The sequence below is a fragment of the Vigna unguiculata genome, chromosome 2, assembly GCF_004118075.2.
Source record: "Vigna unguiculata cultivar IT97K-499-35 chromosome 2, ASM411807v1, whole genome shotgun sequence".
Taxonomy (NCBI): domain Eukaryota; kingdom Viridiplantae; phylum Streptophyta; class Magnoliopsida; order Fabales; family Fabaceae; genus Vigna; species Vigna unguiculata.
In genome coordinates this window covers 19,026,831-19,087,778 of record NC_040280.1, presented here as the reverse complement: position 1 = coordinate 19,087,778, position 60,948 = coordinate 19,026,831, and the positions used below count along the sequence as shown (strand labels likewise).

Here is a 60,948-nt window from a genome sequence, read left to right as displayed (position 1 = left end):
AAATAGTGTAAGTTTTTCAATAGATTCTTATAATATCTCTAAACAACTTTCAAATATTTTTAACTTATAAGAAATGTTCGTATTTTATATATTATCAAAATATGAAAAATGATAAATTAAAAAAATTTAATGGAAATACATTAATATTCACAATTAAAAACAATAAAAGTTAAAAATATGATATAGAAAATAAACAAGTAATATAATATTTAGGAACAAAAGATCTACGGTTCTTAATAATATAATAATATATTAACATATTAGTCCTAATATAATAATAATAGTAAAAATAATTAAAATATAGTGTAAAATAATAAATAAATAATTGTAAAATTTAAATATGAATTTTTAAATATTTTTAAATATTTTTCACATATTTTTTGACATTTTACACAAACTTAAACAATAATTTAAAAAATAATTTTTATAACATAGACATTGGTATATCATTACAAGTTAAAATTATACATTCTTAAAATTTTTAAAGATATAAAAATCACTAATAATGTCGATTTCAATATTTTTTTTTTCTAAATTAGGATATATATTGTCAAATTTGAAATTCAAAATATATAGTAATAAAGTTTGAATTTAAATTCTAAATTTTAAAAGCTATGAAATATGGGAGCAAAGTTAAAATTTGAAATTCAAAATCCAAAAAAATTGTAAAAAAAGGACTCCAATAGAAGAGTCTATCAATGTCTAACCTTTGTATTTTTGCATAGTGTACTATTTATATTTGTCTACATAGTCTACATTTTGTAAGTTTTGATTGTTTACTATTTATATTTTGTTTGCAGTCTAACATTTGTATCTTTAAAGAATCTACTATTTATATTTAGGTGTAATTAGTCGGATAATACTCACTTTTGTTTGGATATGTCAGTTTCATACCCACTTTTACAAAGGTGTCAATTCGGTCCTAACTTTGGAAAATATGTCTCAATCAGGTCCCTTTGAGAAAAAAATATTAACGCCATTAATGGTATCGATATTTAAAATGACTTACAAGAGTGAAAGGAACCTAATTGAGACATTTTTTCAAAAGTTAGGATTCGATTGACACATTTTTAAAAGTGAGTACCAAACTGACACATCTGAAGAGAGTGAGTACTATCTGACTAACTAAACATTACATTTATATGCACGATCTATCATTTGTAGCTTTATATCACTTACTCTTCACATTTTTTGTATCGTCTAATGTTTGTATCTTTATTAAGTCTACTCAACAATTTCTATATCGTCCATCATTTTTATTATTAGAGAAACAACTATTATATTTTTCTACATTTTTTACTCAATATTTCATTCAAAATTAAATTTGATTTCTTAATTTTAATTATCTAAATCTTAATATATTATTTAAAATAATTATATATAATACATTTTATCAAAAATATATATAAATAACTTAAATACATTTTTATTATAAAATCAATTAAAATATTATTATTGAATTTTATAAAATAAAATTGATATTAAATTTAATTATATTTTTATAATTTCAAATTAATTTAATAAATATACTGTAATTTTTAATTTTATTCGATATCCCGTGCGTTGCACGGGTAAAAATACTAGTAATTCATTAATTTGTGTTTTTCGTGTTTACCAGAAATTATTTTAAGGTCCTTTAACGTAATTGATTATTTGCAAAACATGTGAAAATTATATTTTGACTAGGATAATCAACTATTTTTCAACATAACTGATTATTGTGTTTAGAAAAGGTATAAAATCAGCTTTTCAATGCAAATATATGCTTAAGATCATTTTAAAGGTTGATTTATGTTTTACATTTTGAAATATGACTGAAAAATTTGACTTGAGACAGAATTGTTTGTGAAACCATAATTTTAATATGATTAATTAGGTTTAGGCCTTAAAATAAAAGGGAGCTGTGACTTTGTTGGCATGTTCCCTGTACCTTTTTAGAGGACTTATCTCTCTAGAAAATTTTTGGGCAAATTTAAAGATTTAAAAGTTACTTTATTTTTTTTTCTTCTTTGTCTCTCTCTTGTTTTTCTATTCTTCTTTACAATCTTGAATTTTACATTTAATCTTCAAATGAAAGACTCAAGATTAACTATTGATCTTAAGTGCAATTCAGAACTATTCTTAAAGTTTTGATGCAATTGCAATTTTTTCTTTCTTTTTGCAAGTTCTATTTTCCCTAATTTGTTGAAACATGTCTTTTGATATAAGAAAAGGATTGTTTGCTTAATTTAATTCTTCTTTTTGTTCTTAACAAATGATTCATAATTCAATTTTCTTAATTCAAGAATAAGAGATTAGGATTCATACAAGTTGCTTAATTTTTTGTATTTGATTTTCAAGAATTAATTGATATTTAATATGTTAATTCAAATTTGTGAAAATATTTAATATTTGTTATTCTGTTAGCTAACAATTGAATCAAGTAGAGAAGAGCTAGAGATTGGTATGTTTTGTTGACTTATTTTTTCATTTAAATTTCCAATTCTAATTTTTTTTAATTATAAAAACTCACAAACAACTTTTCTTTGTGTTGATGTAAAATTTTTGAATCTGTAATTGAATTATCTGGGAGAGGACTTTAAGTTAATTCAAACTTGTTACATTTTAAATCATTTTGTTTTATTGAGTGTGATCTCCATTAAAGTACAATAATAAAAAATATGCGCCTATTATTTGTTATTTATATTTTGCTACACAAGATAATTGTGATATTCAAAATATTATAATTTTAAAATATGATTAAGTGTAAATATGAATATGAAATATATACACAAAAGTAACTAATGTCCATTACATATTATTTAAATAAGTTATAATTTAATTGATACTCTTATTTTTAATAATTAATACTTTAAAAAAAGTTTTTTTTCGCTTAATATTTATGGCGTGTATAGATATTTTTTCTTCAAATCTTCTTTGGAAAAAGAAAATAACTTTAAAAAAAATTATATTCTTACATAAAGATTAAAAATGGTGATATTAAAATATTATGTAACTAAGTAATATATTTTATTTCTTTTTGCGAAAAGAAGGTTGTCGTGTTAGCAGTATTACATAGCACGCATGGTCTACATGAAAAAAAAAATGTGTGTTAGAAAAATGTAATTGTATAAAATTATAAATTTTTATAATTTAAACAATGATTTAGTGTTTTATGCCTGTTTCTTATTAAGCCCACATTGATAAGTTTGTTGAGTGGAAATGAACAACATGATATAAAAGAAGCCAGTTTCCACTTTATAAATTACGGAGCCGTGTGATGAGCACATAGCGAATTATTCTTTCGCCTTTTACTAAAGAATACCGTGGGCTCGTCACTACAAGCGGCATACGCCACTTTTTGGAAGGTATCCTATGGAAACCCTGCAATATAGTTTCTAATATTTAAAATTTGTGTTTAGATTGAAATAATCTAAACTAAAATATAATCATTTACTACCATTCATCATTTTGATTTTACTTAATTATAAATATATCGTTATTAATTGGAGTTGGAGGATATGTAAAGATTGAGAATCATCTCATAGCTTTGAAGCAAAGCAACGGTGAAGATGTGGGATGATATATATAATATTTTCTTTATTTTTTCTTGATAATTGAATATTTTAGAAAAGTAAATTGTTCCAGAAAATAAAATAAGGAGATAGAAGATATCTAAATGAAACTTATTATTTTATAATTAAAAAATAAATTAATCAAATTTCATTTTATAGAATTTATTATCTCTCTAAAATATTTGCTCCCTTTCCTCTTTACACTTATTTAAAATTTTAATCTATACATTTGTTTGAAAATTGGAGCATATCATAGGAGTTTTTGAGTAAACAAGAATAGTCCACTTAATAAAAATCTTAATTAAAGTAAGTTTACCTTTTACCTTATGATTGAGATATGTTACTAAATTTTTGACTTATGATTGTTTGAACTATTATCTGATTATAAATCCTTAAATTATATCAACCGAGTGAAATGATTTTATACGATATAAATTTTGAACTAAAGGCAACTATTTTCACAATAAGGAGTGAGTAAAACATCCAAATATACCTAAGGGACCAATTGATATAGTTTGAGGATTTTACAATTATGCAGAGAGATTACTAAGCAAGGATAGGTATGTTAGTACGGAATTATTTGGCCCACTCACTTACAACACACCAATCTTTTTGAAACTATCATTCACAATTTCTTGATACCATGAAACAGAAAAGAGATATCATTCTATTGTATATTGAGATACAAGAGAGAAACTATATATAACTAAAATAACTAAAGTAGTTACTCTATTGCTTTAACAATATTGGTATAATGATTTCTGGGTAACCTTCAAAAATATAATCGATTTATTAAATTTAAACTGATACATGCTAAAAGTATCGTATTATCATCAATCTCATATGTTTACAATAAATTATTTCCAAAATGTTCAAAGTGTTTGATAATGGTTTTTATCTTGTTAGACGAAACTTTTAACACAAAATGGAACTTACGTTTGTACTTCATACTGAATCTATGCATCATCCATGTCAGTATTTTTATGTCTATGTTTCTTACAAGGCTCAAGGCCCATATTAATAAATCTGAAGAGTCTTTGAGTTTCAGATCACGGAGCCGTGTGATGGGCGCATATCGAATTATTCTTTCGCCTTTTACTAAAGAATACCGTGTGCTCTTCACATTATACGGCATACGCCATTTTTTGGATTTTACGGTTATCTTCATATGTTAAATTTGATTCCTTTTATGAAGTTGGTTTCTTCTGTTAGTAATAGATATTGATTCATATATATAATTGATACATAGAAATTGATATTGATGATTTAGATAGACAATTGTATTTTGTATAATGGTGGTGCTATTTATAAGTCTGATCATTTATTATTAAATCCATTTTAGTACATATAATTCCCATTGTTATTTATTATAACAAATTTAGTATTTCTGTTTTGAATAAAAATAATCTGAGATACAGTATTATTATGAATTACGCCACAATTCATTAATTTGTTTAGTCATACAAGTTGTATCAAGTAATTTAAATTGCGAAAATTAATATTATACAAAGATGAATGTATTTCTAATTTAACCTTTAAAAAGTTCAGCCTAGTATAATTTATATAATTTTAATTTATACTTGTAAAGATTAAGTATTAATGTTTGTTAAACAAGTTCTTAATTAGAAAAACTAGAAAACAATATGTACACATTATTACTAATGCTATTTACAAAGAAATTTTGATAAATAACCTAATTTTGATAATTAAATAAAGGAATAACATTTTATTTATTATATAATTTTAAACAATTTCAACAAATAAAAGTATAAATTAATAATAACTATAATTGTAATAGTAATATTGATATAGAATGTAAAGTATCTTCATTCAAAAATAGAATTTAAATATCACAATAAATAACATTACTTACAAAAACATAAACATCGACCACATGTAATCGTGGTATATACAGTAACAACACTGAATACTAAAATAACATTATAATTCATTTTACAAGTTCATATAATAATCAGTTTCATTGCTAAAAGATATAACTATAATTGAAGACAGCATCTAGTTATAAGTAGTTATTTTTCTTGAGTATTTAATATTAAATAATACTGCAGAAGTGGGTGCTTAAAAAATTTGGTTCACAAAGCATTCTCCATAGAAAGAGTTTTAGTGGATCATCAAAAGGAGTGTTTGTATTGAAAATGTTGCCATTATTTGCAGTAGAATTTAGTACAACCACAGCACCATAAATACAGTCTCCAAATCCTAGGTAGTCTCAAAAAACAAAAAATAAAGAACCAAAGAGAGTCGACCTTGATTATATCCTCTCTACTAAAATTGGATTAGACACTGCTTCGGGTTTTCACTAGGAAACCTAATACCATCATCAATAATCTCCCCCACTTCACTAACACAAATACAAAAATAGAGTGTGCCGAGTTATTTTTGTGTTATCCTTCACCCGCCAACCAGAACAGCATCCAATTATATACACACTCATTCCCTTGGCTATGGATGCAATAAAAGATATGTCAAATAATTCCAATAATTCGTTGGGACATCAGAGACAAATGCACCTGCCCAAAAACAACTATATAATATCAAATATGAAGAGTAGGTTTAGTACTAAACAACATTCTATCCAAGGAGAAAAACAAATGATTGTTTTAGACACTCCTTTATTAGTCGACTGAAGTGCATTTGTGAGTACTGCAATCTGAAACTAATATTTTCAATCTAAGTGAAATATGGGACCATTTGAATTGGTTTTTTTTTTTTATTTCCACTCGGTTTCCTAATTTCAAATGTTTGCATAATAAATAGAGAAAATGATTAAAAAGTTACATTTTATACAGGATACAATGAAAATGTGAAATGAAAACAAAGAAAAATTCCAAAATTTGTAAAAAATAATCTTGTAACCGTCAAACTTACCATTCAAGCATAACCCCCACTGTAGTCAAGATTAAACAGAATGTCCCGCCGGGCTTCTGAACCCAATCTATAATTCAAAGAATTTGCCAGTGATTGTACTCGGTCATCACTTTCGTAGTCCATTTCTCTCATGCATCGCCGCCTGATCATTTTCAGAATCAATTTTGACGGTTCAAATCCAGCACTCATCTGCCAAGGAATTTGATATACATCAATGAGCTTTGCTGGCAAATATATACATTTTTTAAAGAAAAAAAAGAACAGAGTAGATACCATATCATCAATCACTGCAAGAGCAGATTTGACATCCCGGTTAATCAGGTGGGCCTCAATTATCAGGGAATATGATTTTGCATTAGGCTTGAGACCCAGACTCACCAGGTGCTCAAACACTTTTGAAGCTTCATGTGTCTGCCACAAGATAATTAAAGAGATAAGAGAGTTTTCTTTGTTTGACACACCATATCTTACACAATTTTTTGAAAGCCTGTAGTACATAGTAATTAAGCAGAAAAAGAATAAAAAGAAAATATGTCCAATCCTACATCTGCTTCCAACCTAACATACGCATCCATTCCTATTATCCTATGCTATTCCAAAACAATCGAAATAAAGAAAAGCCAAACTGAGTGGCATCGATATAGTACCTATATATATACACACGAGCATTTTAACTGAAACATCGGACTTCGAACAGTTGGTTCATAAAGACAGTGGCATTAAATTTGATAAAAGTTTATCCTTGCAAATATTGACACCTAATCTCAATCCATCTACCTATTTCCTAACAGCTACATTAGACAATCTTGTGGCTAGTCATCTTTCTCAACCCTCATACTAGAGAGAAAATTTATCTTATTATTTTATAACATTTTTTGTTTATTGAATAAAAGTTGAAAGTAATCAAGGGTATTTTTTACAAGAAAAGATCATTCAAAAAGACAGTTTGAAAGGGGTTCTATAGAAAGGGACGAACAAATTTCTCAAAAAGACATCTATATAAGGGGATAGAGGTAACAAATGTCAAATATCATGCATCAAAGCTTGGAAAACTGATTTTATGTCTAATGCAGGCTTTCTAAAGGTGGGATCCGTGAAAGCAGTGAAGAGCATGAGCAAAAAGATACATATATAGTGGGTTGGAAGAACGAATCATCACCTTCTTGTGCTTCCCAAAGGCATACATCAGCCCATTGTACGAATGAATATCAGGGCTCAACCCAAAAGTAGATCCAATTGACTCAAATGTTTGATAAGCTCGATCGAGGTCCCATATGTTTGCACATCCTACAATGACGCAGTTTATTGCAGCAACAGATTTATAAGGACGCTCGGCATTCTTTAAATTCTCCAGTTGAAAATAAACCTATATAGAACAGAGCGTGATTAGATGAAGCTGAAGGTGGAGCTGAATGTAACATTACTAAAAACTGCATAGATCATGGCAAAAATTCAATCTATGCTGCAAACATGTCAACAGTAGAAATGACATTTTATGAATGTAACATGTCACAGCAACATAGAAGCTTTTTAAATATATTGTCAAAAATAGAAATTGTATCATCTATTTCCACATGAAAACATGTAAATATTAAAACTAGTGAATTCAATAAAAATGCCATGCATCACAAAGGATTGGATTGATAACAAATGTGAAAGGTTAGGTACTATTAAATGTTTTGTTCAACAGAGAAAGATATACATTATCTAGAGTCTCAAAACCCTTCTTAGAGCATGCCAAAACCAATGGATGTAGCGAGGTAAATGGGCAGAACAATTCTTCAGCTTCTTCACCCGTGTCTCCATAAGCCAACTCATACTCATTCAGTGTACTAAAAGCCTTTTGTAGATTTCCCAATGATGCAAGGGCATATATCTTCCCAAGGTATGACTCAGGATTAGGGGCTTTCTTTTTACGCAGTGAGCGGTCCAACACAGCCCATGATGCCCCTAGCAACTCAGAATCATAGGTTCTACCAGCAGTCAAAATTGCTGACAGAACTAAACCTTCATCTACAGACAGCAATATAGGGGCTCTTTGACGTTCACCCTTTACAATCCATCTGGCCATATACTCCAGGCCATAGAAAGCTAGTTTGCTATTATCCTCTCGAATTGCAGTTTCAACAATAAAATTGCACAAGTCCCAGTTGGGGCAGAGAGCTTTGTTTACATCTGATGCCTGGAAACAACAAAGAGATTTGAGAACATTAACAGAAGAAACATCAAGTTAGTAATCAATCTGTTAAAGAAAAATTTATGTCTAAATTGCAATTTTGGCCTCCCTTTAATATTTCCTCCGAAATTTAAGTCCCCAATTTTAGATACGTTTCATTTCATTTTAAGTGAACCCTAATCCTATCATATTCATTTCAGGTATCATCAAGAAATAATTTAATTAATTAAAATTAAAAAAGAAATAAATGTATAGAAATTTGAGGATTGAACCAAAGTTACAGGTTTTCTAAAATATAGGTACAAAATTACAATTTAGACAAATTTTATTAAGCGTCAACAAGACTAATCACTCACCCTGCACCTTTCAATTATTGTCACCAAAGTATCAAACCTTCCCTTACTGAGACATCTCCGTACACAGCTCATAAATACCTTCATTGACAAGACGTTACCAGATTTCAAAATTTGATCTATATATTTGAATGCAGTATCAATCTGGTCTGTGGAAAAGAGCATTCCAATAACCAAGTCATATGATTCGTCATCAGGGAGAGAGTCATTTCCTGTCTGCAGCATCCTGATAATATCATAATAACAAAGAAAAACTTGATATATAAAGAAAAAATGTAAATGTGCTCAATTACTTGTACAAATACCACAGACAAATTTCGCTTACACACTAATGAAAGTTATTTATTTTGAAGTGGATAGTCTCATTGGTCTGCTTATTGGCATTTCAACTGTGGTTTTTGCTCAAAATAAAAGGGAGGTCCATTCAGATGAGTGTGATAAACTTCATTTGAAGTACAAAGCCTAATGAGGCCCTAACCCCTACCAAAGACGGAGGAAAATGCTTAGGGAAAATAAACTTGTTTAGGAGGGAAGTTTCTTTGCCTTCTTTCGCTTACTTGGTTTAGTTTTTGTCTTAGAATAAATTCTAGACTTATGTTTTCTCTTGTGTTTTTGTAGGTTTGCTTTTGGCACCTCTTCTTTTTGTTGACACTCCCTTTGGAAGTTTTGGATGATGAGAAACCTAGCCCAACATGAGGATTGGTACTGGACACCCCAAGGTTGCTAAGCTTGATGGATGAAGGGCCTTGGAGCTTGGCCCAACACTTGGGGTAGCACATGGAGTGGAGAGGAGACTCAGTAGGCCTTCTAGATGGCCAAGGTCGTGTGTCTCATCCTTGGAGAGCAAGGAGGTGCCCAGGTCATGCTAGGTATCTCTAGTTTTTAGGTTGCCCTGCCTTCGAGAAAGATACTTTGTATTTTTGCTAAGTGGTCCCTACTCATGCCTATATAAGGGAGCCACTCCACCACTTGTAAATGGTTGGAATTTTGAGTATATACACTTACATTTCAGCCATTGTGAGCTTCCTCTTTTGAGAGTGCTCTAGCTCTTAGTCTTATCTTGAATCTTGGTTCAAGGGTGGCAACTACCACTTATCTTGGGTTGGTCCATCCCCCAAGAGGCGTGCCTCGTTCCCACTCCCTATACCCATCTTATCTCTTCATCTTTTGCTTAGTTAATTCAAGTTCTTTTATGTTCAATTCCTCACTTCTTCCGCCATTTATGGTTCACTTCTTGTTGTCTTAATTTTTTGTTTCAATTGAATCGTCTACTCCTCTTTTGAGCTCCTTTGAAGTGCACATTCACATAACGTCTAGTTATCTTAATGTCCAATAGAAATCTTCTTGGAGCTTTCTTAAGCAACATTAACCCAAACACCTTACACTCCTACAAAATATAAGATGAACTTACATCAAAGCCTAACTTCGTAAAAGCTAGACATTAGGAGTGGGCTCACCTCAAATTAAAACAAATCAAATGACATAGAACCCACTCTGTCTACCCTCTTGTGTGTATGCACTGATCTTTCAACCTGATGAGTTGACAACGAAACTAGAATTTCACATCAGCTGGAAATTAGACACAACTCCAACTTCTACATTTTTTTTCATTTAACAGTTTGGCTTTTAAGAAGTGTGGGATCTCCGCTACACCAAGATTAACAATAAAAAGTTTCAAAACGTCTATCCAATTCTTTTCAATCCAATTACAATTAACTAAACATGTAATGTTAGTTAAGGTAATATATAGTTAAACCATTGGCAGCACTTCTAGCATTGTTAGCTCTTGCCTGGTAAGCAATATTACACGCCATTCCAGAACAGTAATTTTACATAACCAAAGCCAAAACTTCTCCGATATCCACATGTTCATTTCAGTACTTTGGAAAAGCTACACTCGTTTAAGAAAGAAACTTATTTTACTTTTCTTTCGTATTGTTCTAATCCTACAAGTGTCTACTAGAAAAGTTAATCCAAGACCTTAATTAGATCTAACTTTTTGCAAATTAAGAACTTACAATACTGTACACCGGACTAACCATAAGGCAATGCTCAACGCCCTCTCACTAGCTCATTTTGATCACGGTCATTTGACCACTCACGGCTGCAGGATCGTTTACAGTCCAATAAGCACGACTAAGAAAATGAACTTATCCGTAACTCAAAATTAACTTATGCATCAACAGAACTTTAGAAGCTCTCTCATCTATTAACATCTTTAAAAGATTATAATCTTTGAACTTACATGTGCAGTTCACGGAGGAAATGCTCTTATTTTTCTTCTTATAGAATTTTCATTTTGTTAAATGTGCTCATGGAGAACTGCCCTAATAGTATAACGAGACAAGAAGAATTAGTAAATTTCCATCCAAACAAATTAATATTTGACAGAGACTCTATTTGAACGAGCTTCACCATAAGAAGCTCTACTAGAAGAGAAAAATAAAAAATAAAAAATAAACTTCTTAAACTTGAACACAATTTAAAAATAAAAATATTAGAAAAAGTATAAGCCATTACAAATTAGTAGGAGAAACTGATTTCCAGAAAACAATAATAATAATAATCCTGATATAGTAGTAGCCCAAAAGCTTCAGACCTAAAGAACTGCATTGATTTCAATTCAAGGAAACGAGTGCGATTACAAGACTAACCGTTGGAGCAATTTTTCCGCGGCGACGGTTTCGTTGGCCTGGCACATGGCTTTGAGGACGAGGTTAAACGACGCCGTATTGGGCTTGACATTGAAATCGTCCATCTGAGCGACGAGGTCGAGGAGGTCGGAGGGTGAGGAGCCGAGCATGAGATTGGCGCGGAGGTAGTGGTTGAAGAGGTTGACGTCGGGACGGTTAGGCTTGCCGGTCTTGTCGAGGGCGCCGACCCAGGTCTCGAAGGTGTTCTTGACTTGCGTCCAGTCGTGCGAGGCCATGCAATCGCCGAAGAGGTTGAGTAGCGCCTGAGGGTCGTAGGAATCGGCGGATGCGCGGTTGTAGAATCCGACGGGAGCGAGCGCGTGGGCGGAGGGATGGGAGGAGGAGCCAGGGGTGCGCCAGTTTTGGTTGTAGAGAGGGCTGCCGGAGGCGGGGTTGGGAGGGAGAGGGGTGGGATCCGCCAGCTGAGGCTCCTGCGAGAGGAAGGGGAATGTGGATATGGTTTTGATGAGGGAAGAGGGTTTCGTGAAGAGGAGGGAACGCGTGCGGAAGAGGATCGCCATTTGCGACGCCATCACTGAACTCTGAGAGAGAGAATGACTGTGTTTTCGGGTTTAGGGCTTTCTTTTGCTTGTTCAGGGTTTGAAATTTGGTAGGTTGGAAGGGGTGAGGGGTAGAATTGGTAAACTGAAGTTTTTTTACGGCTTGTATGTTGGACTGGGTGGAGTCAAACTCTTCCTGGGTAACTTATTCCTGCACCTCCTTTTTTTTCTTCCTTCACCCCCATAATATCCATACTAAATTCTCCTTTACTAAATTTGATAAAAGTACTCATGCACCTTTTCATTTTTTTTAATACATGTACAATCTGGAAAATATTTACGATTTTTCTATAAATTATGAACTCCAAAATACATTCAAGATCTATAATTATATTTCAGATTACAAAATCTAAAATGTATTTTTTTCGAGATTTCAACCTACCTATGGATGCAACCTGAAAACATGAAGGTGCAGCCTTGGATCACAAAAGTATAATTGCTCATGTACCCCCATAATTTCTGCATACACCCTCAACTTTAAAATGATTATTTTGCCCTTCATGTATTATTTCATCCGATCAAACATCACACTGTTCCAGAATACCAATTTTAGGAACCGTCCATCAAACAACATCTATAAATATTTTATGTTTTTTACCAATAAATGACATCCACAACTATCAAACATTATGTCTTAAACATGATACAATATAATTACTTTCCAACATAAAATCAAATTCATAAAAGCTCATCTAAAATTTCTTCTGATCGTTAATGTTTCATATACCATTTAAAGTTAAAAGTTATAATAGTCCTAATTCTTTTTAATCATGTTATTTATATGAAATCTCTATAGTTTTATTAATAATTAATTTATGTTAAAAAAATAGTTTTCTTTAAATAAAATCTTACCTCTTATATCTTGTTTGTATTTTCTTGTTCCTATCAAGACCTAAAGGTCGATAAAAAAAATTAAAGGAAAATTATGAAAAATAAATAAATAACCAAGTGAAAAAAAGTAAAACATACATTAAATTTTTTGCATAAATATAAAAGGATTTACGAACCTTTTATATGATCATATTTAAAAAAATAATTAACTATATATATATATATATATATTATATAATTGATTATCTTCTCCAAAATACATTATTACTGTATTTATATATTTACAATATTTGTACGTTATTTTATTTTATTTTATTAATATATATATATATATATATATATATATATATATATATATATACTGGGAGTATCTAAATTTTTATTATAACTAGTATTTTTACTCCTAAAAAGATTATTTTTAAAATGAATGAATTTTTGTTTTTCTTAACATTTGAAACAAAATTAAGAAGTTAAAAATAGATATTAATGTTTAAATAGTAATAATGATAAATATGATTAAATTTTAAATAGTGATAATAATTTATAACAGTCATAATACAATTTTATAAGTGAATACAATAATATTTAACATCACAATCATCATAACACTAAATGTAATAATTATTTTTATTCAATATAAAGTTTAACTTTTTATCATCAATGCATGTACTTATTATCATCATTCCAAATAGTTTTAAATAAAAATGCCAAATTAAGATTTGAGAACTAAAATATGATACTTTATTTACTTATTAAATTAAATATATTAGACCAATAAATAACAATGAAAACCTCAGGCTAATCAATGTCAGCCACTGAATAACAAAATTATGAGTTTTTGTTAGTCCAATAATAAAAGAGATTTTCATGTTCATTTGCTTTGGACAATTATTCAATTACAAGAGCGTGACCTTGATAGCGTGTTTATTATACTTCTCATAAAAAATCATCTTGGAATCTGGCTATATAGATTTATTACATATACATGTCATGTACTACCAATCATTTTCTTTCAAAATGTGTTTAATTGTGGTCATTATAATAAAAGTACTTTCCTACCAAGAATAAAAGAGGAGATTTAAAAAAGGTTTTTTTTTTTATTTTCATTTAAGTCAAAGAAACAAAACAACATTGTACCTCTTTAAAATATTTACTTTTGATGGAACTTCTCCAATTGAGTTGAAAGAATTCGTCTTCCAAGCTTGTTTTTGAAGATTGAGACAATTGGTGAGAACTTGTGAAAGAGATTCGGTATTATTCAACATTCTATAATGTACAAAATATTTTTTTATAGAAAATATATTAAACATTGAATATAATGTAATAAAAAAAATCCTTCTAATTAGTTACCTTTTTTCCAACTATGTCGCCTCTTCACCATCGCAGTTAAAAATTATGTTCATACATTTTATACAATTTTGAAGATAAACTTTATTTATAAAAGAGTTAAAAAAAATATTATGTAGTCATAAATACATCAATAGTGTATAACAATAACAACATGTTAATCTTTTCCATCGAAGAAATGCATTTAACTCATCAACATATTCACCAAATATAGTATATAACTATTGTAACAAGATGTGCTTGGTTAGAATTTTACAATGACATATTTTCAATAAGACATAACAAATTACAACACATAAGAGATTATAACCAAGGAAAATAATAATCTTACCCATCAGGTTCAATTTGAATGACATTCATCTTTGTCTTCCTACCAATTTTTTCAAGTTCTCTTTAAGTTACAATACCAATCAGTAGTCCAATTATATCTACATAAAGCATTAAACGGTTTAACATTTTATATTATATATCATTTAACCTAAACATTAGACTGAAAGAGATTAAACTGAAACATATACATACGAACTAAATAGTAAATATCGAAGCCAGGTGCATTGATGGTACAAAAACGAATGTATTGAGTGTTATTTTGGGAACTAAGTTACACCCAACTAAAAGAACTTTCGTACCAAATTGAAAGTTTATTTTTATAGTTGTGATTGGTTATTCTATAACAACCACTATTAGAGGAAACACTAAAATGATTGAAAGGAGTAAACCTTATCCTCTTTAATTTCATATTGAAATTTGTATATCAGTGTGCATCTTATTGAGGCATGGATAAAGAGACAATGCATTAAGGTTTTCATATATGACCACTTAAGGTATAATATTTTTGAAGACTGCATAATTTTTAAATGGTTTGTAATGTAGATCTCTTTGTCTTGGAGGACAATCAACATTGAAAATGGAGATTTGCTCTCAATGTAATCTTGAACAAATCATTACGTCAACTCGTGAAATGATATGCCAATTTTTCGTTTCAGTGTTTAGTTCTCCTATGGAGTGAGGTTGTTCCTACAAAACAAAAGACATAATGAACAAACAATGGTGAATTAACGAACTTTAGTGAATGCAAAACGTTTAACTGCAAAATAAAAGATGTCTTCAAATGTTTATAGAGAGAGACTGATACATATAGGCGGGAGCAGTAGACTGCTCCTTTGAATTTCAATTTGAATTTGGTTTTTGAATTCCATGCGAATTCCTACACACATAATTTGTTTTGGTCAAAAATACGCATGCCAAAGAAACATGATAAGACAATGGAGACAGTGTAAACAACACAAAACACAGACTTTATAGTACTTTTTTGGTTAAATTACTCTTTTGGTCCTTCTATTTGTCATGAAATTTTATTTTGGTCCTCAAGTTTTTCGTTGTCTCAATTTGGTCCTCATTTTCTTAAAAATGACTCAATTTGGTTCTCACCATTAACTTTGACCAAACGGTGTTAAAGTCAACGCCATGTGTCAATTTCTGGTTTTTTTTTCTAATATTTTTTTAATTTTTTATTTTTGACATGTGTCACTTCACAGTTGTGTCACATGTCAAACTGGCTCAATTTAGTCCCTATATTTGTTTTTAGTTTCAATTTAGTCCTAATTTTTGTAAAAATGAAGCAATATTGTCCCTCCTTAGATTGACACTCAATTTAATCTTTGTATACAATTTATGATGATATTCTTAATAAAATTGACGTTTTTATTAAATATTTGTAGAAATATTTTTAAATAAGTTTTTTTTTTAGTTTTATTGTTAAACAAAGTTAAACCCCAAACTTAATTTTAAAAATTAACAATTTTGTCATCGGACATCAAGTGTATCATATTATACAAACTTAGTGAAGATTAGAAATCAAATAACTTGTCACACAGAAGTTTAGGAACTAAAATTCAAGTTCAAAACAAAACCAAAGTCTAATGTTTTGTGTAGAAGTTAAAGTTAATTTAAAATATTTATAGAAATATTTAATAAAAACGTTAATTTTAGTAAGAATGTCTAAAAAAGTAAATTTAGTGTCAATTTAAGGTAGGACAATATTACTTTATTTTTATAAAAAAGGGGACTAAATTAAAACTAAAAACAAATACAGGGACCAAATTGAGTCACTTTGACACGTGACACAATTATGAAGTGACACGTGTCAAAAATAAAATCAAAAATCAAAAATTCAAAAAAATTCAAAAAAATCAAAAAAATAAAATAAAAAAACATAAATTGACACGTGGCGTTGACTTTAACACCGTCTGGTCAAAGTTAATGGTGGGGACCAAATTGAGTCATTTTTAAGAAAATGAGGACCAAATTGAGACAACAAAAAACTTGAGGACCAAACTGAAATTTCATGACAAATAGAGGAAAAAAAAGTAATTTAACCTACTTTTTTCTAAACGGAAAGTATATGTTGAGATTATTGAAGTGAACATTCATATTTGCCCAAAAAGTTTCAAATAAAATAGAGAGCACATAATGCAACGAGATATGTATAGTAGTTTCTTGAAAATGGAAACAATATGTAGAGAATAATAAAATAAAAACACATATCTTTTGTCTCTTATCTTTTGTAGAAGATGCTCGAATGCTTAATACGTGTAAAAACTAAATTTTGTCAGATATTACAATTTAGGGTGTGTATCAGATTGATTCAGATTGAAACGCATAAGAGAAATAGAATACCTACGGTCTCCATTTTAAGTGTTTTTATATTACTACTTTTAGTTAATTTTTTTTTGTTTAACCTTTAAAAGTTTGCCTTTTTTTTCTATTCATAGATACAATAAACCATTAAAACAATACTATTAAAAAAATAAATAAAAACGTAAGTAAACAAACTTTACTTTCATTATTTTTACTATTTTTCTTTTAATCCATACCATTTTTTTTCTATTCTCTTTTCTTCTTATTTCTTTTCATCTTCTATCCAAAACAAACCACTAATCATACTTTAACATCTACAAAACTTAAACATGAAACTATTCAAGAAATGGATCCAATGTGGAAACAGTTGAGGAGAAAAACCGCTATGAAAGGTGAGAAGAATAAAGGAAGACAGATCATAAAAAGAAGGTAGAAAAGTGAGAACTTTGGCTATGTACTTTCCGGTAGAAGCATAAAGTTTCACACAGTTTGGCTTGGATGGTGATGAACCCTTCATCATCCATTTTTTATTAAACCCAGTTAAGCACTTTAGAGACACATTATAAAAAAACCTAAAAAGTAACCATAAAATTCCAAGGAATGCTTCTTTGACTCTCAAAAAGGTTAAAGTTCCTTATTCCTTTTGAAGTCTTCACCACACTTCATCATAGAGTATAACAGAATCCATTATCTCATTATTGGTAATCATGAACAATGTGAAAAGGTTTAAAAGCTATCTCAAATGTTTTTATTGTTATTGGTTTTCTTGAATTACATATTCACAAAACTAAGCAATGTAAGGATTTATTATCTTTTGGAAAGCTTAAAATACATAACATGGGGGAAAATGAAAATAAAAGAAAATAGTTGAGATATAACAGACACACGAATAGATTTATAATTTTTAAATTGTTCCGTTGTTTTTTTTTTTTTATAATTTCTTATTTAAATAATATTAAAAATTCAAAATTCATTTAATCTTTGACTATAAAAACACCTTATTCAAAACAAAAAAGTAAAAATAATAAAAACATGTTCAGATAAATTCTTACATTAATAATATTTAAAGTTATACTGATTTGTAAGAATCTAATTAAAACCTTTGATAGCATATAGGACTCAACATTGGCTGGGTTGATCCGATTTTATATTTAATTTGATATTTTAATTTATATATTCAATCATTTAATTTATTGAATTGGTGATTTTTTCAAATTATTATTAATTTAAATGAGTTATTCAAGTTACATATTTTTGTTCGGTTAATTTTTTTCTTTAACTTCTCCTTAAATTTCGAATAAATAAAATAAATATACTAAATTTTTAATAAAAAAAATTATATCTGTAATTTTAGTAATCATTTTTGTAATGAACTATAATTTTATACAATTTACTTTTAATAATAAAATCCTACAAAGATAAATTTAAAACTTAAAATATACATATAAATTTATAAACATTCAAACTTCATTTTTGAATTCGGTCTTAGAACCCAATAAAATCTTTAAGAAAATCCTCTTTCAAAAAATCTTTTTTCTTTTATGTAAACTCTAGCTCTCAACAACATTCCTTCCATCTTCAAATTTCTGATTTAGCTTTCTTTTTTTGAAGATCAAAAATGGTAGAAATGTTTTAGATAAATCGTATCATGAACAGAGAAGAGAAAATAATTACTTTTTACATTTTAATTTTCACTGTGAAATTTTGAGAGTACTAAACAAAATTTTGAAGGTGCATAGAGAAGTCCCATGAGAATCTCCGTACTAACTAGGCCCACATCGAACTTCTCCATTCCTCATTCACGGCGCCACCCACTTACCCTTATCAGTTTATGACCGTTTGAAAATATAGACAATGTAAGCATAACAAAATAATAAAAGCTTCAGCTTTAGTACATTTCCCCAGAACACACTCCACAGAACAATACTTAAATTTATATTACTTACTACTCTGTATTAATTTATTAGTCTTTGTGAAATACATATGATGTTTTTCACATAAAGGTGCTTGAAAAGTGTACCACACAGGCTCACCCCTCCTCACTTATTGTCCAGAAATCTCCATTGTTCAAAACTGCTTCACTCTTCTGGGTTCTCTCTCTCTTTTCTCCCTTGCCTCACACTGGAGTACCCTCTGCTATTTTCTTCGAATTTCGTCACAGAAATTTCTCTTCTACCCTCTCAACATCCATCATAATCATCATCAATTATGGTTCTTGTGATGTATTTTGTGCTTTTTCTTGCCTTCACTGGCCATTCAAGTAAGCTCCTGGACTTGCCTGTGTTTTTTCTTAAGCTTAATGGGGGGCTTTTCATAATGATATATAAAATCTCAGATTTTTTTCTCATGATTGCTTTGTCTTAGTGTTTTTCTGTTTTGGTTTTGTGGAAAAGCTTGGATTTTGAGATGGGTTTTGTTTAGGAACTCTTCTATTTTTGTTCTGTTTTACTGAAGGGTGGTGCTTTTAAGGAAAGATGGGATTTTTAATGGACTAACTGTTCTTCTGTTTACATTTTCTGCATTTTTTTTTGGCTTGAACAGGTGCTCTTTACTGTGTATGTAAAGATGGTGTGGGTGATCAAGCTCTTCAGAAAGCTATAGATTATGCATGTGGTGCAGGAGCTGATTGTACCCGTATTCTTCAAAATGGGGCATGTTTCCAACCTAACACTGTGAAGGATCATTGCAACTATGCTGTTAATAGCTATTTCCAGAGAAAGGGTCAGGCTCAGGGAAGCTGTGATTTTTCTGGTGCTGCCACCCCAAGCCAAAACCCACCTAGTAAGTGGCCACCACTTTCTAGTCACCTTCAAAAGTTTTGGACTTTCTTCACAAAATTCCCTTTTTCTAATTCTTCTGTGTCTCTTGTTGTCCCTACCTCTTTGATCTGCAGCTTCAGCATCCACATGTGTTTACCCCTCAAGCCCTGGGTATGTTCTTCATCATGGATCTTTCTGATTTGCTTAAATTAATCCACAATCATTCATTTATTTCTCTCAATTTCAATTTTCTGGTAATGGCAAGATGTTTGGTTGCATGCTGCATTAAACCAGTTTTTTCTTCCATTTACAGAACATGAAGAAAACCTTTTCTCTCTATATTGAAGTTGGCTTACATTAATCTACTGCCTTATTTGGTGCCCTTAGAGGGCTTTGGTTAGATTCAACTTCGATTATATCATTTGCAAAAGCAAAATAATCTGTTATTTTTTAAACAATTTTACTCAGATTTACTCAGAAGCCGATGACATCATGATCAACCCTCTTGGAACATTAGCAGTCATGACTATGACGTTCCACAATTGTTTTTGTCCACTTCATTCCCATGATCCTAGATCCAAGATCATATAATATTTAATGAAACTAATACTATACTTAGTATATAGTTCACTAAATTATTAATATACTATGTGATGATCATAAGCTAATTTGTTTTGGCTTCCACTTGCAGCAATGCAGGAACAGGCATCACAGGAACCACAACAACCACTACACCAACAACAGGCACACCATCCACCTTAACCCCAACTACTCCCACCGGTACAGGTACAGGTACAGGCACTGGCACTGGCACTGGCAGCACCATCACAGGTAACCCTAATGTGTTTGGAATCAGTCCAACATCTTCAACTGGAACAGGCATCAATGATTCAAGCAAAGGAGTGGTTCACTTGAAGGACACATGCATGTTGCTGGTGTCCTGTATTCTCACCTTTTTGCTAGTGTTAAGGGTCTAAATGATGCAGTTCTGGGAAAATCTTGGGGGGGGAGGGGGTGTTTGTGAAATTGTGACTTGCGTGGATGAGATTTTGCAAATGCAGAAGGGTGTTCATGTAAGTTCACTTGGAATCATCCAGAAGCAGACCCCACACTTTAACCTCCTGTTTCTTGTTTATTTGTTGTGTTCCTAAGAAAAAAAAAGGTTAGGGAATTTGGTTCCTTTTCAGTGGTGAATATTTGATATGTGACTACAAATGAGGTGGAACCTCATCGGTTTCCTTTTGTATATTATTATATCTAATATCTATCATCACTATGAGAGCCACTATTTTTTTCATTTAGTTGAACCTTGCCTTGTATGTGTTTGATATTTTTCTCTTTTCTTTTACCTTTTTCTTTCTTGAACCATTTTTTCTTTTCTTTCTTCTCTCAAATGGTTTTGCGGAGTTTGGATTTAGACCACTTGACACCGTTTTGATGACTCCAAACTGATTGATATTCATATATTTAATGTTAGGTCCGTGAGTTGGTTCGTCGTTTTCCATTGGACATTGATGATTTGGCACGGTTTTCAATTTATGAATTATGGATCTGAACAATTCTGAAATTTGGAGTAGAATGTGTCGCGAGATTTAAGAATCTGACCCTTGAGGATAGGCCTCAGCAAAAAATGGAACCCGACGGATATGCCCGAAAAGGAGGATGTTTATTCGGTCAATTAAATTTTAATCGGGTTACTTTGGTTAAAAAAAATTCGGGTCGGATTAAAACGGTCCTATATGGATTTTGAATTCAAAATCCACCCACGGTTAACCGACCTAATCTGAACTTTTCTAACCCTAATATTTCGTTATGAACTTGTGCAATCTACCGCCAACATTTGGAATCCCTTACATATCATCTTCTTCGACATTCAGAAGGATCGTCTTTTTCCTATCATTCCTTTTTCCATTCTCCTATTCCTAATAACCATCAATATCAACATATATGCTCACTATAATCACTATTTGGCTAAAAACTCTCACATCGCGACCTAGACCTAGTGAAGCATGACTACCACCGAAACGCCAAAACGCGACTATCACTGTTTAGTCGCAGTTTTTCGGGAAACAACATTAGCCATGCAAAACAGTGGAACGAGTAGCCATATGCACCTACAACAACGCAATCCATTTCATATCTGCTCACTTCAGACACCTACGATGGTGGATCTTTACCTGCACACATATCTGCTTGTAAAAATCCCAGATTCACAGAGGTAAATGCATCAAAAAGGGAGAATTTTAGCGAATGGTGGTGCTGCTATAGTTGGCGGTGATAGTTTATATGTCGGTTACAGTTCTGAAGATGGTGTATTCATTAGTGAGCGCCTCGTTCATGAAAATATTTTTACTTCTTTTTACATATGGAAATATGAAATTCACTCATATGGGCAAGCTATGGTTATGAAAGAATCACTAATAAAATTTCACATCTAGAAGTCAAATTATTCCGAAATTTAGACCAAAATGGAATTGTAATTCTAAGACTGTGGGTCAAAACGGGAGATGTTTTAGTGGGGAAATTAACACCTTAAATGGCAAAAGAATCCTCATATTTCCCTGAAGATAGATTAGCTATACTTGGCATTCAGATATCCACCTCAAAGGAAACTTGTCTAAAATTACTCATAGGCGATAAAGGTCGAATTATTAATGTGAGATGAATAAAAAAAAGGGTTCCAGTTATAATCCAAAAACGGTTCGGATATCTATTGTAAGAAACGTGAAATTAAACGAAAACAAAGTGGGCAGGGAAATAAAGTGACCGGGAGACATGGAAATAAAGATATCTTTTCTAAAATTTTGGTCACGCGTGTGAGGAGTGCAGATCTTCTTGAGGCTAATGCATTTGATCTTGAACTGTAACTGAAATCTGGATAACCATATCCATCCGTGTTTAATCGGATCGGAAACTACCCAAACACAACAGCTCAAGGTGTGAAACGGTCGGATCTGTTTTTTCTAATATTAAATTCGTATTCGAATTTTGATGGATTTGATCTATTGGGCTCGAATTCGGTCCAATGGACCGATGCTCACCCCTGCTTGAGGAAGAATTGGGATTTGGATTTTGTGTTTTCTTGGTGGGATTTCTTCAAAATATATGGATTTATTATTTTAAATTATATTATATAAGTTAGCAAATAATTGGTATAATCAACAAATAATTTAGATTCAATTGAAATGTTAAAATTATTTTTTTTAACTTAAACCTTCTAAAATAATGGAGGATTTTTTATAAAATTTAAATTGTTATTATTTTTATTTTACATCCAATCATTCATCGGAGAAAAAGATATTGATGTGAGAGTTAGGTATGCTATTACATGTTAGATTAAATATGTTTTTTAAATTATCTTTAAAAGTTGTGTTTTAATTTGTGTTTTAGTTTTAAAATAAATGGTAAGGTTATATATATATATATATATATATATATATATATATATATATATATATATATATATATATATATATATATTTGTTAAATTTGTTGTAGAAGATTAAAAAATAAACAGATATAATTTTTTAATATAGTTACGTTAATATTTTTAAATATTAAACAACATTTGAGATACATTTGGGATATTTACGTTTCCATTCAAACGAAATGTTACTAACAGGAAAAATAACCTTATTACATTAAAATATTATATTTATTTATTTTTAAGTTTGAAATACGAATTTAACAAAATTTCAAAAAAAGAAAAGATAAATTTTGATTTTGTATCGTATAAATATAAGCCCTTTTTTTGTTCCTAAGTGTATGGACCTGACCTTTTCGTAGGTCCAAGGTCAGCCCACCAGGGACTCCAATACTTTGTCCAGCCCCCTCACAATCTCACTTTACTCTTTTTCAGAAAAATAGTTTCTCTCCTATCTCTCTACGAAAGCAGAAGCTCATAGAGAACCTTCCACCCTCGAGCTAGCTCAGCTTGTTCTACTACCAAGTAAGTTACTCCTCAGATCTGTTGTAGCCTTTCTTTCCCCTTTTTCCAGTTGGGTGCTTTTGTTGCGTTTAGGGTTCATCCTCTTACTCTCGTTTGGGTCCTGGGGTTTCTGTTTCAGCTCACCATCTTAGTCCGTGGAGCTGTTGTGCCTAAGTTGCGTTCTTTGAGTTGCTGCTCCTTTTCTTGCGTCTAACAAGGTAAGGTAAGCTAGGTCTCTGTTTTTTTTCGTGTGTCTTAAAGTATGTGGTCAGTTTCTGCTTCTGTTGTATGCATAAAGTGATTTAAAAATGCTTGTATCTATTTTGAGTGGACTGTATGGATTGTACTTGGCTGTGTTGGGTGCTGCATGCGTGAAACAATGGGAGAGAGGTGGTATTCTCGCCTAAGCGAGCTCGTCTCACCTAGGCGAGAATAGCAGAAGCTCGCCCTGGTGCTGCTCGAGTATCTCGCTCAGCCGACCAACTCTTGTTTTGAGCGACGCATTGCCTCGCTTAGGCAAGAATGGCTCGCCCAAGCGAGCACTCGAGGAAAGCTAGTGTGCTCTGCTCGCATCCTCGTCCAGGCGAGGGATTTTAGTTTTGGGCGAATGGTGATCTCGCCCAAGCGAGGGCTCGCAGAGTGCCACTGTTATAGGCCTCGCCTAGGCGAGAATGCCTAGCTTAAGCGAGACAGTTGTTGTCGCTTAGGCGAGGGCTTCTAGCCTAAGCGAGAACAATGCAGATTTACACTTTATGTTCCTGTTTACGTTGTGTGTGGCTATTTTTCTCGAACATGCATGATTTATGTAGAATTGCATGAGTTGTATGCACTGAAATTGGTATGTTAGCATGAGTAACACATGGGATTCTGCTTGGTTGGTTGAGAACGTGCATGAGAATTTAATGTTGAGATAACAAGTGGTGGTTATGGTATGAGGATCATGAAATTGGTGTGAGATAGGCGTAATTTCATGAGTCTCGTGGGAAGACTTCATGGTGGTGTGTAGTGTATATATTAAGATAAGGATTCAAGTAAGGATCGCATCCCGAAATTCTAAAGGGTTAGTGAGTCTCATGTAGAGCAAACTAACTCAAGTGGTGAGAGTAGCGGGAGGTCCTAATCTCTGGCAAGATAATGGCCTTAGACGCTTAAAGGCTAACCTTGTGTGTGGTAGGGTGAAACCCATTAGCAATGGCTCTACAGAGCAGTAGAGGCCACCACAAGTGCAAGCGTCCAGTGAATCCGGAATCCAATCTTAGTATATGTATCCGGATAATTGAGTCATAGTGTCTTGCTTGGTTGCTATAACATGAATTGGTGCTTACTTTGCTGCATGCTTGAGGACTGTCTTAAGTATCTGTTTGCTATAACATGTTAAATTTATTTTCACTAGCTTACCCTTTCGTTTTTGTGTATGTTATTGTCTTATCTTCTCTTTTGCGATGATCACTTTATCAGTGGGAGCAGATGGAGGAAATGTTGAAGGTAAACCCGGTGGTGGCAGCGGTGCTGTGTAATTTGAACCTGTTATACGTGGCTCTCAAGAATAGTTGATGGCCTAATGCCTTTTCGTAATTCATTGCTCTAGGAGCAACTCTTTTGCAAAACTGTTAAATTCCCTGTTTACTTATGGCATTGGTGGTATGCCTAAGTTCCTTTCTAAATACATTTGATGGATGACTGTAATAGTGGATCCTTTTAAGTGTGCTGTTATCTCGTGTGCTCCTTATTATTATAACTATGCGATGTTTTATTTAGTAGATTATTCTATTTAAATGTGATGTCACAATAAATATATTTAGTTTTAAATTTTATTGAGTTATAAAATATTTTTTGGAATAAATAATATGTAATATTTTATATAATTATTTCATTGTTATTGTTATTTAGTATTGTATTTAAAATTGATATAATTATATATAATTATATATATATATATATATATATATATATATTAAATATTTGACATTAAAAAAAATATATTTTAATATCAAATATTTGTTAATATTGTTTTCTTTGTGATTTTAATTTTTTTATAAAATTTAATAATTGATACTGAAATAATAAAAAAATAGATTATATCGATATCGAAATAATAATTAAAAATGAAAATGAACACAATTTTTAGTCCAGATGAATATAAGAATGAGATAGAGAATGGTTTTTTATTTCGGGATACAATAATAAAACACATTTATCCCATCATTCCTACTATATATTTCCAAAGTAACCACACGTAATTATTATATTAATTTAATTGTTAAAATTAATTGCTCTCAAATAAGATTAATTGAACTAAACTACATTGCAACTTAAACATAAACAATAATTCAAACAATGAATACACGTTAATGTGCTGAAATGATAATATAATTGAGTTTAATTTTATAATAATTTGATTCAATTTATACAATTTTGGTAAAAAGAAGTAAATAAAACTAGTTAACTCAAAAGAGGAAATAAAACTAGTTAACTCAAAAGAGGAAATGATAACAATCTATAGTTTCTACAATAGAAGTTCCAACCCCTCAAACTAATGGATGGTTCTAGTGCCAACACACAGCCAGAGAAAAAGATCTATGGGAATCTCCCTGCCAACTAGTCCCACATCGAACTTGTCTATTCCACCCTCATTCACAGTGCCACCACCCCCACTTACCCTTATCAGTTTATGACCGTTTGAAAATATAGACAAAATTAAAATACTTAGATACATATTATATACACACTGTAATAATGTAATAATGTAAGCATAACAAAATAATAAAAGCTTCAGCTTTAGTACAATTCCCCAGAACACACTCCTCAGAACAATACATAAATTTATATTACTTAATACTATGTGTTAATTTATTAATCATTATGAAATACTTATAATGTTTTACACATAAAGGTGCTTGAAAAGTGTACCAGACAGGCTCACCCCACCTCACCCATTGTCCAGAAATCTCCATTCTTCAAAACTGCTTCACTCTTCTGGTTTTTCTCTCTCTTTTCTCCCTTGGCCTCTGGAGTACCCTCTGCTATTTTCTTCAAATTTCATCACAGAAATTTCTCTTCTACCCTCTCAACATCCATCTTAACCATCATCAATCATGGTTCTTGTGATGTATTTTGTGCTTTTTCTTGCCTTCACTGGCCATTCAAGTAAGCTCCTGGACTTGCCTGTATTTTTTTCTTAAGCTTAATGGGGGGCTTTTCATCAGGATATATAAAATCTCAGATTTGTGTCTATGATTGCTTTTTGTTGCTGTTTTTCTGTTTTGGTTTTGTGATAAAGCTTGGATTTTGAGATGGGTTTTGTTTAGGAACTTTTCTAGTGCTGGTGCTTTTAAGGAAAGATGGGATTTTTAATGGGCTAACTGTTCTTCTGTTTACATTTTCTGGTCTTGAACAGGTGCTCTTTACTGTGTATGTAAAGATGGTGTGGGTGATCAAGCTCTTCAGAAAGCTATAGATTACGCATGTGGTGCAGGAGCTGATTGTACCCCTATTCTTCAAAATGGAGCATGTTTCCAACCTAACACTGTGAAGGATCACTGCAACTATGCTGTTAATAGCTATTTCCAGAGAAAGGGTCAGGCTCAGGGAAGCTGTGATTTTTCTGGTGCTGCCACCCCAAGCCAAAACCCACCTAGTAAGTGGCCACCACTTTCTAGTCACCTTCAAAAGTTTTGGACTTTCTTCACAAAATTCCCTTTTTCTAATTCTTCTGTGTCTCTTGTTGTCCCTACCTCTTTGATCTGCAGCTTCAGCATCCACATGTGTTTACCCCTCAAGCCCTGGGTATGTTCTTCATCATGGATCTTTCTGATCTGCTTAAATTAATCCACAATCATTTATTTATTTCTCTCGGTTTCAATTTTTTTGTTGCTTGCATGCTGCATTAAACCAGTTTTTTCTTCCATTTACAGAACATGAAGAAAACCTTTTCTCTCTATATTGAAGTTGGCTTTCGTTAATCAATTGCCTAATTTGGTTCCCTCAGAGGGCTTTGGTTACATTCAACTTCAATTATATCATTTGCAAAAGCAAAAGCAATCTGTTATTTTTTATCACACTTTTACATTTACATTAGCCAAAAGGCCATTTTTTGCGGTGTATGCATCCACCTCCTGCATCATATTTACCCAGAAGCCAATGACATCGTGATGAATCCTTTTGGAACATTAGCTGTCATGATTATGATGTTCCACAATTGTTTTTGTCCACTTCATTCCCATGATCCTAGATCCAAGATTATATAATATTCAATGAAACTAATTCTATACTTAGTATATAATAGTTTACTAAATTATTAATATACTATGTGATGATCATAAGCTAAATTGTTTTGGCTTCCACTTGCAGCAATGCAGGAACAGGCACCACAGGAACCCCAACAACCACTACACCAACAACAGGCACACCATCCACCTTAACCCCAACCACTCCCACTGGTACAGGCACCAGCACTGGCACTGGCACTGGCAGCATCACAGGTAACCCTAATGTGTTTGGAATCAGTCCAACATCTTCAACTGGAACAAGCTATGATCCAAACAAAGGAGTGGTTCACTTGAAGAACACATGCATGTTGCTGGTGTCCTTTGTTCTCACCTTTTTGCTAGTGTTAAGGGTCTAAATGGTGCAGTTCTGGGAAAATCTTGGGGGGGGTTTTGTGAAATTGAGACTTGTATGGATGAGATTTTGCAAATACAGAAGAAGGGTGTTCATGTAAGTTCATCACTTGGAATCATCCAGAAGCAGACCCCACTTTGGCCTCCTGTTTCTTGTTTTTGTTGTGTTCCTAAGAAAAAAAAAAGTTAGGGAATTTGGTTCCTTTTCAGTGGTGAATATTTGATATGTGACTGCAAATGAGGTGGAACCTTTTGTATATTATTATATCTAGTATCTATCATCACTATGAGAGCCATTATTTTTTTCATTCAGTTGAGCCTTGCGAATACCTTGTATTATGTGTTTGATATTTTTCTCTTTTCTGTTACCTTTTTCTTTGTTGGACCATTTTTTCTTTTCTTTTTTCTCTCAAATGGTTTTGCGGAGTTTGGATTTGGACCATTTGACACCGTTTTGATAACTCTACAAACTGATTGATATTCATATATTTAATGTTTAGTCCGTGAGTTGGTTCGTCGTTTTCCATTTGGACATGTTGATGATTTGGCACGGTTATCAATTTATGAATTATGGATCTGAACAATTCAGAAATTTGGAATAGAATGTGGCGTGAGATTTAAGAATCTGACGATTAACGAGTTAAACTTGAGGAGGAATTGGAATTTGGATTTAGTGATGGATTTTGTGTTTTTGCTGGGTTTCTTCAAAATATAGCGATTTATTATATTAAATTATATTATTTAATCATCAGATTATTTTGTGTTTTTGGTTGGAATAATCATCACATTCAATTGAGATGTAAAAATAAAGGAGGATTTATGTAGAAAATGTTAATTGTTATTATTTTTATTTTATGTCCAATCATTTCATTGGAGAAAAAGATGTTGATGTGAGAGTTAGGTATGCTATTATATGTTGGATTAAATTTTGTGTTTTAAATTATTCTTAAAAGTTGAATTTTAGTTTATATGTTGATTAAATATGTTTAGTTAAAATCTTCCTTTGTTTTTTGTTTTTGTACAAAATTTTCATATAGGTTCATAGATTTATTTTAGTCTTACACAGGGATATGAAAATTCGGGACGGGCGGGTTGGCATGTAGGCCCGCACAAAAAAACGTGAGGCAGGTTGGGATGTTGAATCCGTTGACTCGTAATAACACGTTCTGTATAAGCTCGTAGCCTGCGCGGGTTAAAGGTGGGGCGGGGTGGGCTGATTCGCTTACAAAATTATATGTTCTCATGTTTTTGGTTTTCACATCATTCATCATTGTTTCTTTAAGTTCCTTTTATTTTTATCATTATTATTATGTTTATGTATAATCATTGTATATAAGATAATGATTTTAATTTTTGAATATGAAATATTTTTTTATGCATTTTTAAGTAAATGTATTGTAAGGTGACATGTTATTGTATTTTAGCTATAATTTTCGTTGTTATTTTTATTGTCTTTGATTAGGTAAACTAATTGGAATTATTTCGATAAAAAATAAATATCAGTTATTATGAAAAAATAAAAAAAAAATTATTTTGCTTAACACAAAAAATATATTTCACTCATCACAAATACGGGTCAGGCTGCGAGCACGCAGGCCAATCCGCGGGGTAGGGTAGGCCAGAAAAGTGAACCCGAAATTAAACTATGGGGCGGGCCAACCCGATCCGCACTTGTGGGCCAAAACGCGGGACGAGCCATAACAGGCCAAGCTGGCCTACTTTGCCATCCCTAATCTTACAATTAAGATATTTTCGTTATTTGTTTATAAACAGTATTTACACATGATAATTTGGATTTATGTATATTATTTTGTGTCCTTTAAATTTAAAAGATAGTAAAATGGTATGGTTGATCTCCTTTTAGTATCATTATGAATGAGTTTACTCTAGCATTTGCAAGTATAGGTTTTCTAAGAAGATTATAGAAGATGTTGTCTTCCTCGCTTGTTAGTGTTTCATTCTCATTCATGCTCGTTTTGCACCTTTAATGGTTTGGGAATGCAAAATAGAAGTGATTATTCACATGGAGGTGGTTCGAAGAGGTTGGGTTCAATATCAATATTTTATTGTGGTGAGAAAGTTGTCTTGAGGATTGCTAGGAAACAATTCTAAGGTTGTCCTAAGTTTAAGGTAAGATCCATGGAAGTCAATTTTTTGGTTTTAGATAACAAAAAGTTTGTTTTGGTGATAATTTTGATGGGTTTTTATTGCCTTAGTTAGACAGAGAGGATCTGAACAATTTGCTTGAGTGCAATTATTTCAATTGGTTTAGTGGATATGAAATTAAAGAAAACGATGGTCTCATCATGAAGAATGAAGAAATGGATGTTATTGTGTTGGAGATGGAAGAAATGGATGGGCAAAGGATGAAAATAGTGAATTTAGAAAAATCTGTTTTCATTTCGGAAAACAGGGTGACAGTGTTAATTTGGGGGGTTTGTTTTGTTTGTGTATTGAACATAATCTTATATTCAGTGTTAATGAAAAATCCATGATGCATTGTAAAATGGTGGAGCATTTCGTGTAATAACAAAATTGAATGAAAAAGTTTGATTAGATTGTGTCACTGTGTTTCAAATAGAAATATCTTGCAATACATTGTTGCAATTAAAAGTGATAATAAAATCTGGTGTTGTATTTAATAAGAAGTGATAATAAAAAGTGATCTTTCTATTGATCCTTCTAATGTATATTATAAAAAGTGATAGTAAAATCTGGTGCTGATATAAAGGTATTGATCACCAATTTTACTATAGAATTACATCATAATGTTGCTCATAACAGAGGCAAACATAGGCACAAAACACAAGTATATTTGCATTGCTTACATCATAATAGTATATGCACAAAATAAAATGGGATCAACACTTGAAATATCACAAGTCCACAAAATGAAACTGTTAAAACAGACACGTTTAAACAACAAAAACAAAAGTAGCAGGTTCCAAAACATATATATATATATATATATATATATATATATATAATGCATCATGGCTGATAAGATGTAATCTCCCACACTTGTTGTCCGTTGATACGGTAAACAATTGATGAGTATGTTTGTTCATAGGTTGACTTCCTAAACCAATGAGAGATAAAGTCTCCTGCATTGATATTCAAAAACTTCATTGCACTTAGGGCGTGATAGCATGAAATTTCACTTATGCTCTATTTTCTGCATGTGCATTCCATTTTGTCAATATTAACCACAAATTGTTCCCCAAGTACTGACACATGTTGGACTTCAAATAATTTATCTCTTGACCACCTGATTTCAGTAACAAATCCATAAATGTGACATTCACGTACTTAAAGCAAAATGAGAACACAAAGTTAAAGTCTCTACTACAACTATGGTCATTTATTATTTTCCTTAGTTGCCATGACTTCACGACATATAAGCACAATAAACATACCATTTGCATTTTTCCTTGGCACCAACACATTTGACAGTTGTAACATCCCTACTAGAAATTACTTAATTAAAATAAATAAATAAGAAATGAAAATCAAACGACGTAATTTTTATTATTCCCAAACGCAGGGAAATTTAAAACATTACTCAACGTGCCTTAATTTAATTAATCAAGAGTAATAAAGTTATTACAATTTCCAAAAATCCAACAAAATAGTAGAAAACACCAAATAATTTCCTAGCTCAAAGTCCCCAAGCTAGCCCTCTCTCCACTTCTATGCATCACCAGAATCACCTGTAATATCATGTGCTCCCGTGTAAAAAGTCACACGTTCATCGCCAAACACAAACAGAAAGGGTGAGCTCATAATAATTTAACACATAAGTTAATAATATCAAAAGACACCCGACTATCTTATTCTAGTTAGTTCTTGGCCAAGACCTTAATCCCCAAGGCTTTTCAACCTTCAATTCACACAAATAGTTAGCCTTGGACTCTGGATTGATGATGCTCACACGAACCTGCCCGCTCGTGGTCCTGCCTCTACGGACCTCCCCGCTCGTAGTCCTGTTCTACGAACCTCTCCGCTCATAGTCCTACTCTACGGACCTGCCCGCTCACAGCATCTCTCAAGTGTGAGCACGGAACATACGAACCTACCCACTCGTATCCCCACACGAGAGTAACAAGATATGAACCTCCTCGCTCATATCATCACGTGTTCACCACCATCCATGAACCTACCCGTTCATGACACAACATCTCCTGATCCAAGTATCGCACCACTGCGTACAAGCAACACATGCAAGTTACTTCCTACAGCGTCATCGCCTGGCGCAGCCTAAGCGCCGCCAGGCGCAGACCACCTGGTGGGACATCCTTGCCGCTAGGCGCCAGACCTTTCCAGACCCATTGTTTCAGGGTCTATCGCCTGGCGGATCACACCTTGCCACCAGGTGCCACACGTTGCAGGGACATCCTTATTGCTCCATTCGCCTGGCGGCCGTTCGTGTGTCACCAGGCGTTATATCAGTAGCGCACCTGCTACTATTTTTAACACCTCAACCGATCTTAATTGATACAATTCATCCCAATATTTTGTTACATATCCTCAAAAGTATGGCTTAACTCTAGACACATAAACACCTCTATTGTTCTTCAATCTTACTCTCATGCACCTTACTTTCATCCAATTACTTCCAAAATGCCAAAGTAACCTCACCAAGTCCTCTCTTCAAAGAACACTCAATAGTACCAGTTCTGTTCACAATTCCTAATGACAATTCAACGCATTTAAGCAATATATTTCTATTCTCTCGATTTAACCATTCTATCCATCCTTCTACCTATAGGCCAAAAGTCACCAATTCTCACATTAAGGTATCCAAGTTCCCAAACCCTCTTAGTATGTACTCTATATCTTTTCTTCTTATCACCCAACTAATTAAACCACCAAGACAGATTTCCACACTCATTGCTAAAAACCACTCCTAACATAACAATAAATTCCTATGCACCAATTCCTCCAATTTTATTGACCAATTTTTCTATTCCAATTCACTCCAACTAACATCTCTTGCAACCATCCAGTGCAAGGGACATAATTGCCTCTGTACCAATCGTCGCCTGACAGCAAGCAGGGTGCCGCCAGGCGGTGCATCAGTACTTGGACACAAAACCAGGTTTCTGCACATGCGAGGCATCCCAATTTCTCCTAATTTGACACACGATCCAATTCCATCAATCACACTAATTCACATAAAATTCGTCAAAAAACACACCACAATATTATTCCTTACACGTCATATAATCATTGATCTATGGCAAATTAATTCATTCCTTTTCCCCTTCCAAGAATCCAATTTCTGCCCATGATTAATCATACGGGACTTCTTCCAAGCACCATCATACCCCAATTATATAAAGGTTATAATATTTAACATACAATATTATTCACAAAAACACATTCAGAAGTTGCAATGACTCCTGCACCAAACAACACACCAAGAACCACGGACAGCACCACGCCGCCTGGCGGATATTCATCGTCGCCAAGCGGTTCATATCAGAACCCAAAAAAGTAAGGAAAGTCTGAAGCATTGCCTAGCGGCTCCATTCTTACCGCCAAGCGGTTTTTGGGCAGAAACCTAGAAACCACGAAAAACAGTGTCACAAAGAGTGGGATTTCATGCAATGGTACATGGCAAAGCATAATTATTCAAATACGAAATAAAAATATAAGAGACAACTCCCCTTACCTGGAATCCTTGCTCAATTCGAGTTTGGTGTGTGTCCTTAACATTCAATCACAAGCAAGTGAATAACCAATTCAACCACTTCATGTTTCATGATAATTCCTATAATTTTAGGATTACATTGTCACTACTCACATTCAATCAGAACATTACAATAATGCACATTTTAAAATATCATACAATTGGCATACATAAGACTCAAATCCAAGTCCTCTTAACACAACCAAGTACTCTTAACCATTTGAGCTAATACTTTTCCACATCATAATAATTCGCATTAAATGTTATAAAGGCTCTACTACCCGTATTTATTAAATAATTATTTATTTAATTATTTAAATTTATCGGGTCTTACAACAATATCTCTCTTCTTGTCATTTTTGTCAAATTTTAAATTCTTCCCATTTGCCAATCATACGTTTGAATGACATGTGAATTCCTTTTTCTCTGTGAAATAAGTACCTACTTTCCAGTTGTATTGGTCCATACTTTTTGGCATTGAGAAGGTTCCAAACCTTCCATAACTCTCTTTATCATTATCTTCCTCATCACTGTTTGTAGTAGTAAGTAATTCATTTGAGTGCCACTCAATATAAAAAAATATGACACATATGCATTCCTACATAGAAAATCGTTACTAATTTTAACATGGTTAACGATTTGGGCTTAATTGTAACAATTTTTCAAAACTATAGGTCCAATTGAGATTAAAAAAAATTTGTGGACTGTTTGAGATTTTTGTGCGAAAATATGAACCAAAGAAGTATTTTAACCAATATATTTTATTAAATTAACTTTAAAAGTTGAATTTTAGTTTCAAATTAAATTGTAATATGAAATATGTATTTAGATAAAATTAAAATTCGTTTCTATATTAAATAATATTTGAGATGTCTATAATTTCATAGGTTTCGATTTAAATGAAATGTCATTAACACAATAATGAAATTAACGACATTCATATTTTCAAGATTTGAAATAAAAAATTGTATCAAGGTTGAAATAAATAAATATTCTAATTTTATATGCAAATTTAGAAATTACAAACATAGTTTTATTAGTTCTAAATTATATAACTCTTTGTTTATATATCTTATGTATGTTATAAAATATCATTTTGAATAACTGTGGATTAGTTTTTTTGTGTAACAAACAAAATTTTGTAGTAAATTATTATATAATTTGTGTTTATGTTTTACATAGTTTCATTATCTATATGATTTATGAAGGCGAAAACTCTAATACTCAACAAAATGATAAGGGTTCAAATTATAAAGAATGGATAAGCTAAAAAAGTTAATATTAAATTTTGAAAAATAAAATTTAAAAAAAATTGAAAGTCTTTAAGAAATATGAAAGTATTGATAATGATAAGTATTTTAATAGAACGGAGAATTTGCCTTTTTTATTTTTTATATATATATATATATGAAGTTTAAAGTATACGAAGTTTAAAATATGATATAATTTTTGTAAAAAAAATATTGATTTTTCATAATAAATTTTTGTTTGATTTTGACCGCAATATAATTTTATTTTGGATTTAGTGTGATCTATCCATGTTTTTTTTTAAAATACAAATTTTCATGTAATAGTTGCGATGCACAACTTAAATTTATTTGTACTTAAAAAAAACTACATTATTCAATTTAAAAATAAAACATAATTTTAAAAATAGTTTAAGAATACAAAATATCCAACTCTTATATGAACATTTATATATTGAATTTAGGAATAAAAAATATTTAACTCTTATACGTTTCATTGTCTTATTTTTACTCCAAACATGCATTTGTGCTACTTGTTCATCTTTGTTCTACAATGGCTCAAATGGAGTGAAATTGCTTGAAGGAAAAGTGAAGTTGATTCAAGCATGGAGCAACAATAGGAGATAATTTGAAGTTTAATCTTTCACCATTTTTCTTTTCCCTTATGAGTTAGTTTTTGAGCATTGATGATAATGAGGACCACTTTATGTGTTGATGATGATGATGTCAAGTTCCACCGAATGACTGAATGAGAAAATCAATAATTGCTTCACCGACATATGTTGGAAATTAATAAATGGTGCATGCTTTGCATCAATGGCATTCCTTTTCTAGAGAATCAAAACATAGAGGAATCATAGCATCTAATATATTCTCTAATACATTTATTACACATATATTAGTTTTTAATCATTATGTAAAACACAAGTTTCATGTACTTTATTTTTGTAATTTTCTATAAATATAAAAACTTAATTATTTGCTTGTGGACATTAATAAAGTAGAGAGATTAGGGGAATTAATTAAGAGCTTAGTAGGATTAACATAGCATAAAATCTTCAAGCTTAAAAACATCAAATCTTTAAATTTCGAACTTCTATTTTAACAAATGTATTTTGTGATGATTAACCTTATGCTTTATCATTATATAAATTTAATAATAAGTACATTTCATGAAAATAAAATTATCATTTGGGAAAATGTAAAGCTTAAATTTGTGAAAAAAAAATATAGACATGAATTAAACTTTCAAGTTGTAATTAACTTGGAAAAAATAAGTGCAAATACTTAAATAAGCAAATGGAAAAGGGAAGTAGTAGACTTGAAAAACTTGAATACTTGATACAATTTAGTAGAGACATGAACATTAGTTTTTCATTATTCTTTCTGATTTGGCGTTACAAAATTATCAATATTTGATGCCTATTTTCCATTTTAAAATTTTGCATCAAACTCTTATATATATACACTTACTTACTTCAATAGTTTGTTTTACAAAAATAAAAAAAAACAAAGTTTAATTAGTCGGATGATATTCACTTTCGTTCATGTATCAGTTTGGTACGCGTTTTTAAAAATATGTCAATTGAGTCTCAACTTTTGAAAAGATGCCTCAATTAGGTCTTTTTTAGCAACAAACTATTAACATGGTTAACGATATTGATATTTTAAATGACTTACAAAATTAAGTATTGATATTTATATTAAAATTTAGTGGTAAAAGTCATTAATTAAGTTAACAACTTTAATAACTTTTGTCTGAAAAGGACCTGATTGACACACTTCTTCAAAAGTTGGGATTCAATTGACACATTTTTAAAAACGAGTACCAAACTGACATATTTAAACAAAAGTCGGTACCATCTGACTAATTAAAAAAAAAACTAAAACTTTTCACCATGTTGTCGGAGATCCATTAGTCATTGTCTTTAGAAAAAGTATTTTTTTTTTTTGTTTTCAACAATAATGATTATCTTTAAACAAGTTATTTATTCAAGCTCATTATTTAAGCAGAAAAGTCTTACCTCAAAAATAAATAAAGGAAAATATTAGTGGGAAATGTGATTATTATTCCTGCTCCAATTCCTTTATTAGTACTTAATCCATCAAAATGTAAAATTCATAGATTTATTTCTATACATAACTTACTGGCTTTTAAATTTTCAAATTGTGCAGAAAACTCTGTAAGATGTCAATTCAATTACCTAAAATAGATTTTGATAACATAAATTCAATGATTTATTCCTGGAAAATACAATTAATACAATTGCATCACAACTTCATTTAATATTTATGTCTGCAACATAAATAGTACAAACAAAGACATAGCTCTCAATAAAACTTTATCAAGTTTCATACTAACTAAAAATGCCACTTGAATAATATGTACTTCATTTGAATTTTCCTAAGTTAACATATAAGTTATATTCGCTTCCGATGCTGAGATAAACAACCTTAAACTCTTTACTTCGATCAATTGGGCGAGTAACTTTTATTTTCTCGATCCCATATTCCTTTTGATGAATTTGTTTCCTTTAAATAAACCTCTTTCTTTAGTCTTCATTATCACAACAATATTCAAGTTTTTAAAAGATATGAAATAGAATGTCTGATACAATATTAGAAGTGAGTTTTAAGCTTAACTCAATCTTACAAAATCGATTTAAAAAATAGGATTGCATCCATTATATATTGTAAATAGACTTTAGTTCTAATTGATGTGAGACTTCTAACACTTGTTGTGTTGCTCTTAGACTTAAATTAGAGGCTCTTTCGTCAAGCAATGAATGAAGAAAAACCCTCATTCACTTTGTAACTACAATATTTAAACATTGGACTATGAGCCATTAAAAACTCTAAATTCAAGTAAGAATTCTGCTGTTTCTTTATAAGAATATCATTATATTCAATAATCATGAATATTGCATGCATTAAGTTTTAGAATTTAGACTATCTATCGAGTTTTTTCACTGTTGCTTTAGTGTTGTGTCTTCAAAATATATTGATAATAATTAGTTTTAAAATTTTAAAATATATTAAAAAAAATTTAAAATATTAAAATAGTACAACTTTAATGCTCAACAGAAAATAATATTAAAAAAATTCAACAAAGAATCTCGACTCTATGATTTACCAAAATCCTATGTATTAGCTTCATCCAAAAAACATATAAATATCACATGCATTAATTTCTTTTATTAATTAAATAAAAATGAAAACAAATAAATGGACCTTGAACCCTTTAGTAGAATACATATAGTAAAATTCAAAGACTTCAAAAAGAAAAATAAATTCTTAAACAGTATATGTTTGCAATATTTTTTATTTGAATTTAAAAATACATTTAGTTTAAAAATAATCTTGAATAGTAAAAACATGCGGTCGGCAAAGGGCCAAGAACAATATGGGGTGAGTTAGAAAATTTAGTCTACATTTTCAAAGCAGTACGGGTCAATCCGTTTTGTTTTTCGTGAGTTAACTATGGGACAAGTTTAAAAGGGTCAGTCCATATTATCATCTTAAAAAATATCCAATTAAATTAATTATTTTTTTTATCAGTAACATTTTTTAAACTAAAAAGCATGACTGACTATACAAAGGTTCTGAATGTCCCTGAGCATAGATATGCCAATCTCAAAATTTCTTCTTTTGCACTAAAAAATTGGTTATATCCAAAATACTCATTTAGAAAAAAATGGCATTTCATTTGTTTTTGATAATTTTTTTTAATAACCTCTTAATTTCTTCTTTTATCTTTCTAATCCTTTCAGGTGCAAACCTTTAATAACTTTGTTTGATTGACTTTTACATTCTTGGATAGATAATCAATGCTTTATGAGGATTTTTTTCTAGACCTCACATTTCATCACAGCCCCAATAAAAACAACTTTTATAATTAGAATAAAAAATGATAAAACTCTCCTGAAAATCATTATCCAACATTTTATTCTTGTAAGGTGGTCTTTTTTTTTTGTCGTCACTTAAATTGGTCTCTTCTAAAGGAACTTGAGGTTCAATTTGTTAAGACACAGATGGTAAATTCACCCAAATTATCCCTTAGTTGAAGTTGTAGTGAGAGTGTGATAATTTTGTATCCTTTTGTATGTGAATTAATTCACCTATGAGGAAGTCTAAATTGTATATATCTTTTCTAAGAGAGCAAACTTATTAGTCTAGTGTATGTCCCAAGTCACGTCAAGGCAAAACATTCTCTATGATCATGAAGATTCACAACTAAAATCTAAAGCCATAATGTTATCAAAATCACACCCACTTCATTCTTACAAGGTTTTTCACATTACTAAAAGTTTTTATATTTTATATTACATGATAATTTTCTTGTAAATTTGTCAAAAAAATTTGCAAGAAAAGACTTTTTCCTGTTATTTTTTCTAAAAATTTTAATTGGCAGATAATTCTTTCGTGGGTAATTATTTCCTACAAAATTATAAAATTCATAAGTATTTCTTACAAAATTTGTAGCAAAAAGTGTTTTATACAAAATATTTTACAAACAAATTAACATCCATTTTCTGCAAAAAAGAATTTTCATAACAAAATTTAAAAATAATTTTTACAAAAAAAAAATTCAAAACAAAATTGACAGGAAATATAAATTTTTTTAGTAGTTTCATAGCATTCAAGTGAAGACACTCCCTCTTGGATGATTGATGATTCACCAAAATTGTTGTTTTGTCATTCTATCACCTTTTGATCTTTTGATCTTCTGTTATGATTTTACTCATCCTTTGCGACCTCCTCCATTAAGTCTTTTTTATATTCCTTATACATAGTGTCCTAGAATAATTAGTTTTTTAAAATTTTGAAAGATAATAATGAAAGGTTTCCTCAAAGAATCCCATCAAAGAACTTTCAAACTCCATCATTATCTGGTAAAGAAATTGGTTGATATAAGTACCTTTCTTTACCCATTGGTTAATGAATGTTGTAGCATAGAGGAGGAAAGTCTTCATTAACCTTTGATTTGGGCATATAGACATTTTCACCGTTTGTTTACTTTTAAAATTATGGTAATTTTGAAGATTCTTCGTATTCTTAGCTTTTTTTTTTCTAATTCAAGGTTCTTTGTTGTTGATTTGTTTAAAACGACACTAAAATTTGGATAAAGTGACATGCTTTAATCATTTCCCTTTTTTATATTAAGGAAATATATTAGTCTTCCACCAAGTTTTTTGGAAATAAAATTCTTTTTCTCTTGCACAAACTCTTCCATTTCTTGTCTGAAATCTCTTATGCTAAATATGGTCTTACATGTTTAGGGTTTCTATCTTTAGTAATATCTACCATAAAATTTGATTGTGGCTTAACTCCTTTAGCAGTATTGGCTATCATTAGAGGTTTAAAATACTGGGTTTGGAAGAGATCTTCACTCAACTTCATTAGATTTTCATGTGTTAAACTTGAAGAAGATCGTGGTTGATGATTTGATGAATCTAAAACAAGGATGGAGTGAAGCAAGTTTTGATGAAGTAAATATGAAGTTAGGTTAGAGTCTTGTTTAAATATGTTATAGTAGAATTTTAACTGGCTGAAATGTTCTTAGTCTCTTGAAAAATTTATTATGAACACTTTAACCGATTGAACATAATTGTTAATCAACTAATTTCACGAATTAAGTGAAATTAATTACATCGAAATGAATACGATTATTAGTTGAAATATTTTCTACAGTTCCTTTGCTCTAAAGTAGGTAATTATGGTAACGATTAACTTGATTTGTTTATCGACATAAAAATATTACCAACTTTTTTGTTACATGGAAATTATAAGTTCAATTTCCTATCTTATCTTTTATCCCACTTTGTTGTAATTATTGAAAAACATAGGGTGTATCACTCTTTAATTCAACAATGTTTAATATATTTTCTTTGTATAATACACAATTATCTTCATTTGTTTCATGCTTGTCTTTATTATTTGTGTCGAGATATGCTACTCAATCTTTCATTTATAGATTTTGTTTGTTCAATCCTTCTCACTTTATCAACCAATTGACTCATTTCTTTTTTACTGAGAATTCTAAACTTTGTGACATTTTTGTACTTCTTGCATAGTTACTCTATTATTTTGTTCTGGATTTTGATTGTGTTTGTATTTTCATTATTAGTGAACATTGTTATTCTATCACTTAATCTCATACACTTTCTAACACTCAAAACTAATCAATTAAGTGTTTATAATAACAACTTAAAAGTCTTACCACTTTTTTTTTTGTGAAAAATAAATATTTTAATTTATTTAAACTTAAAAAAAATACTAATTGTGAAGTTTTTTTTTATTTAAACTTATAAATTGGGGATTTTTAATTTAAATAAATGAAAGTGCAAGACTAGTTAAATAATCTTAGATAAAGTAGTAAAATTTGGTTTGACTGTCAAGTTCAAAGAAAAACATTTTTATGCTTGTTTCTAAAAGGTTATGATTTCAAAAATGTAAACATTCGAAACTAAAACTTGTAACTTTTATATTTTAACTTCCAATTAAACAACTACTTATATAAATTGAATAATAAGTAAACCTTTATGAAAATAAAATGATCATCCGCAAATGTAAAGTAAGCATAAATGACCTTGTAATTTAAAATCCTAACATTAGAATTAAAAAAAGCAACATAAGAAAATAAATACGAAGAACAAATTCAAGGATGAAAGGATGTAACTCTAAAGAAATAAATGCAAATTATTAAACAAGCAATTCGAAAAGAGAAATAATATATATGAAGAACTTGAATACTTAATACATTCAAGCAAGAAGGAACATTATATTGAATTCTTTATTATCCTTTGGCTCTATGGAATTGTCAGTGTTAATATCTATCCTTTTCCCTTTAAAATAGTATATCAAACTCTTATTAATTATACTTCCTCTTCATAAATTAATTATAATACTCTTTAACTTTTTTCTTTTAGTCGCTGAGGGTTAGACAACAAATCCAATCTTCTTGATCCAATTTAATTTTTTTTTCCGATCCAATCCATTTAAGATCTATTTATTAAAAATTCAATTGATTTAAAATCCATTTAAGATCTGAGTTAGTCATAATCAAAATTTGGTCATATTCAGTCGCGTTGGGCCCAATGGAAATTCGGTTGAATTTGGTTGAGTAACCTTAACCAAAATTTGGCCATATTCAACCAAGTCGGTGGTCCCAGACAAAATTTTATCGTTTCAACGAGGTCGGCTGCGACCGAATTCAACCGATTTGGCCTTGACCGAAATTTGGCCAAGTCAACCCTGGCCCAAATTTGGGCGTATTCGGATGAGTTAGCCCTAGACGAAATTTGGCCATTTTGGCCAAGTCAGTTGCGACCGAAATTTGGTCGTATTCAACCGAGTATGCCTCGACCGAAATTTGGCAAAATTCAATTGAGTTGGCCCCGACCAAAATTTTGTCGAGTCGATCCTAACCCAAATTTAGTTGTACTAAGCCGAGTCAACCCCAAATGAAATTTCGCCATTTTCAGTTGAGCCAAAGCCCAATTGAAATTTTTTCGAGTCAATCCTACCCAAAATTTGGCCATATTCGGCCACGTCATCATCGACCAAAATTCGGTCGTATACGGCTAAATTTTACCGAATTGGTCATAACCGAAATTTGGACATATTCGGCTGAGTCGACCCTAATCGAAATTTGTTCGAATTTGGCCAAGTCGATCCCAACCAAAATTCAGCTGAATTCGACTAAAGTTTTTCCAAATTCGATTGTGTTGGCGCTAAAGACACAGGTTTTAGAAAATTCAATATAAATTTCTTTTATAAAAAATAAATCTGGGTTTTGAACTTGATTCAAATATTTGGATCTAGATCTTGATCCAAATATTTGGATCTGTATTTTAAAAAAATCAAACTAATTATACTAAAAAAATAAATTTGGATAAAAAATTGATCAAATTATTTGGATAAAAATTGATGTTATTGGATCCATAACCACCCCATCATACGATTCTATTCAGGAAAGAGTTTGATCGTTTCTGAATTTGAATCCTCAAGAGGCACGACATGAATAAATCAGAGAAGAACGCGGAATAAGACAGATATGGAGGACGCCACAGTAGATTGATAAGATAAGTGAAGATTCGCCACAAAGATGTTAATCTTTGATAAGAACCAGAGACTCATCTTCTTGAAAAGAATTTGTCCCGAAATTCGTACAATTTAAAATTTAGGAGATAGTCACACCCCAAGTCGTCAAGTATAACTACTTACTTCAATGAATTAATAATGTATGTACTAATAAACTCTTTCGTGAATTTTTACTCAAATTACTTGAAATCTCCTAATTTATTTTCATTTTCCTTGATTATTTACTTTTAATAACAATAATATTTGTAATGATAGTCTCAAATTTGAGTTTTAAGTACATAATTACATAAATGCCAGATTTTTTTCTCTTTGAAATTTTGAAACAGATTTTGTTGTTTTTAATTATTCTTAATAAAGAACATTTTTACTTATTGAAAAGAAGGTTAGGCATTCTTAAAAAGAATTTTGTTCTTCTTAAGCGTGAGTGTTGCTTATGTATTAATTTGAATAGGAATAGGAGGAAATAAAACTCCAACCAGTTAGCTGTTTTTCTTTTATTAAATCTAAACAAAATCAACTGGAAAAATTATTTTCAAAAAAAAAAAGAAAAAAGAAACATACGAACGATATCATTAAGAAGTTCGTATATAATTATTTATTAAAAGAGATAAATAATATTTTAATATCACTATGGACTTTCTTCATCTAAATAATAGAAAAAAACATTTATATAATAATATTATAAATTAACGCATAATAAATAATAAGAAAAATATATTATTGGTAGTTGTTATTAGTTAGATTTGTAAACAAAATTCTATACTCGAATCAATTGTTGAGGATTTTCATGGTGTGATTTGGTTTGATTTTAGACTAAATTATTACCCCATAGGTTGGTTGGAATTTTGGGATTTTAAAACAATGTTGGTGCCTACTATTTATTGAAGAACTATTTAGCTTAAAAACATTAACAAGTAATAAATTTAAAGAAAAACATTGATTATTCTAAAACATTATATGATTATAATCACAAATTTATAATAAATTTAATAGTCATGTTCAAGAGTTAATTAACTCTATACTACATTAACTAAAAAGTCTATAAACTTACACAGCCAACAACAATAACATAATACTAGATTTTCTGCATTAGAAGAAATACTGAGCACAATTTAATTTGACAAATGTTTTGCATCCTATGTAAAGTAAAACATAATCAAATTGAATCTAGTAACATTACTATTAATAACTCAGATTCATGTTCAGTTTTCTGGGGTTAGATACTAGCCTACAAAACACTATCATTGTCATGCCCTCTTACCCAGAGAATAATAATTGAATAAATGGTACACATGCTACACTCACATAAATATTATACTGTTCTATCACTATCAACAAATAACCAATCATGTTATCACCATAACATGCTTATCTATCATGGGTTGCTTTCCAGGGAGATGGTACTGCTGTGTTTATTTCTTATAAAAAATATAACACTTTACTCTAACCAAATCATGATCATTCATGAAAATCATTTTTCCAGATTCTCTACCGAGTTTTTCCTTTTACCCTCTACTAAGCTTTCAAAATATATTAAAAAAGTTTTAATATATTTCAAAATATGGAGCCATCAGTGTATTGTGAAGGCTCAGCAGAGGAAACAGTAAAAAACTCGATAGAGAATCCAAATTCTAACCGATGATGCTATTGTGCTAAGCAGCTTAAAGATAACCATGAATAATATTAATCATTGAAAACAATCCAACACCAGAAGAGTCAAATCAGTATATATAAAATGAGGATATGAGAAAGTGACATAATATTAACAATGTCATGTTACTTTAGCAACAGTGTTTCTATCTTCCTCTAAATGGGGAAGGAGAAATTCTTAATCAGTTCTATAGTTCTATAAACTTCAGGTTTGCCAAATTAAGGAGAAATTCTTATTTAGTTCAACCTTCATACTTGTGCAGCATATGGTTCCAATTGCTTAGCCTCTCTCTGCAAAAATTCAACAATTAATTTGATGGTAGAGTCTGGTCTTTCCAGATGAGGAAGATGGCCACAATGGGGTATTTGGCGAATTGTTGCATCAGGTAATTCACAGTGGAGTTGCTGCAAGTCAAAAAGTTCAAAACCAAACTTCAGTTATGATATTAGCATGGAATAGTGTTCCCTTGCACTCCAATCAAGTGAAACAAAGTGAGAGAGAATTATGCTTTCTGATCGTTACTTTCCAGCATTTCTTGCTTATCACTTTGTTAAAAAAATAGTGCCACAGAAAGTAACTTACCACCGCAAACTTATTGCTGATGATGCGGTCATTTTCACCCCATATTATCAGTGTTTTCTGCTTTACCTGTTAAATTCAAAACATCTTAATGAGAATGAAATCAAGTTTCTTAACAAAAAATGGAACTCCCTTCAGTTCATCCATCTGTTAGAAATTCGAGTCTGAGTTTAACATTGGGTAAAAATTAGAACGTTAAACAATATATAAGGAAATGAAACTTATCTCATAACAAATGGATTTTAACAGTTCTGCTGCATATATGGGTGGTTCAACCTACCCAACAGTTTTTCATGTTTTCTTACATTATCTCATAACAATATTTAGCTTTCTATGCAACTGTTATGTCTACCAAAACCATTTTTCATCCCAATGAATAAAAGAATACTTTTACTCTTTTTTCTCATGGCAAAAATGGCTCTGGTCAAGTCTTGTTAAAGATATGATTCAATTAGGTTAAATGTAACTAGGTATATAAGATATATCTAGTAGATATGTAGTGATATTATTTTATCTTGTTACCTTAGTCATCATGTACATATAGCATTGTAAATAGATGAGTGTGTGTATGCATGCCCATAATACACACTATTCCTGTAATCCTACATGTCTAGTCTGGCATAATAAGTCTACATAAAAAAAAAAATAGAAAACTTCAAACAGTGATCAAAATAATGCAGACAACCTTCCAAACATTCCGGTTTATGCAGCTGCAGCCTTTAATTCTAACAAAACTCAAATAATATTGAAAGTGGAATAGACAAATTTGATAACAGTCTCCATCTAAAAATTGTTCGCTTTAAAATTTACTGAAAAAGCTATGTAAATTAATCATCTTAAGCATTTTCCTTATAATTATATGTATATATACAGATAAAGAGTTGCAAGTGAAATTTTGAAATTATGGTCATGTGGACCATAAGCCCTATTCTTAGGAAGCATTTTTATTTCATTAATAAAAATTGCATAAAAAATTGACTCATTCCAGGAGATTAATGAACTAATTGCAGTACAAATTGAAGCCATGAGACAGTTAATAAATATGACTGATGCTTATGAACACAAATACAGTTGTTGCTCGTCTGGAAAGACAACAATGAGAAAAGTAAACAACTGACAAACAGTAAAGTCCAGCTTCTTTGGATTTCTTGGTGCTATCCTCTGATGGCCATTAAAAATACACTGATGTTAGTACTTTAAAAATCTTTCTAATATAATTTAAAACATCAAAATCAGTGTTTATCAGTGTATTTTGAAGACACCATTTAAAACATCAAAATCAGTGTTTATCAGTGTATTTTGAAGACACCGCATATAAACAATAACAAAAACCTGGGCAAAGAATCCAAATCCATGAGTACATGACTTAAGAGAGAGCTAAAAGTTGAGTGATCCAATAAAGGGTATGATGAACAGTCATGGTATCTCATGAAAATATCAGTAGCTTTGATGAAGATTCACATTTCCGAGTATCCATGTGAGTTAAACCACTTCTAAGGATTAAATGACATAAGAATGATGTAATAAATACAGCATTCATCAACGACTTGGAAAGCTTCACATACCTTTCCTATCAAAGGAGACACATTGTAACCACCACTTGTCATAAAATCCACTGTAGCATCATTCCACCAAGGCAATAAACAATGCAATCGGCCAACCTATGCAGAACATATGATAACTGTTAGCATTATTGATTCTTGCACATTCAAAATCACAGATATGAGAAGCTCATTGTGTGAAGGGTCTTCTGATATATCCTTGGACAGACATGAGATCCTTTGGCAAGAGGATAACTATTGAGATATTAATTCTCATGTGAGATACTTTCAGAACATGAAATTCATCATTTTTCATTTAAATTAAAGAGTTGTCTTCATTCATTCAAAGTGAATGGTTTTCTTGATTCATTCAAGAGGAAGAATTGTCTTTTCTAGGTTCAATCCAATGGTTATAAATATAATGCTTCATAACATCATTTGAATCTAGGAACATGTTGAGATTTTTTTGTTAGAATAATTATGTTTAGAAAAGAGAGAATATGTTTCGTACAAAAAGGACTATATTATTCAATTTAGAACAACATATTTAGGCATGTTTTTAACATTGCTCCTGCCTTAATAAACATATTCCTAAAATACTAAATAATTCATTTTCAAATTAAAGATATTAAGGCATATTTTCAACCCATGTTCTACTGATTAAGAGAAATGATGTGACCATTCATGAAATAAGAGCATGAATAGACATCAACTATTCATGAATGACACAGCCTAAAGGAAAGTGCTTAGCCAGCCTTGAAGACATCATCCCTAGCTTTCTTTATCTCTTTTTTTCTACCCTCCAAAGATTCAATCTTACCAACAATGCCTATGTAAATGTATTATTACAATTATTGTTTTTTAGGCTCTTGCACATAAGATCACACAATAGACATGTAATCTTCAGCTCAGCTCATAACAGTGACATGTGGTGCTGAATTATCCAAAAGTAAAAAAAGCAGAATGGTCCATTGTAAAGCAAAGAATAGATTAAAAAAACATGTATACCAGGTTACAACAAATAAAACAGTAATTCTAGAATCAGGAAACTCACATTAGTCCAATCAAGACTATTGCTGAAGGAAATGTTTGTGAAGGTCAAATAGGTGGCATAAAGGCGTAATGGAAAGCTCTTCAATAAATTAACCTGATCCAGAAGAACAACAGTAGTGAGTTGTAACTTGAATAATGAAAGTTCTTAACTTCCAAATCCTCTCATAACTACACCAACTGATTTAAGCCAAAATGAAGAAACAAAGATTCCATTTCCAAAGGTTAAATGTCATATTATGAAACTCTATCATAAAGAGCCAAAAGTAATTGAATGAACAAATGAACTTATTCAGCCAGACAAACACTGATAGAGGGAGATCAAGTTTGGTGTGATTTTCTTGTTAATCTCTGGTGTTGGTAAAATTATAGAAAGTTTGGAGAGATATTCACCCCGGCATAGGCTACTGCTCTTGGTAAGGTTGCCAGCTTTCCAGTTCCCTCTGCATATACACTAGCACCAATCAGAACAAGCTTCTCCACCTGAAAAGATGAACTGCAAATAAATGACCACAGGACACCAGAGTCATTTGATGAAGAACTCTTTTGCAAAATGGATTGTGGTGGGCAATTAGAAGTCAAATTATTGAATGCTACGTACAGCTTCGGGATAATTGACTGCAAAGTCAATGGCAACAGCAGAGCCAAGGCTTGGTCCAACTAATGTCATTGGCCTTCTGATGTAGTATTTCCAAAACTGTCATAGATAAATCCATTTCAGTCTCAACAGATGCAGAAAGAAACTATAGTTATTGAAGGTATCCATTATTCAATTTCTTTAGACCATAGTTGATGAACTAGTCATAGCCTATATATGATCTGTTGCTCCAATTTGATGACAACAAATTTACTCTGAATAAACTGATTCACCTATGTTGTTGTGTTATTCATGCAATAAACAGTACAATCTATAGACTCAGATATTCCTAATCGTTATACTCAACACAGCTAACACATTAACTATCTATAAGACTCCAACTATTAATACATTAACTACCCAGATTCCAATAGTTGATATATTTAAGTTTATTCCAAACCCAACTCAATTCACAAAGTTAGATAATTTAGGGAAAGAATTTAGTAGGTGATGCAGATTTTTCAGATTTATTTACCATCTTATAGCTGTGCAGACTCCAATTGAGTTTTCACTTTTCAGATTTAATTATGAGTTGGGGATACAGTACAATTAGTACCTGGTAGAAGTGATCACGCTTTGATACCACATCACAGGGAGGAAGTTTTTCTGATGGACAGAAGAAGAAAAAAGAGAGGAGAAAGCATCTTAAAAATCTCATGAACAAAAGGGTAAGTAACATACAATAGGAAAAGTAATAAAAACCAAACCTAAATCAGAGAAACCCCAACCAAGAATGTCAATGGCCCAGGTCTCAATACCAGATTCTTCAAGCAATGGTAATACATATCTCCATTCTAAACAAGAGCTGAATAACAACACAGCATGAGTTTCAGGGGTAACTTGTGCATAAAATGCATAAATAAATTTGTCTATCGTGTATTATGTGCACCTGTCAAAACCATGTAGAAGAACAACTGGAGTTTCCTTGCTCTGCACCATTGGCTTCACACAACTACTCATGATGGGATTTTCTGAGAACCTAACCTAATTAAATCAAACATTTATATGAATGTGAGACACACTGGTTGGGACTCTAAGCAAATGTGGCAGGTAAGAAGCATCACAGTGGAACAAACAGTGAAACTGAGTTCACGAATGAATCAATACTTATCAATTCAGTGTCCATAAACAAAAACCAGAATCTGTGTATAAAGTTATGTTCATACTTTCTGAAGCTTTTAATTGATTGTCTCATACTGTGTCCATGTAACAAAAATAAGAGAAAAATCTACTACATTCATAGGCTTAGAAAGTTAAGACTAGTTACAAATTTTAAACAGAGAAATTAAGAGATCTCAGCAAGGGAAATGAAGGTAACTTTCTAATGCGAAAAATACTTGGATTAATAGTGTGTCAGAAATAAATTATTTAATAAAAGACACATTCTAGAAGCACATACATTTTTCAGTCCTGGCCAAGAAGAAACTCCAGAGTGTGTCGAAGGACCCACAAAATCATGAATTAATCATAAATAAAATAAAAAAAAGAAACTCCAAAAGACCACAACACAGCAGTGTCGAACCAGCATTAGGAACCAAATCCAATGAAATGCAAACCCATCCAATCTCTTATACTTCCCCAAATATAATTCCACTCAACAAGTTTTCATTGCAGAAACCATTTGAATCTAAAGCAAATCTCACATCCAAAAAATTAAAAGACCAGGAGTTTACCTTTAATAAAAATCAAAACAAAAAATGCCAAAAACCAGAGCAAAAATGGGTTTAAGCCAATCCCTCACAACAAATTTTGATTTTTCTTTTCCAAAGGGGTGTTCACACATCACAATTAGCACTGATGGTGCCTAAAAAATGATTTCTTGTTCAGAAAATTGTAGGAAACTAAAAGAAATAAAAACCTTCAAAATGTCAATCAACACTTTGTTTACAAAAGCTTGTTTTCCAGAAACATAGATTTACCCTATTAAACTAAAAAAAAAAGTATAAACAAAAACACACTGTACTTGAAAGGAACAAAAGATTCAGATACCCTTTTAACTTTACACAACAAAGATACAAAAACACTATGCAGAAGACCAAAGAAAAAAAATGCAAAGAATCGGAAGAGAGTAAAAAGACGAAACATTTACAGGCACAGGTAGCCTCTGAATCCGCATGGCGAAATTTCTGGCAAAAGGGTCTTGAATGGTGTGCACTTCTCTGGGGAGAAAGGAAGGGAAGGCATCAAGAGAACCAACTTTGGCGTTGCATCTGAGTGGCAAAGGCAATGCCGCAGAAGAACCAATGGACAGAGAGAAAAACATGTTGTGTGGGTGCAGTGTAGTGAGGAAGGGGATGAAACGGTGTCGTATCTTATGCTATGCCACAGTCACTCACACAGTGTCAGACATGCAGAGTTTTGTGTGTAGAAGAGTGGTGTAACTGGTGAGAGTACGTGTTAGAAGGTGGTGGCTCATGTGGGGTGGTGTTTAGGGACAAAGTGTCTTAGGGTAGGGTAGGTACCCTTATAAGAGGTAGCTTCTTCTACTTAAGATACTTCTCCACTTTCTGCCAACTTAACATCAAACAACAGTGCTGTGTCAATAGCGATAATTATTACTATTATCGTGTGCAGTGAACTAACTCCCATCTACCCCGTTTTCTGTTCAAATGTGTCTCTTGTCTGCATTTAATGACACATGATGCAATGCCAGAAAACTTGTGCTGTGTTTGTGTACATAAACGTTTTACTTTGGAAACATATGCACACTGTTATCATTACACCTACTTTTGAGTTTGGAGGTCGAAGAAAATGCACAGAGAAAGTGAAAAATGATGTAATAGTTTGTGTTTGTTAACAAACCTTCACATGTAGCAAGGAAAAGTACTAAGTTTAAAGAACATCTGTGTTTGATTTTTTGTATGGTACATGTGGGACTGTGTTGTGTTCTATTTCACTAATTATTGATGTTTGCTAATAATTTAAACTAAGATTTTTCATTAAATCATATATCTATATATATAATTATTTTTTTATAAAAATGTTTGATAACAAAAGACAAACTAAAAATAATGAGTTTTTGAGAATGAAAAATATGTAGGGCAATTAAAGTGTAACTTACTATATTTCACTGTTGTTTGGCATGTATAGTTTAATGTAAGAAAAATATCCAAAGATGGTAAGGTATTAAAGAAGTTGAATGATCCTTCGTTTTGTTATGGCAACAACTCCATGTGGTGGTGTCAGAAGTACTTCAATTTCTGCAACTCATTTCATCTTTTCTCTTTCACTCTGCAAAAACAAATCAAATCGTCATCAAGGACATCAAGCCAAGTACATGCTTTTATTTTTTTTTTTTTCTTTTATGGGATGAAAAACTATTCATCTCAAGTGTTAGTTTCCAAATCTGAGCTTCCTCACAAGTGGGGTAATAATAAGTTAAAAAAATAATGTGATAAATAATTGTGAAAAATTTTGGAGTCACAAATATTTTATTGAATGAAAAGAAAAATTTACTAATTTATTATTGTAAAATTTTGAGTTGAAGATAACTTTAATCTCTCACACAGCTTTCAAGTTACTTACCTACTCTCTGTGTTTGAGAAATTCAAGAATACTATTTATGTTTGTGCCGAAGTATTGGGGAAAGAATGTTAGACTTTCATTTTGGTTTGTCTTACACTATGGTTTCAAATAAATATTCTATAAAAGTTATTTTTTTTAAAGTGAATAAGAGAAAGGAAAAATAGTACAAAGTTGCACTGTTTTTACATTTATTTATATTTTATTTCTTCTCGTTTAAATATTCTATCTCATTATTTTGTCCTTTTATTTCTTTTATTTTCTCTTACCTACAGTATTTTGGAATTAAGTACTTGCGTGAAAGACTAGGCTTCCAGTAGAAGAATAAGTATTCTTGTCTGTTAGTAAGATATATTTTAGGTTTAATTTGAATATATGATAGTTTTTCACTCTTATTTATCAGAAGAAAAATAGTTGTCTGATTACAGAAGCATCAGGGAAGAAAAAAAAAATTAATTGTGAAATTCACAGTTTCTTTTTTATTCTATATTTTATCTATTTTATTTACTTTTATGTATTTTCTGAATCTAATATTTTTATTTTCTTTTATATTTATATATGTTTATTTATCTCTCTATTTTTATTTAACGTTTTTCATTAACTTTTCTTTCCACCATTGACCTTAATTTTATGTTTGAAGAATTTTTTTAATAATTTAAATTTATTAAATTTTATTTTATTTCTTTGAAAACAAAATATTTTAGATATTATTAAATAAAAAATTATTTAAACATTATTTTTTAATAATTTAAAAATATTGATATTGATAAAAATATTATCTTGATTATGATTGTTTTTTAGTCTTGAATATACTCGAATTGAATAGGCCCGAGTTGTTGGCATGAGCAAGCTAAGTCGTGTTAAGTTAGTTTGCATTATTCGAACTAAGTCAACTCAACTTAGGTTGAGTTGAACTGCTGTGAGTTTACATGTTCATCCGAGTTAGAGCATACATGTCTTCAAATGACTAAAGTCAGGCCTAGTTGTCCGATCAAAATCCAAATCCTAAGTCAAACCTAAGTCAAACTTAGTCGACTTTAGTCCAAATTAAGCCGAGTTGAAAAAAGATAGTGTGATCAAGTCTTGCTCAAACCAAGTCCAAGTCGAGTTAGGACCAAGTAGGATCGAGAAAGATTATATCAAGTTTGGTTAAGTCAAATTTGGCCCATATTAAATTGAAACATCAAATTAGAACCATGTCAAATTAAGTTGGATTGGCCCAAATTCTTTTAAAAATTATAAAAAAAATTCTTATTTCACTATTTGTAATGTTAGGACTGTAATTGGTTTATTTACATCAATTTTGACTTCAAATACTAATTCTTTTAAAACACACTAATACTAATTGTCTAAATGAGTACAAGTCTTGGAGACAACTTGACTTATAAAATATATTACATCAATTAACACATCAAAATGTTAATAATATTATGATTTTATATTTGTTGCAAATGATGATATTTTGTTTAACTGTAGTGATGACTATTAAAAAACCGTTATTTTGAAAGATACTCTAACTTTACTCTTTAATTCTTTAATTAATAAGTAATCAAATGTAAATCATTATAACTAAAATTAGCAAGCACCAAGATGAATATAAAAAGAAAATACACTAGATCACTTAAATATTTAACACGTCACTTGTAAATTAATCATTGTAACAATTAATAATTTTTTATTTTTAGTTGTTAGATGAGATATTTTTGTTGATGTGAATGTTTGAAACCAATATTTGTTATTAAATATCGAAATATAACAGCAGTTCTCTTTGTATATTAATGTGTATAAATAAAGATAGAGGTTACCGGTAAGGACATTCATGATCCCTTTAACTAAAAATCATTAATAAGAAATACATTTATGTGTTAATTTATTTCCAAAACTTCTCACATTATTTTATTTTAAAATGCATTTGAAACAAATTCTTTTTGTTATTTCTATTTTTTCTAATAATAATATTCTACTAAAATATTTAAGTGTATAAGCTAAATTATTGAATTTAATTATCAAAATAAAATATTTTTTATATAAAAAATGAGATACTTATTTGTGTGAAAATGAAAAGTCCACCAATTTAACGCTAAGCTAATAATAAACAATTCACGTCAAGATAGACATTTGATTGGACATCACTCCTAATATGTACTACAAAATAACCACATTTCCTTCCAAAATTAATGAAGAATAATTTTTTTTTATTATGGTTTTTTAACAAAAACATTGTATTACCACCAATTTATAATAAATTGACATTTTATATAATATCAATGAATAACTTTAAAAACTTACTTTTTTTGGCATACAATCCCCTTTATCAAAATTTTGATTTTCGAGATTCTGTTGTAAATTATAAGTGATTTTTTTATATATTAATTTATTATTAATATTACAATTATGAGCTAAGAAATAAAGTTCAAGTCCAATTTAATATTATAAAATTCATTTACAGATAAAACAATATACTGAATAAATAATAAATTTTTTTTATAATTGATTTTAACATGAATCTAATATTATATTAAAAAATAAATTTTAATTATTACTTATTTTATAAAATTAATTTATAAAATAAAATTTATATCTAAATATAAATTTATTTTATTTCAAATCAATATAAGATTTCCTGATCATGTCTAAATCAAATCTATTCTATTTAACCAATCTCATGGAATTGAAAGGAATTGAAATATAGTAAAGAATTAAAACCGCTTTTATAAGAATTACTTAATTTAAAAAAAATATTTTTTAATCTATAAATTTTGATGAAAAATTAAAATTTGTCGATATTCTAAATTTTCATAATTTTGATTTTTAAATTTAAAAATAAATGGATATAATAATTATATTAATTTAAACATATAAATATTTATTTTACGTGTTAAATAATATTTTAAATTAATATTTAAACTGAACGTGTTAGATGGTATAATTGATTTAGAAATTAATCTCAAATATCGTTTAAAATGTAAGGAAAAAAAAATTTAAGTAATTGGATTTGAAAAAATTATATTTATATATTATTAAAGTTTGAGATTAAACTGAATTAAATTTAATATGTAAATGAATTTTAATTTTAAATACATAAAAATTTAGAGATTAATATCATATTTAACTTTTAAAAAATAGAAGTACCATGCAAATAAGTTTTTGTTGAAACTAACATTTCCTATTTTTATGATAGTATTGGACCAATAGTAAGTTTAAGTCTATAATATTTTATTGTTCTCTGCGTAATTTATTTACTAAAATTAAAATAATAAATAAAAAGCATGAACAGTACCAAATATTCGATATATCAAATTAATATCAAATTGTGAATTATTTGGTGAAATTTGTGGTGTGAAATTTCGAAGTCTTCTTCTAAGTACAATGATGATACACGTGTAACAACAAATATATTCAAGTAGTTTCATGTATGATGAAATTCACAACCAAATAAATACGTTATTAAAGTACATGCAGAGAGAAACGTTTAATAAAAAAAATGTTAAATTAGATTTTTTAAGTTAACTAAGGATTGAGTTGGTAATAAAATGGTCACAAAATAAAGCAAAAATATTAAAAACATGATATACATGATGTTTTCAAAATGTTTTAATAAATAGTTAATTGGTTGTGCAAGAATAATGAAATTTACTTGGTTTAATTCTAAACTAGTTATCGGTATTTACTCTGAAGAAAACTGGAAGATTTTATTTCAGATTATAATGAACCTGTTAACAAATCTATTAGTTTATTTTTTTGATTTATACAACATAATTAAATGGATATTCTATTCATTTATAAAAGTAATATTTAAAAAGTTAAAGCTATGTTTTAAAAAAATGTGTTGTAAGGCAATTTAGAAATAAAAAAACTTTTTCAAATAAATATATTTTAATATATCTAATAGTGAAACATAACTTAAAAATCTACTTTAATATCATTTTAAATATATCAAAATATGTTTAAATACATTTTTTCTTTAATTTTTTAAAACTCTTTTCAAGAATTTCAAGAAAAAAACCAAGTGACAATACATCGAAAATGCTGATTAATCTTAACTATATTATTTGAATGAACATAAAGTCAAAACATTGGTCAAGTATGGAAGATCAAGAACACTTCTAATTATAGAATTATTTCATTAACCTCACATATTATTTATACTTATATATAAAGAGATATATTCTTTTGGTGTCAACATTTTCTTTGTATTTTTTTTTAAATTAAAATTATTATTTTATCAATTTTACCCTTCAAATAACTGTTTTCTTTTTAAATTAATGATTTTTCTAAAATTGACCACTTTTTTAAAACTTAATAATTTTTTTAATTAAAAAATTATCTACAAAACAAATAAAAACTCTTTATAATTAAATTATAAAATTATTTATATTTAATTTTATAGTTATAATAATAAAAATATTAGTATTAATTTTATTATTTTTTAATATAATAAAAAAAGTAAATACATGCGTGCACTATAATTGAAGTAATTTTGATCCCTTAAAGATAAATGAATTGTATTGACCCCTCTTAAATTATACAATGAGAAGGTAGTCTTTAATTTCATTTCATCGTTAAAAGTTAGTGAGTACCAAAGTATATATGATAAATAAAATTATAGTCTTTAATTTAACACTCTAGATTTGAGAAAACTCGCGACAAAAAAAAATGTGTAAAAAAAAAAAGTTAACTTCAAATATCACATTGTTTTATAAAATTGTTACTAAAAAAATGTAATCTTCACATACTAAAACTTTTAATTTCAAAAAAAATTTAGAAAATAAAGTATATAGAAATGACTGCAAAAAATCATAAGACAGATAGTAAAGTAAATATTAAAACTCCGGTTTGACAGAAAAAAATTGTGAATATATTTTTTCTAAAGTGTGGGTGGATAATGAAAATGGAAAGGACAATAATTGTGAATGTTGTTTTATTCAAGAAAAACATGAGTATGAAATAAAATGTTAGTTTTATAAAAAAAAAATCGTATTACATTGTTAATTAGATTTTACAAACATTTCATAATACTTAAAACTTATAGGGTTAATATATTAATAATTTCTGAACTTTAATGTGAAATTAAAATGAAACAAAAACGAAACTTTGATATATTTTTGTTCTTAAACTTTAAAAACGAATGGATATAGAACTTTTAGTCCAATTATATTAAAAGAATATATATGTTAAACAATATATCATGCTAGTATTTGAGTTGTATATACAGTTTGATACGTTTTTACATCAATATTTATTACAGAGTGCGTTTGACATGTAAAAAACATTAATATAATTAGATTTAAAAAATTATATTTATTTATTTTTAAAATTTAAAAATCAAAATATACCATTTAAAATAAAAATAAATTCTAATTCCATATCAAAGGTTAAAACTATGTACTTAATCAAACTTATAATACCAAAGTGATTTCAAGACTCCATCTTATCTAGTTTTCATTTAAGATTGTGGTGCATCTTGTTGCACTTATAATGCATTTATTCATTCTCACTCTTGTGCAATACGTGTAATATCTAAAGCTTCGTATAACATTATTTAATCTTCACATAATATTATCCAAATGTAATATCATCTAACTTTTCTTGAATTTCTAGATATACATTAAATAGTTTTGATTAAATCAACTAGAATTTACTATTATTTATTATTATTATTAAAATCATGAATTGTTAGATATATAGTTATATAGTTTATCTAGATATGTTAGATATAGGTTAGGTTGTTCATGTTTCAACATTAAATGAATAGTAAACAAAGGGTTTGATTGTAATTTGATTTTGTTTTTAAGATGCTTTCAAATATTTCTATGGTTGAACTTTTATTTATATATTGTCCTGTATAAATTGAAAGGTTAAATATAGTTTGTTTATTTGTCAATTCAAAAATAATTTAGACGATGTGACTGATTAAAGAAGAAAAGGTTTTCATACTAGTAGTGTGAGATGACAAAAGATATTACAATAATTATTTTTTTTATTTTTGAACCCTTACAAAAAGTTTCGTTTTGTACGAGTTGTTCTGTCGTTCAAGGAATGGTTAGTTGGGGTCGTTTGCAAGGATGAAACTCTATCCTCATGCTCTATCAATAATTAAAATAAAATAAAAAAAAAGTCGATATATATAAATAATAAAAAAATAAATAAAGTAAAAGTATGATTTTGGACTATGAATAATCTAAGAACAACAAAAACTTCAAAACGCGTGATTGATATATAAAAAATCCATGGTCCATTTTGGACTATGATCCATTAATTACATTTTTGTAATTCTAAGGAAATCATTAAGATATCAAGCATGTCATAATAAATGTGACTCGAAATCAACTCTAAGTATAAGTTTAGGTCTTTGAATTGCTCAACCAAGTCAAATTTTTGCAAATATCAGAGTAAGATATGAACTAGCATTCAACTTAAAGTATCTCTCACTATAAAAAACAAAACAGAGGAGGTTATAAAAAATTTCCACAAATTAACATAATTTAAGATTTTTTGGTAGATCGTCTAAAATGATAAAAATAGTAGGGGGTTTTAGTTCATCTACTATATTTTATTATTTATATATATATTTTTTGGTTAAAATTTCACTCTTTCATATTACATTTAATTTTCTCGAAAATCATTAACTAAAATCATAACTCCTCAAGAGTTTCATCAATTTTCTTTGTCTTATATTCAACTCCTTCTAATAAAATAGATAGTTTAAAGTTTCATGAACGTTGGATACATCAAACTTTGTACCATAAAGATGGTGTTTCCATATGTTCAAGGAAAACACAATTGCAATTAGCTCTAAGGCATAACTCTAATTTGGATAAAAGAATAATGTACTTTTTGAATTAAAGAGTTTTTTTTATCACCTCAAATAGATAAAACCTAGTATTTAACACTTCAAGAATCAACTTAAGTTTTTCCACAACTAAAAATCCTTTCATGAAAACCATGAAAAGAAAAGGGGAAGAAAAAAACTTACCTATGACCAAGCTTCATGTTAGAGTGTTCTATACTTCCTTTAACTATTTTTGGAAGAATCTTATAAAAAAAGAAGAATAATTGAGGATGGAAACATTAAAGAAAAGAAGGAAGAAAGATGTTATGGCAAAGAATATAAGAGTTCTCCTCTACCAGGACGAATAATAGAAAGTTCAATGTTCGTCAGAATTACTTAGGTTAGTAAAATTTATCCCTCTTGGTCATGGGAGTGTGGTTTGCATTTATAGAGAAATAAAGTGTACAAAAGATATTTTTTCCCTTAACAAGCGGAACTTCATAAGTTAACAACAACCCACAATCCTACTCCTATCCGCATGGCTAGGATTTCGATTGACCTTCTCGTTGCTTTGTAGCGTGTTGATATTTTCATCAGGGCATGGGCTTTGTAGATACATTCTGGGCCTAGTCCAAACTTTGCTATGGTTGTTCAATAACTTCCTCTATGATCCATTGCGGGGCCTTGGCTCCTGATCGAGGTATATCCTATGAACTAGTTGCTTTCTGGGCAGCTCATCCTATGACCTAACTACTGTCTAGGAAGGACTAAGCTTATGAGATCAACTTATCCTTGTGAGACAGCTCGTCCTATGACATAGCTGCTTTCTGGGCATCTCGTCCTATAACCTAGCTACTTTTTGGGTAGCTCGTCCTGTGACCTACCTGCTTTATGGGAAGGACTAGAATCTTGAATCTTACTGGAAATTAGGTTGAGACGGTACACATTATGATAAGTCTTCACCGAGTCACTCTCTAAAGTAATTATGTTGAGGTCGACCCTTTCTTTCTGCTTGGCCCAAACGTTGGCTTGACCTCTTGCTCGGTCCAAATCCTAGCAAGTTTTCTTGGTCCATGACATATCTTTAATGAAACTCATTGTTTTATGACAAATATTTATCGGGTTGGAATAAAAAATGAGTCTATTGAGGTCGATCATTCCCTGGATGGTACAAAAGACATGAATGATAAATGAGAACAAGAAAATAATTGCTAATTATATTATGTTAAAGAAGAAATTTTCCACCTTTTTTTTATTGTTTGCAACTAGGGATGTCAAAAAAATTTGTATCAGTGGGTATTCGCGGATAAAACCTGCAATGGATAATAAATTAATATTAAAAATGGATACTCGCGGTAACGAGTACGAGTATTATTTATACCCGTATATTAACGGGACGGGTACGGATATCATAGTATCCGTACTCGTGGATATCCATACCCGTTATACTCTCATTTAAATTAAAAAAATTAAAATATTAACACATTGATTTTGAATAGATTATTTTTTATCAATTGGTTTTAAAAAATCTCAATTTATTTGTAAACTGTCACATTCAACACTATTTAAATGAATTATTTGCACTTTGTTTGAAATTTATAAATGTTATGCATTGTATTTCTATTTGAATTTATAGTTAATATTTGTTAAATATTAAATTTTTCTTTTTTGTAAATATCCGCAGGTACTCGTAGATATCCGTGAATATTAAAAAAATTACGAATACCTGCACGGATATGGATACGAATACACTGTGTCTAATATTTATCTAACAATAAGGTACGGAGGAGCTGGTACCCGTACCC

At 30.2% G+C, this 60,948-nt stretch overlaps 4 protein-coding genes, 1 long non-coding RNA gene and 2 other non-coding genes across 8 annotated transcripts; 5 read left to right on the top strand and 2 right to left on the bottom strand.

Annotated features, from left to right (window-relative positions):
* Positions 1 to 3,250: 3,250 nt before the first annotated feature.
* On the top strand, positions 3,251 to 3,364 carry LOC114174756. Its single transcript, XR_003602719.1, has one exon. It is a non-coding gene; the product is annotated as a U5 spliceosomal RNA (small nuclear RNA).
* A 1,245-nt stretch (positions 3,365 to 4,609) lies between these two features.
* LOC114174757 lies at positions 4,610 to 4,726 on the top strand. Its single transcript, XR_003602720.1, has one exon. It is a non-coding gene; the product is annotated as a U5 spliceosomal RNA (small nuclear RNA).
* A 953-nt stretch (positions 4,727 to 5,679) lies between these two features.
* Positions 5,680 to 12,280, bottom strand: LOC114173729 (pentatricopeptide repeat-containing protein At1g26460, mitochondrial). Its single transcript, XM_028058298.1, has 7 exons — positions 11,627 to 12,280; positions 8,976 to 9,198; positions 8,146 to 8,625; positions 7,603 to 7,809; positions 6,717 to 6,854; positions 6,444 to 6,632; positions 5,680 to 6,085 (listed from the first exon to the last, which is right to left on the bottom strand). The coding sequence occupies exons 1-6, from the start codon at positions 12,196 to 12,198 to the stop codon at positions 6,447 to 6,449; spliced, it is 1,806 nt and encodes a 601-aa protein (XP_027914099.1). The 5' UTR covers positions 12,199 to 12,280; the 3' UTR covers positions 5,680 to 6,085; positions 6,444 to 6,446.
* Positions 12,281 to 18,923: 6,643 nt separating this feature from the next.
* Positions 18,924 to 21,103, top strand: LOC114169053 (PLASMODESMATA CALLOSE-BINDING PROTEIN 4-like). The gene is made up of 4 exons (XM_028054073.1): positions 18,924 to 19,303; positions 19,585 to 19,824; positions 19,937 to 19,973; positions 20,494 to 21,103. Exons 1-4 carry the CDS (start codon positions 19,252 to 19,254, stop codon positions 20,777 to 20,779), a joined length of 615 nt encoding a protein of 204 aa, XP_027909874.1. The 5' UTR covers positions 18,924 to 19,251; the 3' UTR covers positions 20,780 to 21,103.
* Positions 21,104 to 23,607: 2,504 nt separating this feature from the next.
* LOC114169061 lies at positions 23,608 to 25,476 on the top strand. 2 transcript variants are annotated; one of them, XR_003600817.1, is made up of 3 exons: positions 23,608 to 23,751; positions 23,870 to 23,948; positions 25,189 to 25,476. It is a non-coding gene; the product is annotated as an uncharacterized LOC114169061 (long non-coding RNA). The 2 variants fall into 2 exon arrangements; XR_003600818.1 differs by having other exon boundaries at positions 23,870 to 23,953.
* Positions 25,477 to 26,608: 1,132 nt separating this feature from the next.
* LOC114174709 (PLASMODESMATA CALLOSE-BINDING PROTEIN 4-like) lies at positions 26,609 to 28,676 on the top strand. Its single transcript, XM_028059548.1, has 4 exons — positions 26,609 to 26,877; positions 27,128 to 27,367; positions 27,480 to 27,516; positions 28,081 to 28,676. The coding sequence occupies exons 1-4, from the start codon at positions 26,826 to 26,828 to the stop codon at positions 28,352 to 28,354; spliced, it is 603 nt and encodes a 200-aa protein (XP_027915349.1). The 5' UTR covers positions 26,609 to 26,825; the 3' UTR covers positions 28,355 to 28,676.
* A 16,429-nt stretch (positions 28,677 to 45,105) lies between these two features.
* On the bottom strand, positions 45,106 to 51,370 carry LOC114173239 (uncharacterized hydrolase YugF-like). The gene is made up of 10 exons (XM_028057504.1): positions 50,939 to 51,370; positions 49,739 to 49,833; positions 49,557 to 49,654; positions 49,406 to 49,455; positions 48,814 to 48,909; positions 48,606 to 48,695; positions 48,217 to 48,309; positions 47,187 to 47,282; positions 45,625 to 45,690; positions 45,106 to 45,446 (listed from the first exon to the last, which is right to left on the bottom strand). The coding sequence occupies exons 1-10, from the start codon at positions 51,110 to 51,112 to the stop codon at positions 45,291 to 45,293; spliced, it is 1,014 nt and encodes a 337-aa protein (XP_027913305.1). The 5' UTR covers positions 51,113 to 51,370; the 3' UTR covers positions 45,106 to 45,290.
* Between the last annotated feature and the right edge of the window lie 9,578 nt (positions 51,371 to 60,948).

What these genes read in the sequence shown, in the direction of transcription:
- LOC114169053 (XM_028054073.1), top strand. Translation starts at nt 19,252, where the DNA reads ATGGTTCTTGTGATGTATTTTGTGCTTTTTCTTGCCTTCACTGGCCAT. An exon ending in TGCCTTCACTGGCCATTCAA is followed by an intron (nt 19,304 to 19,584) that starts GTAAGCTCCTGG and finishes TGGCTTGAACAG; the next exon opens with GTGCTCTTTACTGTGTATGT. An exon ending in GTTTACCCCTCAAGCCCTGG is followed by an intron (nt 19,974 to 20,493) that starts GTATGTTCTTCA and finishes TTCCACTTGCAG; the next exon opens with CAATGCAGGAACAGGCATCA.
- LOC114173239 (XM_028057504.1), bottom strand. Translation starts at nt 51,112, where the DNA reads ATGTTTTTCTCTCTGTCCATTGGTTCTTCTGCGGCATTGCCTTTGCCA. An exon ending in TTCAGAGGCTACCTGTGCCT is followed by an intron (nt 49,834 to 50,938) that starts GTAAATGTTTCG and finishes TGATTTAATTAG; the next exon opens with GTTAGGTTCTCAGAAAATCC. An exon ending in CAGTCAATTATCCCGAAGCT is followed by an intron (nt 48,696 to 48,813) that starts GTACGTAGCATT and finishes TCATCTTTTCAG; the next exon opens with GTGGAGAAGCTTGTTCTGAT.
- LOC114174709 (XM_028059548.1), top strand. Translation starts at nt 26,826, where the DNA reads ATGGTTCTTGTGATGTATTTTGTGCTTTTTCTTGCCTTCACTGGCCAT. An exon ending in CCCAAGCCAAAACCCACCTA is followed by an intron (nt 27,368 to 27,479) that starts GTAAGTGGCCAC and finishes TTTGATCTGCAG; the next exon opens with CTTCAGCATCCACATGTGTT. An exon ending in GTTTACCCCTCAAGCCCTGG is followed by an intron (nt 27,517 to 28,080) that starts GTATGTTCTTCA and finishes TTCCACTTGCAG; the next exon opens with CAATGCAGGAACAGGCACCA.
- LOC114173729 (XM_028058298.1), bottom strand. Translation starts at nt 12,198, where the DNA reads ATGGCGTCGCAAATGGCGATCCTCTTCCGCACGCGTTCCCTCCTCTTC. An exon ending in GCGGAAAAATTGCTCCAACG is followed by an intron (nt 9,199 to 11,626) that starts GTTAGTCTTGTA and finishes TGATATTATCAG; the next exon opens with GATGCTGCAGACAGGAAATG. An exon ending in CAATAATTGAAAGGTGCAGG is followed by an intron (nt 8,626 to 8,975) that starts GTGAGTGATTAG and finishes TGTTGTTTCCAG; the next exon opens with GCATCAGATGTAAACAAAGC.